The 72089-nt window shown below is 43.7% G+C and overlaps 1 protein-coding gene across 3 annotated transcripts; it reads left to right on the top strand.

Annotated features, from left to right (window-relative positions):
• Window positions 1-23483: 23483 nt before the first annotated feature.
• On the top strand, window positions 23484-70020 carry LOC147629792 (uncharacterized). 3 transcript variants are annotated; one of them, XM_086811317.1, is made up of 7 exons: window positions 23484-23703; window positions 24040-24184; window positions 40544-40645; window positions 55305-55438; window positions 55543-55883; window positions 69001-69103; window positions 69484-70020. In XM_086811317.1, exons 1-7 carry the CDS (start codon window positions 23596-23598, stop codon window positions 69835-69837), a joined length of 1287 nt encoding a protein of 428 aa, XP_086667443.1. In that variant the 5' UTR covers window positions 23484-23595; the 3' UTR covers window positions 69838-70020. The 3 variants fall into 3 exon arrangements, with proteins under 3 accessions (XP_086667443.1, XP_086667444.1, XP_086667445.1); XM_086811318.1 differs by lacking the exon at window positions 40544-40645; XM_086811319.1 differs by lacking the exon at window positions 24040-24184 and having other exon boundaries at window positions 23516-23703.
• The last annotated feature ends 2069 nt before the right edge of the window (window positions 70021-72089 follow it).

The raw sequence follows: 72089 nt of genomic DNA, 5'->3' as shown, positions 1-72089 counted from the left end.
CATACATTCGGCACAATATACCCCATGCTTCTTTCGGTGTATCTGCATCTTGGATGTGAATAAGCAAGGCATCTGTTACACATATTGAAAAATAATGCAACACTTTCGAAGACCGCTCTACCCATTGCTTGTGAGCCACCAACTGAGCATTATTTGGTTGAGGAGGTAGGTATGGCTCCGGCCGAGACAAGACTCCATAAACCTTTTCCTTTCAAAAAACTCTTCATTCGAAACTTCCACACTTGAAAGTTAGTGCGGTCAAGCTTCTCTCCAACAATCTGTATCGGACCATCTCCCATTGTTGCAAAAATATAGTAGATGTACCCCTTTGACAAGTTGTATGCTAGACCTGTAAAGCTTCAAATCTCTCCAAATCACATCAAATGCTTGCAAATTGTGTGCATTAACATCCCACAATGATTCACCAACAATGTACACTCGATCAAAGTTGAAACCAAATGATACTCCTTCACAAAAAAATTTTTGGTTTTTTTCTCGCCAGTAACCAGTCAAGATTATGCTCTAAATCCTTCAAATCTTGTCCAAATTCAATGATTCAACTTGCATTGGCTTCCCAACACATTGCTCCAACATATCCTAGAAGGGTTTGATCAAATTCTTCAAGGTGAATGAGAACCACCAATTTTTGTAGCTCCCTGGTTTGCTTTTTTCTGCATCTGTCAGGTACCACCTCTCACTAAAAGTGCTCTATCTCCTTCAAATCTTATCCAAATTCAAAAAATTTTGAATAAAAAGTTTAGCAACTCATAGGACTCTTCTTGTACCAAAGGAATTAGGCCAATTTGATATAGACAAGGATTAATGCCTTGATTAATACTGCTCTGTTTCTGGACAGGCTTTACCTGCACACCTCTGATAAATTACTTCAATGAGCTCCAAATACATCAAATGAGCTGCAACCAAGCATCACAAGACCTTAGCAATGTCTTTTCTAAACTCCCCAAGCTTTGAATGGCATCAAATGGATTAGAAATGAGTGAATTACATGAATTTTATTGAAAACTGTCAGGACTTCAGCTCTAGAATGCGCCGCCTGCTTGTAGGGGTTCTAGGGAGAGGGTTTTTCACAATTGAATTGATAGGATGCTTAGCAATGACCTAATCTACCTTGTGCTTGAAGGGTTTGGCTCAATTCTTCCTCTAGCTCCTGCAATCAATGTATATCCACTGTTTTTGTGAAAAAACCCGAACCTTTTGCATAAATTCACTTCCACTTGATTTTGTTCAAATCTGTATGCATCAATCTGCTTCAAGATTCTGTATGTTGCTTGTGCCCACTTTGCTAATACATGTGCAAGCTCAAATACACGTGCCTTTGTGTATACATTTGCCAAGAGTATATTCACTTCAAGCTTTCCATGAAAGCTTAGGGAAAAACCAGAAATTTTCTGCTTGCTTTATGCACTTCAATCTTCACTGAACCTGCTCTTTGGCACCTGCAATCCGCTCAAGGGAGTTTTGCTACTCTTACCAGTTAGGCCAAGCTTCAGATCTGTAACCGAGGTGAGCTCCACAGCTTCTCCTTTGCTCCAAGCTCCAATGGCTTCCTTCACAGCTTTTTCTTCTTCTTCCCTCTTCTCTCACTCACTCTCACAACACAGCTAATGAGCTCTTGGCTCTGATACCATGATAAAAAACAGAAGCAGGAAGGAACACACACAAGAGAAGCAAACCCTAATCCATATCCATCAATCATAAAGAAGGAGAGAAGCCATAGACATCATCTCTCTCACACACACAAAGGGGAACACAACATAGTGTTATGTCCACACTAAAAAGTAAACCTAATGTAATGTCCACACCACACATGACCAGCTGGACGCGGTCATAAACACACCACACGATATCTATCTACCATACTGTCACTCTGTCAGCACCCATGTGCTATCCTCCAGCTGAACTAATGTCAACAAAGGTAACCTTTTTACAAAAAAAATCATATTACATGTAATGATAATAAAACTTTATTTTTATTATCTTAACAAATGTGTAACACATGTGACATGTCTTATCCTAACTACATTTGTATGCTCTTCTTCACCGAAAAATGTATCCTCAATTCATAGTTGATCAAGTTAAAGATTTGAACCTTGGAGACGAACTTGATGCGGAGCATGAACTCATTCATGATATGTATGTACATTTACTTTCAATAAACTTATATTTATCAAGTCATCATTATCTTTATATTCGTCATATAGTTTGATTTTGAATAAAAATTTTTAAAATCATCATAGTTACCTCTAAAGAATTGGTTTTAAAAAAGGGCTCTACTTGGAGAGATGGTTGTGCCAGAGAGGCTCAAAGTTATGTAAGTATATTTTTTCATTGTTTAGCAAGCCTGGATATACTATTGTGGACTGGGACCCTTGGCTTTACTACAATGTATATGGATTGCAATGTGATTTTATTAGAGAAGAATGAGAGCACTTATGAGTCCTTACTTGAACCCTACTCTGCCAAGGTTATAAGTATTTTCAATCTTAAGTAATTACCACTAATGTGCATCCAAGTATATTTTTCTTTTAACATATATATTTTTGTTTATATGTTTCTTGAACAGGCTTAGAACAAAGTCAATAACCTTAAATGCCAATCATGCTTTCTTATTTGGAACATCGTTACATGCTTTGATTCTTGTAATTGTTATATTTAGAATCTAGTCTTAAACTTAGAGTTTTGAACATTATGGACATTATCTGTGTTTGGGTATTGTAGACATTTTCTATGCTTACTCTTGGTGGTAGAGCTTCAAACATTATAGACATTATCTCAATTTTTCTAATGTAGAGATTAAAAAGGGTGTTTCTTGTGGATGCTACTTTGCATACTAGTGTTTTAAATAAATCGGTGTCGATGTAGATTTGCAATATTAAACTTGTTTTTTGTGAAGATATTGTTAATATTGTTATTTTCTATAACTTCATTTAATCATATGCTATTCAACACACTCCATACGTGGTTTGTGAATAAATTTAATGAATTCACAATTAATTTAAATTTTGGCAAGCATTGGCACACACAGTTTGCCTCACCGAAGCCCGAATCAGCCAGACATCATACGACTCATGCGTGTTGCACACCTCTGTGTTACTCATGAGGTCAAGGTAGAAACCAGAAGAGATCGCCAAGTGTTATGGGTAGTAGCTTTATACCCCTAATAGAGAATTAATAAAAAATATAGGAGAGTCGAGAGATTGCCATGAAAAGCTCTTTCATCTATTGTTGTGTCGATAATATGAAGATGGTTGGTTACATGCATGTATAAGTGGAATTAAGATATAAAGGGGTATGGTGATTTGGCATTGTATTTCACCTATGTATAGGTGGTAATTAATATAATTTCACTTGTGTAGAGCCTGAGTATAAATAATTTGGCATTGTATTTTATTGTTTTCCTTATCCCTTTTGAGCTTCTCTGCCTATTGCAACAATGTGTCGCCTTCTACTCCCCTTATGAAAGAATATAATCGTATCTGCTCACTCAATCAAACTCATAGATCTAGATCATATTTTAAAAATAAAAATATGCTTGCTCACTCATGCTTGCTTTATATCCATCAATCAAACTCATAGATCTAGATCATATTTTAAAAATAAAAATATGCTTGCTCACTCATGCTTGCTTTATATCCATCCCCAACAACTAGAGTGCTCATTTATGGTGATCCATTCATATACCCTAAACCCAAATTTTCCTATCAACAATGTGAATTCACATATATTTAAATTTTAAATTCACATCGTATTTTGAATGATTACATTTGAAACACATTGATATTGACTTAAAGTTTGATATAAACTAAAAAGGCAATTATATTATTTACATAGTGGTTGGAAAGTTTTTTTTTTGAAACTTTACCTCATAACAATTACCTATCATATAATTTTCCTAACACTTTTAATTTTAGATTTTTAACATGATCTTTTTGGGTATTTAAACATTGGTCATATATATTTGATATGTGAAAATTTTTATTATTTTAATCCTCACATAACTAACTAAGAATCCTTTTTAGGATATGTATACAATACGTGTAAAATAGCTTGAAATCAAGTCACTAGCACAAATGTGGATGATGACTCATCTATTAAAAGTCCTGTGGATACGATTGAAGTCCAAGATCAGGGATGATTGAAGTCTACAATAGTAGAATTAGACGATTGAAGTCCACAGTTGAATTAGATGATTGAAATCATGGATTGGACGATTGAAGTTTGTAGAAGAATCGATTAGACAAATGAAGAAGTCGAATCACTTAATCAATCTAAGTTGTTAAATTAGATGATTGAAAGATTGAATCTGTTGGAATTAGGGTTGCAGGAATGCACACACAACTTCAAGAAGATAAGGAAGCTTGAGCACAACACAGTAGTGTATTATGAGTGCCAAAAATGAAAGATTACAAGCCCTAGAAGATAATGGGCGTATATACAATGCACGGGGGAAAAAACCTCCTAGTGAGGGAAAAAGTGCCCCGGCGGTCCTAAGTGTGTTCACACACATCACTACTATAATATGGTAACAAATCCCCCCTGGAGTGATGCGGTGAACAAGAGCTAGCACTCATGTATAGGGAAGTGTCTAGCTATGTGGACGAATCCACAAAAGGGAGTAAGCCCAAAGCTTTGCGAAAAGCTTCGAACTTCTCACGAGGCAGAGCCTTTGTGAAAAGGTCTGCAAGGTTATCCTGTGTTGGCACATAAGCCAAACTGATCTCTCCTGCAGAGAGTCTCTCCCTGACATAATGGTAGTGCACCTCAATGTGCTTCGTACGAGCATGGAACACTGGGTTCCGCGCAACTGCCAATGCGCTCTGACTGTCAGTGAAGATGGTGGTGGCAGATGGCTGCCCAACACCCAAATCAGCCATAAGGCGTCTGAGCCACACACACTCAACCGTAGCTGTGAAAGCTGCCCTGTACTCAGCTTCACAACTAGAAGTGGCCACAGTAGGCTGCTTCTTGCTCAACCATGATATGCATGAGCTTCCAAGCATGAAGCAAAAACCACTCGTGGACACGCGTGTGTCATAACAACCAGCCCAGTCAGAATCTGAAAAAACATGTAAATCTGAAATCAGCCATAAGGCGTCTGAGCCACACACACTCAACCGTAGCTGTGAAAGCTGCCCTGTACTCAGCTTCACAACTAGAAGTGGCCACAGTAGGCTGCTTCTTGCTCAACCATGATATGCATGAGCTTCCAAGCATGAAGCAAAAACCACTCGTGGACACGCGTGTGTCATAACAACCAGCCCAGTCAGAATCTGAAAAAACATGTAAATCTGGCGGCAATGATCCCCCCTTGGGATAAAACAACCCAAGATGCCGAGTACCACTCAAATAGCGAAAGATACGCTTCACTGCCTGCCAATGCTTAATGCCTGGGCTATGCATAAATCTGCTCACCTGTGAGACTGCAAACTGAATGTTTGGCCTCGTAATGCATACATAAATGAGGCAACCAACAGCTGTCTGATAGAGTGTGACATCAAAGTGATCTCCAGCATCATGAAGACTCAACTTCAAACCTGTCTCCATTGGAGTAGCAATAGGCTTGCAGTCTTCAAGGCCAAATCTTCGCAACAATGTTTCAATATACTTTGTCTGACACAAAGCAATACCTCCATCACACTGCTTAAATTGTATCCCCAAATAATGATGCAAATGCCCCAAATCTGACATCTCAAAAGAGGCATTCAAATCAGCCTTAAAATCAGCAATATGACTCTCATTTGGTCCTGTGAGCAGCATGTCATCGACATAGAGAGCAATGATTAGATGTACACCATCCACACGTTTAACATACAAAGTGCTTTCTGTTGGACTATTCTGAAACCCATGTGCAGTCAAATATGCATGTATTTTTTCATACCAAGCTCGTGGAGCTTGCTTTAAACCATATAAAGCCTTTTTTAACCTGCACACTTTGTTTTCCTGCCCTCTTTGAACAAAACCACGAGGCTGCGATACATACACCTCCTCATGCAAATCTCCATTTAAGAACGCAGTCTTTATGTCCAGCTGATGTACATTCCAACCATTATGAGCTGCTAATGCACAGATGCTACGAACAGTGGTCATACGACATGTGGGAGCAAAAGTCTCATCAAAATCAATGCCCTTCTCTTGAGCATAACCTTTTGCAACAAGCCTAGCCTTATGGCGATCCACTGTGCCATCAGGCTTACGCTTCAATTTGTATACCCACTTAGTGCCAATGGCCTTCTTGCCAGGGGGCAAGTCACATAAAGACCATGTACTATTCTTCATAATAGCATCGTATTCTGCTTGCATAGCAGCCATCCAATTTTCTGAACTTTGTGCCTCATCAAATGAAACAGGCTCACTTTCATCGCACATACTAGAAACAGCCAATGCATAACAATCTGACGCATAAGAGGCACCATGAGAGCCAGAACGAGTGCGACTAGACAAAGGGGCATCCAACTTGCTGTCACGCAAAGTCTGCACCAGCCATCTAGGCATGTTCCTAGAGCCCTCAATCTCTTGTCTCTCATCCTCAAGTGCATCATGCACATCTGCATCAGACATAGTCTGATCTGTGCCATCATTTAAAACCTGCAGATTTTAATCTTGACAGAAAATCTGCACAGTAGTACGATTTTGCCTGCGCAGTACTTGGAATGCAAAAACGGAGGGCGAAATGACTTCAGATCAAAAATCTGAAACGAACGAGCCCTATGGGATCTCCCACGGCATATACTAACCTGCAGACGCTCGTGAAACCTCTGTTACCATATTATAGTAGTGATGTGTGTGAACACACTTAGGACCGCCGGGGCACTTTTTCCCTCACTAGGAGGTTTTTTCCCCCGTGCATTGTATATACGCCCATTATCTTCTAGGGCTTGTTATCTTTCATTTTTGGCACTCATAATACACTACTGTGTTGTGCTCAAGCTTCCTCATCTTCTTGAAGTTGTGTGTGCATTCCTGCAACCCTAATTCCAACAATTGGTATCAGAGCAGGCTTCCTCCTCCCGGGCAGCATCACCGGCACCTGCCGCTTCATCTCCTCCGATTGCGACGAGGTTTCACGAGCGTCTGCAGGTTAGTATATGCCGTGGGTGAGCCCGAAGAGCTCGGTCATTTCAGAATTTTGATCTGAAGTCATTTCGCCCTCCGTTTTTGCATTCCAAGTACTGCGCAGGCAAAATCGTCCTACTGTGCAGATTTTCTGTCAAGATTGAAATCTGCAGGACAGGTGCCCATTCGTCTGTTTTGGGCTGTGCTACATAGCACAGGTCGATTTTATACAGGTTTTCCTCTTGCAGACAGCATTTACATCTAGTAGTACAGTCATTGGCCATGGCTGACAACAATGATGTATTCCGCATGTTGGCTGCTGAGGATAAGTTGGATGGCACCAACTATCCATTGTGGGCATATATGATGCGACATGTATTGGTAGCAAAGGGGTTATGGAACATTGTGCAGGGAATTGATGCACGTCCTATTGTGGCTGGGAATGCTGCAAACACATCAGAAACAGGTACTGTTGATGATGGTGCAGGCACAAGTGCTGTAGCAGCTGTTCGAGAACCACCACTTTCAGCAGAGCAGATTCGTTGGGATGGTAGAGATGCGCAGGCTCATGCCTTGATTGCGCTGTCTGTCAAACGTACCATTATCCCACATATTCGCTCCTGCAGGACTTCTAAGGATGCTTGGGATGTACTTGCCACATTGTATCAGGCAAGAAATGAGGCTCGTGTTGCTTATCTCCGAAAACAGTTGGAGAGTGAGCATATGAACGAAGGTGATTCTATGGATAGCTTTTTGACAAAGATCAAGGATTTCAAAGAGAAGCTCATTTCTGCAGATGAAATCCTGTCTGACAGTTCACTTGTGCAGACTGTTTTGAATGGTCTACCAGATTCTTATCAGGGTTTTGCTTCCACTCTTCGCTTGATGATGAAAGGCAATCCCAATGCCTTATCATTTGAGGAGTTAGTTTCTGTTTTGCTGCAAGAAGACCAGTCAAGGCAAAACAGGAATATTATGCGTGTCGCAGATCAAGCTTTCGTTGCTAGTCAGAGAAGCGGGAAAGGTAAAGCTGGCTTTTCTTCTAGTAAGCAGAAATCTGCAAATGCTGCGCAACCAAAGAAGGAAGACAAAGATGAGAAGAAGGGTGACAAACAGAAGACATTTTGCAAGTACTGTAAGGGAAATGATCATGTCATCAAAGCGTGTCCTAAGCTGGCTGCGAAAGAGGCTAAGAAGAAAGAGGCTGGTATGGCTGTTGCAGATGCCTCTCCTTCTAACAATGAATCTGCTAATGTTGTGCTAGATACAGAATGGGCATTCAATGCGCAGTGCAGTTATGACCCATCTTTGCATGACACATGTATGTCTGCAGTAGATTCAGATGTATGGTACTTTGACAGTGGTGCCACTAAGCATATCACCTCGCAGCGCAGTTTATTCACTTTCCTTGAGTCTGCTCCCACAGGGAATACTGTCACTTGTGCCAATAACTCCTCTTATCCCGTTGAAGGAGTTGGACAGATTGTGCTGAATGTTGCAAATGGCAACACCTTTACACTTTTTGATGCATTGTATGTGCCAGGGATCAAAAAGAATCTGCTGTCAGTCTCCGCATTTGCCAAAACAGGTTTGGTTGTAAAATTTGTGGATGACAGATGTACTGTTCATGATCTCTCTTGTGGTGACATCATTGTAGCATCTGGTTCACTATGTCGAGGGCTGTATAAGCTCAACATGGATGGCAAATGTGTAGAGGATTCAGCATGTGCTATTATGGATACGCAGGCTATTTCAAATGCAAAACTGTGGCATGCACGTTTTGGTCATCTGAATTTTGCAAGTTTGCTGCGCCTGCAGAAATCTGAAATGGTGTCTTCTTTGCCTAAGCTTGAGGCACCTGTCAAGCATGTTTGTGAGGGCTGCATATTGGGTAAAATGCAGCGTGCTTCCTTTCCCAAAGATGGATCAGTGAGAGCTGAACGCAGATTGCAGCTTGTTCACAGTGATGTTTGTGGTCCCATGCAAACTCCATCATTTGGAAACTACCTTTACTTCGTGACTTTCATTGATGATTTTACCAGGCATGCATGGGTATATCCTTTGAAGGCAAAGTCCGAAGTGTTTTTGTGCTTCAAGCAGTTTTTGGTTATGGCTGAAAATGTGTCAGAAAGTAAGATGGGCACCCTCCGTTCAGATCGAGGGGGGGAGTATATGTCTTCAGAATTTAATGCATTTCTGGCTGAGCGTGGGATAAAACACCAATGTACAGTGCCGTATACACCACAGCAAAATGGTGTGGCTGAGAGAAAAAACAGGTCTCTCATGGAAATGGCAAGATGTATGGTTAAGAGTCAAAGTCTACCACATGGTTTTTGGCTTGAGGCTGTCATGTGTGCCACTTATGTACTAAACAGGTGTCCCACCAAAGCATTACAGGTTGTCACTCCATATGAGGCTTGGCATAGCCGCAAGCCATCTGTTGGCCATTTACGTGTTTTTGGTTGCCTGGCATATGCATTAGTGCCTGTGCAACATCGCAGAAAATTGGATGACAAAGCTGTCAAATGTATTTTTGTTGGATATAGTGCTGAGAGCAAAGGCTATCGTTTGTATCATCCACAGACAAAGCGCATTTTGGTTAGCCGTGATGTTGTATTTGTGGAAGATGCAGTTCAGCCCTTGGTTTCATGTACTAAGGAGACAGATATCAGCTCACGTGATGTCTATGATACATTGTTGCCTCTTTTCAGTGGTGCACAGTCAAGTGCAATACCTCATGAGGCAGTTTTTCAGCCTATGCAGGTTTTAAATGATGGCACAGATCAGCCTATATCTGATGCAGATGTGCATGATGCACTTGAGGATGAGAGACAAGAGATTGAGGGCTCTAGGAACATGCCTAGATGGCTGGTGCAGACTTTGCGTGACAGCAAGTTGGATGCCCCTTTGTCTAGTCGCACTCGTTCTGGCTCTCATGGTGCCTCTCATGCGTCAGATTGTTATGCATTGGCTGTTTCTAGTATGTGCGATGAAAGTGAGCCTGTTTCATTTGATGAGGCACAAAGTTCAGAAAATTGGATGGCTGCTATGCAAGCAGAATACGATGCTATTATGAAGAATGGTACATGGTCTTTATGTGACTTGCCCCTTGGCAAGAAGGCCATTGGCACTAAGTGGGTATACAAATTGAAGCGTAAGCCTGATGGCACAGTGGATCGCCATAAGGCTAGGCTTGTTGCAAAAGGTTATGCTCAAGAGAAGGGCATTGATTTTGATGAGACTTTTGCTCCCACATGTCGTATGACCACTGTTCGTAGCATCTGTGCATTAGCAGCTCATAATGGTTGGAATGTACATCAGCTGGACATAAAGACTGCGTTCTTAAATGGAGATTTGCATGAGGAGGTGTATGTATCGCAGCCTCGTGGTTTTGTTCAAAGAGGGCAGGAAAACAAAGTGTGCAGGTTAAAAAAGGCTTTATATGGTTTAAAGCAAGCTCCACGAGCTTGGTATGAAAAAATACATGCATATTTGACTGCACATGGGTTTCAGAATAGTCCAACAGAAAGCACTTTGTATGCTAAACGTGTGGATGGTGTACATCTAATCATTGCTCTCTATGTCGATGACATGCTGCTCACAGGACCAAATGAGAGTCATATTGCTGATTTTAAGGCTGATTTGAATGCCTCTTTTGAGATGTCAGATTTGGGGCATTTGCATCATTATTTGGGGATACAATTTAAGCAGTGTGATGGAGGTATTGCTTTGTGTCAAACAAAGTATATTGAAACATTGTTGCGGAGATTTGGCCTTGAAGACTGCAAGCCTATTGCTACTCCAATGGAGACAGGTTTGAAGTTGAGTCTTCATGATGCTGGAGATCACTTTGATGTCACACTCTATCAGACAGCTGTTGGTTGCCTCATTTATGTATGCATTACGAGGCCAGACATTCAGTTTGCAGTCTCACAGGTGAGCAGATTTATGCATAGCCCAGGCATTAAGCATTGGCAGGCAGTGAAGCGTATCTTTCGCTATTTGAGTGGTACTCGGCATCTTGGGTTGTTTTATCCCAAGGGGGGATCATTGCCGCCAGATTTACATGCTTTTTCAGATTCTGACTGGGCTGGTTGTTATGACACACGCGTGTCCACGAGTGGTTTTTGCTTCATGCTTGGAAGCTCATGCATATCATGGTTGAGCAAGAAGCAGCCTACTGTGGCCACTTCTAGTTGTGAAGCTGAGTACAGGGCAGCTTTCACAGCTACGGTTGAGTGTGTGTGGCTCAGACGCCTTATGGCTGATTTGGGTGTTGGGCAGCCATCTGCCACCACCATCTTCACTGACAGTCAGAGCGCATTGGCAGTTGCGCGGAACCCAGTGTTCCATGCTCGTACGAAGCACATTGAGGTGCACTACCATTATGTCAGGGAGAGACTCTCTGCAGGAGAGATCGGTTTGGCTTATGTGCCAACACAGGATAACCTTGCAGACCTTTTCACAAAGGCTCTGCCTCGTGAGAAGTTCGAAGCTTTTCGCAAAGCTTTGGGCTTACTCCCTTTTGTGGATTCGTCCACATAGCTAGACACTTCCCTATACATGAGTGCTAGCTCTTGTTCACCGCATCACTCCAGGGGGGATTTGTTACCATATTATAGTAGTGATGTGTGTGAACACACTTAGGACCGCCGGGGCACTTTTTCCCTCACTAGGAGGTTTTTTCCCCCGTGCATTGTATATACGCCCATTATCTTCTAGGGCTTGTTATCTTTCATTTTTGGCACTCATAATACACTACTGTGTTGTGCTCAAGCTTCCTCATCTTCTTGAAGTTGTGTGTGCATTCCTGCAACCCTAATTCCAACAACCTCGTCGCAATCGGAGGAGATGAAGCGGCAGGTGCCGGTGATGCTGCCCGGGAGGAGGAAGCCTGCTCTGATACCAATTGTTGGAATTAGGGTTGCAGGAATGCACACACAACTTCAAGAAGATAAGGAAGCTTGAGCACAACACAGTAGTGTATTATGAGTGCCAAAAATGAAAGATTACAAGCCCTAGAAGATAATGGGCGTATATACAATGCACGGGGGAAAAAACCTCCTAGTGAGGGAAAAAGTGCCCCGGCGGTCCTAAGTGTGTTCACACACATCACTACTATAATATGGTAACAGAATCGAATGATCAAAAAAAGGTTGAATCAAATGATCTAAGAAGTTGGATCATCAATTGAACTGATCTTGATTCATACGATTGAGAAGTGCAAAATCCCATAATCTATGCAAGAGAATCGGGTGATTGTAAACATGGTCGCGATTACAAAAGCTCAATCATTGATCAACCTAGCACACTGAATCGCGATTACAATGGTTTGATTGGGAGATTGAACAATTATTGGAGAAGTTATCTAACATGTGTCAAGATTTGGTGAAGCGATGATGTGCGATTGAGGAAGATGATGAGTCGGATGTTGTAGTTGTGATGAAGAGAAGACAAACATGTTGAAAAGTGAGGAAGAGGCCTAATGCTATTACAATGACTAGGACTTCATCCTATCTTGCTACCACATGCTCTTGAAGTAGGAATCACCATAAGTACTCCGTCACACCATTACGGGCGCCCGTCCAAGTTGTAGCTTTGGACACTACTGCTTCATATCATGAATGTATGACCCTTTGGTGTATCTACCGTGACTCCCTGATGTAAAATAATGGTGGTAGCTCTTGTTAATCCTAGAATTGAATTAACATTCCCTCCTTCCTTATGGGTGATCATGTCCGCGTGATCGCGTTGAAGACCTTTGTGTGGGGAGAATGAACAAGCTTTGTCGATGGCTTTGATGTTGAATGACGTTCAATGGTCTTTGTTCCTCCTCGGGAAGGAATAAGAAAAGATAGTTAATGAATGAAGAGTTTAGTGGTGTATTAGGAATTCATAACGGGGTGGGGGGTTTTTGCGAATGATTGCATTTTTATATTTGTGTGAGCCCTCTTCTTTTTTTTTTGCTAACTTTGTTTTTGGCAATTATCGGCAAGGTTACATGTGATTTTTGTTAGAGGGGACACTAAGAAATGTTAAAAATGGGAGAGACGAGAGAGAAGGATTCGGAGAAACATAGACTTAATCATCAGAACGAGATGGTGATTCTCAGTTCCTCATTTGATTCATTGAAGTGACATTCATCATTTGAAGTAATTGGCGTGTGATGATGTCCCTTTGTGTGGCAGGATTCTTATCAAATGTTGTTGAGTAGGATCTGATCCTACCTTCTTCTTCCCATGTGCTTTTTATATTTTTATGTATATTTAAGTGCTCCTAGAAGTAGATTTACATGAAGTATAAGAATTGAGTCATATAGACTCTTATTGAACTGCTCTATGTTGAAGTAGCCACTTGTTGGTGAGGATTGAAAGAATTACGTCGACTTGCGAGGCTAATATAGATATCTTCGCTAAGGACTGAAGATCATTGATTTGTGAAGATGGTGGCATCGTTTGGAGAGGTTTGTAATTTGAAGGAAAACTTGAGGCAATGGGTTGTACCATTAACCAGGCTTTCGCCCCCCATCCAAAGATGTACCTGGAAGTTGTCGATGGTGAGGCTTTGGTGCAAATGTTCTCCAGTGTATGAGTATGGATTCATGGAGCAGCTGCTACATTAATTTAGCGAAAAGAATAGTAGGCAAAAAGCTTAACAAATATATAGTGGCTATTGCGTGATATGGCTTAATTCGAGTGATGAGGCTTAAATCGTGAAGTGCTGGTTCTTAAGCCATGAGATGAAACTCCGTGAATTGTAATTCTGTGAGATGGAATTCCGTGAATTTGTAAGTTTTGACCTTGAGTTTTTTTAAAAATAAATAAATTGGGTAACCTAGGTCATGATTTCCAAACAACAGCTTCTTATGTGCTCATTTCTTACTTCCAGAGGGATGACAAGAGCATTGTTATTCTGTTATTTATATGCTCCTAAGTCTCCGTATTGCTTCTTAAATTTGTTGCTGAAATGATGTCGAGGCAGTAGGGAAGACTACTGATTGTTTGCTTGAATAAATAAGCTATTGTGTTGGTGCTGAATGCACGAGAGTAGTTGAGGAATTTGCTTGCTATTGCTTGGGCCTCCATTCTTGTCGAACTATAGGTGAAGTTGTTGGGGTTGAAGTCGGTGGTGAGGTTTTCTTCACATTGTTCGATTTTGGCAACCATATGATGAAATTACCATCATAGTATCCTTGTTGTTGAAGTACATGCACAGGCACCCATCTTTGACGAACACTGTAATTTAGTTACCGATGTGCTTGGTGTTGAGGATTTCTTCTTTGTGCAAGCTTAGGGTACTTTGTGATGCGCTTGGGGACCCAAGCTTTGGTATTTGTTTGGTAGTACCCTTGTGCTTGCAGCAGTGTTTTTGGTACCCACACTTGCTGCATTGATGGAGTTCTTTGAGGAACTCGCATAGGATTTTGCGGACGGTGTTGTGGAGTGCTCTTCTTCTTCCTTGGCTTTCGAGTGCTTCATTGAGGAAGAGGTTTTGACTATCGAGGCACCCAAATTTGATTGGCACCTTCATAGTAGCCTTGAGCTACAAGTAGATTCTTCTCCACCTACATTTTGATACTATTAAGATATCGTGATTGTGGGAGTCTTGGTGGATTTTTCTTTAGAGTTGATGTTGTGGAAGGTTTGGGGCCTTCCTTGACTTTGGTTGGTGCTGAAGTTGTGGGTTTGAGACTCATGGACATTGTTGATGATGATGACGTTAGAGTCTCTTGTGGAGTGGCTATCGATGAGACGAGGCCTTTGAGCATGTGGTTGTTTCCTTTGTTGAGGTTTGTCGATGAAAATGCATAGGCTTCGAGGTCTTTCCTTTGAGTTTCCTATTAGAGATAGATGGTTGGTGGGCTCTGGGAACTTCTTTAGGAATAGTTGATTGCGAGGCTTTGGCATCAAACTTCATAGGTGAGGATGGGATTGAAGGAGTAGATTCTTTATCGGAGGAGTTGGTTGTTGACATAGATGGTAGGCACTTGTGTAGAGGGGCTTTTGTGGAAGAGGCTTGTATCCGTTTACATTCAGCATCATAGAAATCCATTAAAGTTGGATCATCTTCCTCCTAATATCGTATTGTCAACTTTTTGTCGTCGTTGACCATCATGATGACTCTATCTCGTTAGTAAAGCACAGTGGTACTTGGGCAGCAACAGTCCATTTATGCCCCAAGATTAAATCTGCTTCGAACACATGCTCAACCACAAAAAACTTACAAGTGAGGGGGTTAGTTTCAATATACATTGTATGTCCAAAGTACCCCAGACATGGCATGTTCAAGTCTTGTGTAAAGGTAATTCTTTCAGGATGTGCCGTGAGTGTTGGTTGACCTAACAAATCCCATAGCTCAAGGGTCATGAGATTATGTTCTTGTGTTGGATAAAGCTGTGCTTAGCTGTGGTGATTTTATTTGCAATTTGCAATCCAACCAAAATCCTAGGGATCTTTTCAATAAGTGATGCTAGCTTTATCATGAGAGAAGAGCATTCCTCCGAATGAGGTTTTGAGAGATTGTTTTAATCTTGTAAGGGAATTATCGAATTCCTCACGTGCTTTCTCAAGTGTATAGTTCGTACAATCTGTCTCAAATGACTCTTCTGTAGAGACTATGTCTTCCGCCTAAAAGGGAAAGCGGTACTCCTCTGGGCTTTGTATTTTGGTTGTGTTGTTTTAGGATTGGCATTATGAGGCTCAATCACTCAACCAAGCTAAGCATGCTCTATTGAGCTTGCTTTTTGCGTTCCACATATGTCATTTTATCATTATTATCCATTTGGGGTAGTTGGGTGGGTTTTAGTTTCTTGATTGGTCTATGTGGTGCACTGAGCGAAGAGTAAAAACTTGTTTCATCCTCACTTAGTGATGTACTAGAACTTGTTTTATTTTCTAACTTTCTTTGGTTTGTCAGTTTTTCATTATGTTTACCCATGCGACGAGATCGAATTTTCTTTTGGGTTTTTGTATCCTATGTCGTACATATGGATGCTGAGGTTTTTGTATCCTATGTCGTACGCATGGGTGCTGAGGTTTGTGTGGTGGTCTTTAATGTGGATGATTCTGCATCTTGTATAGCTTTTGGCTTTTTCGTGTTTATGTTCCCTTGTGGATTTATGTCCTATATAGACTCCTTTTCCTTGTCTTTTAATTTGACCTTGGTTTCGATAGTTTTTTGTCCCTTGTCTTTCTTTGGTTTAGAAGGTTTTGTTTTCTCTTTTAGGTTATGTTTTAAAGCATGCTCTTCTACCCATATTGAAGTGTTGTCTTTTACATTCCTTTTGACTGTTTCTCGTGCCTTGGCTTGTAAGCGTGTAATCACATTCAAGGGTACCATGGCAAGTTACCCGTTTTGTACACTTAAGATGTTAAGAGTTATATTTTGTGAGACAATCACGGACGAAATTTTTTTTGTCACCTGCACTTTCATCACACGAACATAATTTTTTTCGTTCACGGCCGGATTTTCATTTCACGTACAGGCTTTTTTCCATTCACGGTCGGATTTTTGTTTCACACGGAATTTTTCCGTCGCCTTCACTTTCACGGACGGACTTTTTTCCGTTCACGGTCAGATTTCTGTTCACGGCCGGATTTTTTTATTTTTTTTTGAAGTCTAGTCGAAATTTTTTTTTGGGGGGGGGGTGTTTTTTGAATTTAAAATGAAAGGGATATGGGAATTTTCCCAAAAAGGTAAGTGGGAATCAAAAAAGTCAACCTTTTAATGACACCTTACACCCTTCATAAATGACCCCCAAAATGGACAATTGACAACTCATGAGCATCTACTCATTGAATGCTCATTAACTTTAATGAGTTATATAAAAAGTGATTAAGAATTAATCTAAGATTAATGCATTCACTAATCTTTTTTTCTTTTACACTAATCAAGGACTCTAATTAACCATTAATCCCTAATTAATTCACACAATTGAGCACATCATTGGATAGAGCAAGGAAAAACTAATCTTTGTGCATCAACAATTGTGTAAATTAATCTAAACTAGGGGATTAATTAGAATCTTAATTATAGTCTCCTCTTTCAGGTAAAATTAAGAAAAGAGAGTCAAATTTCTCTAATTGATCAAAAAATTGATGTGATTAGGTGTTTTGATGCATCTAGATGCTCTCAAAACACTCAAAAATCTCAATTTTGACTACTCATATGATCGATTTAGACCCCAATTAACATATTTTCTAAATTTTTAAGCCTCTTGAACAAGATTAATCACCCTTAATGAGAAAAACCAGTCCATTAAGAGAAATTAGTCAAATTCAAGGATTTTTTGATGGTTTTAAGAAGTTTTTTGAAAGATTAAGCTACTCCTAATGCTTGCTAACACTCTAATCCAAATAATTTCAACAACAAACTCACAATTAAACTAAAATTAATGATCTTAGATCTATGTTTAAACTAAAGAGAGCTAACATTCACTTAGAAATGCATTCTCTTGCATTCTTTAATGCAATGGATGCAAACTAAGCCTAATATAAACTATGTGCAAGCCCTAAGAACATGAAAAACCACAAAAATAATAACAAATTAATCTAAAAATAAAGCAAAAAGTATTCTTTTCAAAAACAAAAAAGAGAGCTATTCTACATCAAATCTCACACAAATCATCATCAAATCCACATCTTTTTCATGGGGAACCATTAATCAAGATAATGGGCAATGGGTTATACGTAGATTAGAGGCAAAACGATGGAAAAAGCCAAGGGATAGCTCACTGACAGTGGCGCCAAAAATGTTATGGCTCACCCTAACCCTCCTTGAAACACATCCAAAAAGAGATTACCTGGTGAACCGCAACTGTCGTGAGGATCTTTCCAATGGCCGTGCTCATAACCCTTGAGGTCTTCAAGCTCTACAACTCCTTGAGAAGCAATTCCACCACGTCTCCCGCCGCCGCTGAGCGTTGTCACACCGCTACATTGCACTACGGGTCCTCGTCCCTCCTCGCACCTCACTTCACTCACACACACTCACTAGCATGCATTAGGGAGAGAGATTAGCAAGATGATTGGCAAGAGTAAGACTCAATTGCATAATGGGAGAGTGTGTATTGTATTATGAGAGAAACTCACTTATATACATGGCTATAAGTGTTCACACTTACTTAAACTATGGCCGACCGGGCACTTTAGGCTCATAAGAGGCCTATTGCTATTACAATGACTACTCTTATAATATATCCATGAAGTACATCACTTAGGACTTCATCCTATCTTGCTACCACACGCTCTTGAAGCGAGAATTGCCAGAAATACTCCATCACACCATTATACGGGCGCCCGTCCAAGTTGTAGCTTTGGACACTATTGCTTCATATCATGAATGTATGACCCTTTGGTGTATCTACCGTGACTCCTTGATGTAAGATAATGGTGGTAGCTCTTGTTAATCCTAAAATTGGATTAACAATGGGGGTGAGTATTAGGTCAGGCATGTTCTAACTCGTTTAGAAAGCCCAATCATCTTTAATAAAATTAGCCTCAACTAAGGTCTTTTCGTCTTTGCTTCTTCTTCTCCTGAATCTCCTTCTTCTATAAGAAAAGCCTTCCGAGATTTGTTTATAAAGAAACAATCTTTCTCTTCATGATTGGTTTACCACAAAAGTTACATGACTTCGGAAAATCCTTCTTCTAATAAGAACCTTGAAAAGGTGCCTTTGATCTAGACTTTTTGAAACCTCATTTGTTAAAGAAAGTTCCTTGAATGATCCCTTGCCTTTTGATTGACTTTATTGTATTCATCTAGTAAAGATGCTTCCACATCTACTAGCCTTAAAGTTGGTAAGTTTGTGAGAGTAGTAACAATATTACTAAGCTCATCTTGGGGAAAGTCTGTAAAACTTGGGGCAAGCTCTTAAAGAGTACAACTATGACCACATCCTCCTCTATAGAATTATAGTGGCTTGAATGGAATGATTAAGGACATGGATTAGGCATGATGACTAACTTAAGCAAAGATATTAGAGTTAATCAAAATGATTAGATAAATGATCAGCATAATGACAACATGAGACTAGAGAACGAGAGTGTACTCTTGTATTAAGAGTCTTTAAATAGACATGAGTACAAGGGTTTAAAAGATAATTAATAACTAATCTTTCCTAGATTTGAGCACCACCAAAAGAGCACCCTTTGCTTAGATCTGAGTGCATGAAAGCTTATTCTCCCACAAGCTATCCCACAAGTTCTTTTAGCTGATGTGGAGGGTTGAATAGACTATAATAGCCTTTGCTAGTATTTGCTTTTGACCTTAGAACATATTTCCCTTAGTCCCAATGTCACATACATGAGTATTTTGGTGTATTATTTCAACAAAGCATTAATAGTTCACAAGTTATGCTTGATCAATTATAAATTAGACACTCCCACTCATACTCAAATTTTACCACATACGTTTTTGCGACATAAGGTTATAGTTTTACTTACATGAAGATGATCACATAGATAAAAAATGATATCACATAGATCAAGAAAACTAGTAACAAATGTAGATATATTTCCACACAAGCTATGCCACAAAGAAGAAACACCAAGATAAAAAGAAGCTCTTACTAGAGCCAAAATGTCTACAATGTAAGTAAAGTACTATAAAATCACTCACACAAATAATGTCAATAAAGAAGGCAAAATTCCATATGATTCACAAAGAATCTCCAATTCACGAATATCATCTCTCACGAAGAAAATTATCATTAAATGTCCTAATCATAAAAAAGACCGAAAATATCACAAAGATAACAACGTTGCATTAGAGGTCAGGCACAAAATATCACAAAGATAACAAGGTTGCATTAGAGGCCATTCACAAAATATCACAAAGATAATAAGGTTGCATTAGAGGTCATTTACTTGAATGAAGATGTATCCCATACTACATCTAGTTGAATGTATGAGTTCATTACAACTAATGAGACACAACAAGCTCCCCAAAAGCACCAAAGGTTGGCCTAACATATAACCTCTTTGCCAAAGTTTCAAAAAAGAAAGAAAAGCCACGACCAGTTTATCAACCCATATGCTCAACCAATAATCCCAAAACCCTTTTTCTCATTCTGCCAACTTGTAAGAAAGTACGAATAAACATTTTCAATATCCAAAAGAAATCATGAATTACTGCTAAACATTTAACATTTTGCTTGCAAAAAGCTCTCACATATATCGCCAAATTCAAGGATACACAATCTGATTTCCAAAGAATATAGCATGGAAATTCCCAATAGAATAAACAGAATGACCAAACTTCTTTCCAAACAACCAAATTAACTTTGTGATTATCAAAAAAATTAAAACTGTAACGTGAAAATTTTGCCTTAACAAACCTACCCTTCTAAAAAATAAGTAGATATATTTTAATGTGACCACCTAACACAATGCACGGCTTTGGTTTTGTAGTGGCATATAGTGAGAGTAAAGAAAACCTATTATTATTAGTATCATGAACACATATTCAAACAGATAAGAACCTTATTCACTCCAATGCATTTTTTTTAATGGTGCTTATTTGATTTCACAAAGAAAACCTTAGGCTTCCTAAGGTCCCAAACGTTACTTCAGGCTTTCCATTATCCCAAAAATTACTTTAAAGGTCATTTGTAAACCTCACACTTATTTTTCAACAGAGCAAGAGCACAAAATAAGAGCACAAAGACACGTGTCCATGGAAAAACAAATCAGACATGTTATTTATAAACAATAGAAACAAGACAAGAGGACGTACACACAAGGAAAGCCAAGTACACAAATGAAACCTAGAGGAAACAAGCTTCTTCCTCACTAAGACCAACAAATGTACAAACTTCTGGCGAGAGAGTTACGGATTCATCTCCATCGACAATGGCTTTTTTGAATTTCTGTGTTCTTTCCCGTACAGAAAGATACGATGTGCTGTAGTCACGCGGTGATTAGGCTTCTTGATCATCATCAACGACGATGGGATTCCCCTGAATCGCTAGCTCTGTAGTGTGGTTGCCATGCACGTTTGTACTCCATCATGATCTTCACTTTCGTCATCTTCATCTTCTTTGTCGGACTGGCATGCATTGGATTTAAATATCTGACATAAGGAGTATCTGTAAAGAAAATTTCTTCTATGTCTATGCATTGGGTGAGGTGAGGAAGCTTCATAACTTTCCATACTGCAGTAGATCTTCTCTTGTTTATACCCAAACCAATCTTGGGAATTATCCACAATGTTGCTGGGTAATATTTTCCAGTGCGGACCATTTTCAAGAGAGTGCTATGGAGTGAAGCGCAAAGTTTATTGGCTATATAATTATCTATGTATACATAAGCCCGCTCAAATAGATTCACATGCGACAAACAAACTTTGTTCTTTAAGTTCGCCTCGCCATATAGAGCGTACAACTGATGTCCTCTTGTAGTGAGGAGGTATTGTGCGAGAAGAACTTGAAATGTAGTTTGTGTAAGTCCTTCATGATGCAGTACCCTATCATGCCTTTGAATGTATGCATCTTAATTTGTCTAAGACCTCTACACATCACTAAGGCACCCTCTGGTTTGAAAAAGCCCCACCCTAAATATCGTTTTATGGTTTTGCCTATACTTATGAAGGATGGAGCCATTAAACTCGCAACCATTTGAAAATGTAACTGGTTCAAAGTACCACCTTTCTCTAGTGCAAAGAGCCCTTTTAAACAATCCATTCTTATAAACTCTTCCAGTGGTTCCCAACATGACAATTTTATGTCTCCATTCTCGATAACCACGGTCACCGATACTTCGAAGAGCTTTGTCTTCTCTGGATTGAATCCAGGTGTGATAACCATGGTCACCGATACTTCGAAGAGCTTTGTCTTCTCTGGATTGAATCCAGGTGTCTTGTGGATAGAGGGCTCGACTCTGCATTTTTCTCACTTGTACTGGGTTGTTTACCTTTGGTGTCACGATGTGTAGATCCTACACAAAAACAAGGAATAAGCACTCAAATATACGGCTAATATACGACTAATAAGCAATCAAATAAATTGTCATTCGTCAATTGTTTACAACGACGACTGTACAGAATGTTAGCAACGCCGAGTACTACTGTAAGCACATGCTAACATTGCGTATGATTTAGCGCATGCTAATGCTGCATGTGGTTTTCATGCATTGTTATTTACTGTTGTATTTAACAGTGTGATTAATCAATCAATATGTGCCCACAATGTTTAATCAATATGCGCCCACAATGTTTAATCAATGAACATGCTAACGTTGCGTGTGATTCGTGTTCATATTATACTCATTAATCAACACAACTAATCGAATGTGCGTTGTTATTTACTGTTGTATTTAACAGTGCAATTAATCAATCAATATGCGCCCACACGTTTAATCAATAAACATGCTAACGTTGTGTGTGATTCATGTTCATATTATACTCAGTAATCAACATGACTAATCAAATGTGCGTTGTTATTTACTGTTGGATTTAACAATGCAATTAATCAATCAATATGCGCCCACAACGTTTTAATCAATGAACATGCTAACGTTGCGTGTGATTCATGTTCATATTATACTCATTAATCAATACGACTAAAATAATATGCACCCATTAATCAACAACAGTAATATTGCTCCTTAAAGAACGAGAGGTATATACGAACCAGAGGATCGAGCTCCCGGCTTGATCGCATGCAAATTACGAACTATGGAAGGGCCTTTGGGAGGAGTGAGAACTTGACTTGGCACACAACCACCTTGTCGTCTGGGCACAATGGATGTTGATGGATACTGCAAAAGTGGTGCTGGTGGTCGTGAAGGATTGGAGGTCGACGGACCACTTCATCAGAGGGGAAACATGAAGGATGGCGGTCAATTTGCATGATATTCATGATGTCATGAATGGCTTTTCTTTTAGGAGCCATAGGAGTGATGACTAAGACAAGGAGGATAACAAAACAAAGATAACAAACTCAAGAAACACAGAGCAGACGAGAAACTACATGAAGAAGACAACCCGGACTATGATCATTAAATAGGCGAGTAGACCATATGCAATAGAAAGCGTCCAAAAGCCATGACTATCCACGACAGAGCTCCAGAAGCCGAAATATGATGCCCTTCCAGAAGGAACCCGCGAACTATCACAACTAGAAGGCCTCAGAAGGACTATGCCCACGAAACCGCGAACCATCACCACAGCATAGGCACGTGGGTATATATGCATGCCCACGAAACCATCACAAATGGCCTTGGACGGACCGTGGCCATGAAACCGGCAGCATGGGCAAGAAGCAGCGAAAAATCAAGGCCTCGGCATTCGCATGGAAGACGACGACAGACAAAAACAATAGATTGAAGATTCGCCCGAAACACGACAACGGGAACCATACCAACAAGCATGCTCGCAGCATGCAAAGACACGTGTCCAAACTTACCTTAGCAGCTATTCCTTGCATAATTAATTAATGGCAACCAAAAAAAACGTTGTTCGAACAAATAGGAACCTTTTCAACGGGGCGCCTACACAGAGCTCTTCAAAATTTGGGGAAAAAAAATGAGGCAAGCTTGGTACGGGGCTCTTGTGCAGCTAGGGGATATTTCAGCCCATGTGGGATGCCATGTGCAACTGGTCGTCTTCATTCTGCAGTGCCAGCCACCCGAGGCAAGCCTCTGCACTCTCCCCTAAGAGAAAACTCTGCATGCATCTAGTATCACGACTAGTGCAAAGCCCCCCCCCCCCCCCCACACACACATACACAGGTGAAACCACCCCCGCCCCCTCCTCCCCCCCACCCTCCCCATCCACCCCCCTCCACACACACACACACAAGTGCAAAGGTGGAAACATGCATCATTGTTTTTTTAATTTTTGCTCTCTCTCTCTCTCTCTCTCTCTCTCTCTCCCCCACACACACACACACAAATCATTCCTTTTTATTGTTCGAACGACATGATGATATCATGTCACCCAATATAATATGCTGCATATACAATGCAGAGAGTGAGAACTTTGAAAGGAAGTGAGGTTATGAGGAGCATTCTCTATGTGGGTGATAGCAGCTGCTCTCACATCAAGGTCTCCCTCTGGAATAACACCGCCTGCTGCCATGATATTTCTGCTGGTGATATCGTTTTCCTGCAAAGTTAGTGCAAGTTGACCTCATCAAGCAAAGTTGTATTTGAAATCCGGAGAGTTCAAGACAATTCATTTTCATGGAGTTGCTGGAAAATATGCATATTTAAGGGTTTTTTAAATTTAGAAAAGAGTGAAAAATACCCCTTCAACTTAAATGTTATATGGGGTTTGAATACGAGAGTGCTGCACTTCATGTATAAATGACATTCACCCCCAACTTCTAAGGCCCGTTACACATCGCCATACCCCTGCCTGCCCATGCTGATGTGGTGGGGATATCCACCGCCCATAATTCACGGGCAGGCAATCTCCCCCGCCCATACATGGGCGGTGGGGTATGTGTAACGGGCCTAAGGCTGTTTCCATTTTTATAGACTTTTGACACTTGTTAAATGTATTGTGGCATGCTGATTATGGTGTACTTTGGTGCAATTAGCTTAATTTAAAGAGATAAGAGTTGATAGATTGAGACATGCACACCCAATTGGGTCCGAGCTAGCCCACTAAGGGGACCCCACCTTGCACTGTATTTGCTTGTATTGCTGGCTTATGATGAATACGTCAATGATCTGACCTTTGTGGACAATTGTTGATTGGAGTTTGGAGAACATCGTGTATGGGGCCTAAAATTGAGTGTCAAACATATCTTTGAAGTTGATGATGCAGTGGGCTGGAAACCACTACGCTCTTTGGAAGTGGCCAAAGATTTGCTGAAGGCCCTGGTTGATGTCAAAAGCTGACCCATGGACTGTATTTGAGTGGTAGTCCAATGGGGGGAAGGCATGCGCGAGGTCCTTGATGAGCATGAAGAACCTGATTGTGGTTGACTAGATGTGTGATTGTGCTCACCCATGCTGATCCTGTGCATAAGCAGGCTGGATGCTTGAATCACGCGGAAGCTTATAGACAAGGATTATACTTTGATTAATGGGATTGAGCATCTTCAATCTTAGTGATGAATAGCACAATATGAAGAGGATAAAGTGCACGCATAGAGAGAGAGAGAGAGAGAGAGAGAGAGAGAGAGAGAGAGAGTTGTATTAACGTCTTCAAAAGGCCAAAATGACCTATGAGATCAAAACATTGAAAGATGCTCATGGCCTTTGCAACTATGATATATAATAATGGGGCTAAAGGGCAGCCCTGTCGTACTGAGCGAGAAATCTGAAACCGCTCTCTGCTATCACTGCAAGAGAGCGCTCTACTATGGGCATCACGATACATGCATGAAACTCCCTTGATCCATCTTTGAGAGAAGCCCATATGGCTGAGAGTACCCTCAAGGAAGTCCCAATCCACTCTATCATAGGGCTTCTCAAAATCAAAGAGTAGAATGGCTAAGGGCTGATTACTTGCTTCAGCCCATTTGACGGCCTCCCAAAACGAGAAAATGTTATCAAAGATGCTCCTGCTGTGTAAGAATCCATTGTGAGTATCATGAATGAGAGCTTGCGAAATTGGCTGCAATCTGATGCTCACTGCCTTAGCAAGAATTTTATAGGCAGTCCCAAGTAAGGTGATAGGTCTCCACTGGCCAATCAATGTCTTATCCCCCCTCTTAGGAATAAGATAAATAAGCCCCTCAGTGAGAGAAGAAGGCATAGAGCCTGTGTCCCACATCTCCCGCAGAGCCGATGTGATCTCAGCCCCAATCTCATCCCAAAAAGTAATGAACAAAACAGGGAAGAGGCCATCCTCCCTTGGACACTTACCATGAGGTAAGGCATGAAGGGCATGATTGAACTCCTGCGTAGAGAAAGGGGCATCCAGAGCGGCACACTTCTCCTCAGTGATCAAATGTGGCAATGCATTCCAAAGCTTCCTCTGTGTCCTATGTCTCAAATCAAAGCGCGGCTCAACACTAAGAAGCTGGCGATAGAAATCAGTGGCAATCTGTCTAACCATAAGAGTATCTGAGTGAAGAGTGCCATGTGATCTTGCAACTACCTGACACTATCTCTGGCATGAGATGATGGGCCATGAATAGCAAAGAAATGTTTGTTACATCTGCCATCCATCTATGTCCAAAAGGATTCCTGGGCATGGAAACGGTACTCCACGCGCTGCTCAAGAGAGTGATGAAGTTCTGCCCTAACAATATATAAAGAATTTGCAACCCATTGAGCATGAGGATGTTTCTCGTGCTCTTTCTGCAAGGCAGCCAATCTACTACATCTAATAGCCCTTTCTAAATCCAAGGCCTCTTGCCTCTTAGATAGGTAACATGTGTGATAAAAGTCGCTATCATCATAGAGAGCAGAGGCCAGGCTTTGAGAGGCCTGTAAGAAATCATGAGATCTCCAAATATCAAGCATACGACGCGATAGCTCTGCATTTGAAAACAAATGATCAGGGATGCGTACATGGGGTGTTGATCCATGGCAATTCGGATCTCTAATACATAAAACCACTGGGCAATGATCCGATTTGGAGGTGCTTGTAGCAATAAAAGTATGTCCACCTCTATTAAGCACTCTATCATCCACATAAAATCTGTCTAACTGTGCATAGATACATCCTGCATCTCTTCTCCTATTAGACCATGAATAAAGAAGAGTGGATGGACTCCTCAAAATGTCATCCTCATGCCAACAATCTTTGCCATGAATGGAGAGTATAAACCTCTCCCAAGACGCTCTTTCAAGAGGATGCACCAAGCCCTCATGTCCACCTCTTTTATCCGTTGGCATCTCAACCATGTTAAAATCCCCACCAATAATCCAATGGTCGGCAAGAGGCATCATTGTAGTGAGAGATTTCCAAAAGGCAATCCTCTCGCCTCTATGGTTAGGAGCATAGAGGTTGAGAATGCCAATGCGTGTAGTACCCTGCATAAGAAGGATCCACTGCGCTCTCGCAGGAAAAATGACACCATGTCCAATGATGCAAGGCAAGATCAAAGCTGAAACAGAGATACAGACACCACTTTTGGTACCAACAGCTGGTGACCAAAAGGTGTGTCCCGAGAGAAACTTGCCTGATCTCCCACACTGGCTAGCATCCAGTTTATGCTCTTGCAAGAGCAATACATCCGTAAGTCCACCTGTGACTGCACAATGAAGCTGGGTTTTTACAATTTGTTTCCACCGACGCGGAAAAAAACCCCAAGACCCTGAATGTTCCAAGAGACAATCCTGATAAGGACTGAGAGTAGGAGCGACCAGATCTTGTGGTCGACGAAGGACCCCCTTTAGAGGCGGAAGTACATCTCGCATAGGTAAGGGAGGGAAAATCTGACGATGTAAACCTTACCTCTCTCTCCCACTCCGGCGAAAAGCCAGGGCTCGTCCTCAGAACTGGAGAGGTACCATGACATTGCGAATGCGCAACATCATCCTCAAGGGTACAATCATCGCGTAACTGTAATGCAGCATCCTGTTGTGAAGGATCTAGATCATGTGCCTGCAAAGCCTCATCCTCCAAAGAAGGATCAACATCCTGTGAGGCAAGAGCTGCATAGGGGTTAGGGTGCTCCATAAGGGGTGTGGGTGAAGGGGCAGGTACGGGGGTCCGAGGGTGCCTGCCATCCCTAACCACAACCCAACACTGTGTGGTATGTTGTGGCAAAGGAGCAACTAGAGTCTCGGCAACTGCAGAAGGCCTCTAGGCTCTGATGGGTGGGACCACGCCGCCTCCTAGCATGGCCCCTCGATCTGGGACAATCTCTAGCAATGTGACCCTGTCAGGACAAATCCAGGTCTGCGTGCAATCTCCATTCTCTGGTGGAAATGAGATCCGTCAGGTCTCTGAAGAAAAACATGATCATCAGTAATCGATGGATCAGGAGGAATAAGCACAAGGACCCGGGGTACACCATCAAGAGTGGCGGTAACGGCCGCGGAAGCTGAGGCAGGAGAGCTCGGAAGGGCTGGTACCTCTAGAACTTGGCCAAAGGATGCCCCTATGGAAGCTAAAAGCTTCCGATAGGACCGAGGAAGAGCAGGGAACCATAGTGAGACCGGGGTAAGGCGCTGATCCTCCGCCACAAGATCAAAGCCCACCTGGTACTGAAAGAAAAATCTTCCTAGGACCAAGATGAAAGGGGCTGCCAGCCAAAACCTGAGAAGTAGCTTTTGAAGAATGAAAGTCCACTTGGAAGAAGCCTCGACCAAGCAAACGAGTATATCCTGAAAGTGCACAATCAGCTCTGAAGGGAGAGCTGCTAGAAGCCATTCACGGGCCTACGAGCGAGAGGGGTGGGAACCATAAACTCTCGCAACAAGGGTGGTCTGGACCTCAAGGTCAATGGCGTGCTGAAGAGAGGTGAGCTCGTCTTGTGAAAAATTGATGATTCTCCCAGCCAATGGGGGTGGCCGTTGATGAAAGATTGGCTGCGGTAGAAGAAGCCATAAAGCCAATCAAAAAAATGGGCGGCCGACTTGAATCCAAATAAAATTGCTGCTGATAAAGAGGCGGGTGCAGAAGAGGGGGGGGGAAGGCGGGAGCAGAAGGGCAGGAGCAGCTGGGGTAGAAAAAGCAGCTGGGGCAGGTGGGGGCAGCAGATGGACAGGAGGGGCAGCAGAAGGGCTGGCGGGGGCTGAAGAAGGGCAGGTGAAGGCAGAAGAGGGGCAGGCGGAGGGCTGCAGAAGGGCTGGTGGGAGCAGCAGGAGGGCTGGCGGGGGCTGAAAGAGGGCAAGCGGGGGCAGCACAGGGGCAGGCGGGGGGCTGAAGATGGGCAGGCGAGGGCAACAGAGGGCAGTCGGCGGGGGCAGCAGAGGGGTAGGCGGGGGTAGGAAAATCAGCAGTGCAAGCTCACAACTCAGCTCCTCAGGGCTTCGCCTTCCTCCTCGGGGAGAATTCTGGCTCCCCAGATCTCTGATGCACAAAACTACGGAACAACGGTCTGACTTTGAGGTGCGTGGGGCAATGAAGATAGTGCCCTTGGCAGTGTGATTGAATACATCCCTGGCTCAAATAATCTGGTTGCCGATGCTCTCAGTGGAAAAGGCACAACTCAAAATTTGCATGAGTCCACCTTGCTTGAAATACAAGGAAAAGATCTTGATAGTATGAAGGCACAATACAAGGATTTGTTGGAATTTGGGATTCAGTATAGATTGGCCCTATAGTTAGAACCGGGTTACTATACCATCCATGATTACTTGGAAGCAATGAACTTACTGCCAAGCTAAGTAGGAGGGAATGTCACATTCACCCTACATTGGCGGACTACTTGGAAGCAATGAACTTACCGCCAAGCTAAGTAGGAGGGAATGTCATATGCACCCTGCACTGGAGTGCTATGTGACACACTGGCTCTACATCAGTGCAACATTCATCACTAGGATTTACCTTTTTAGGAATATTTGTCGTATGCTGTGACCCCATTGTGAGCCCCAGTCCGGGACATGTCTAGCACGAGCTACGTACGTCAGTCTCCATAGCCATAGAGTGTCTGCATGTGTCAGTCCTCTTACCCACTTGGAGAATCCATCAGATAGGCTCATGTAGAAGTCAACCTTAGCCATAGTCATGCATTAGCAAGCATATAGGACAATTGCACATGGGCCAGCTCATAAGGCACCTCAACATGGGTTCGCCTGGCACATGGGTCTAGGATCCTATACCAATGCTCCTAGACATATTGGCCATCTTCTTGCCCATGGATAGCATAGGTAGCCAGTCGGCAGCCTACAAAGGCCTCCATAGTGCAGTCAGCCAGGATCAATAGCTCCCTTTCATCAGTTGGCCAGCATGCACTAGCATTTAATGTCAAAACAGGCCGACACTTGTTTTACTGGCTGACTAGCATCAAAAAATCATATATAAGCAGCACTTATCATTCAGCCTAATTCATTCCACAGCAAACCAGTTCACAGCAGTTTCCAAGCAGTTTTGGTGTGCTTAAGCCTCCGGCTTTCTTATGCATACTTTCAGCAGCCATCATCTTGGTGTGCTACCATTCCCAAGGCTTCCTTGAAGAGTATATGAAACCGGCCTTCAGAAAACTTGATGGGCGGTGAAACAAACACTCGCACACAAAACACTTCATCACCCATGGGGACCTGGAAAAGAAAACAAACAGGGGGAGCTAGAGTGCTCCTACAAATAATACACGGACACCGATTGGCACCAAAACGCAGTGGAGCCCCTTGCGGTATTACAAATCCACCAATAGGATCCCTTATAGTTTCACCCAGGTCTTCCACATGAGTGCTTAGCAAGCCTTACCCCATGTCTTCTTCATCAAGAGCCATTCACAAAGCCTTAACCCTTGATCTTTGTCTTCAAAAAGCCCTTAAGCTAAGTGTTCGAGGACCTCGTACACACTCAAGGCTCAAGACTTGCTAGCCGGCACCTCTCATGGCGCTCTTGCTCTCTTGCAAGTCTACCTTGGATGTGTCCCATGATCCAAGTCCTACCACTTGCTAGCCAAGGCACTTTTCAGAACACCCTTGCTCTCTCTTCATAAGGAGATGAAACCGGCTTTCAAAACAGTTTCCATCGTGGCCTTCCCATGGAGTGTTTTCTGAACCAAACACTGTAGCACTCCAGACGAACAGATTTTTGACTCCATAAAGGCTCACGCTGTAGCCCTCTGTGCGTCTGACCATGAGAGGACCCTGTAATCTGCCTCTTAGTCACATCTTGCCTTCTCAGTCACAGTCCCGAGAGCATAGATCTAGAGAGCGCCAAGCAGCCTCTCAAACTCACAAAGCCCGGTGCAACTCTAGCACAAAGTAGATGAAGGCGCATATGAAAGGGGGGGGAGGGGGCGAAGGTTATGATGACGATGCAGGCTTGTTCCACGTTGCAGATAAACCGCCTGCCTGGCTGCTTCCACTCATGCGACCGCCACCAGCACGTGACCTTTGCCTGGCTGCTTCCACACGTGCTTCCACGTCCGCCAGCACCTGTTGTTTCGCTGCTGTGCGGCCATCCCTTGCACCGCCTTCCCAAACCAATGTGCATCGCCCCGCCTGTACCAGCACCAGAGCTCATCGCCTCGTCTGCACCACCACATGAGGCCATGCTCGCCATAGTCGAAGGAAAACAAACCAAGTGATGACCCGTGCTCTCTCTCTCTCTGTCCAACGCTACCTGCGCTGAGGTTCTGCGTGTTGTTTGTGCTTTCTGGCGACCAGCCATGCGCTTGCATACACCACACGACTCCACACGCCGCATGACAACTCTTGTAGCCAGCCCACATGAGAGAGAGAGAGAGAGATAGTCAGACTGTGACCGCAACATGATGCGCCACACCCACACGACACTCGACGATGACCCACACCCCGAATCTCCGCCACCGTGCGCCTTTAATAAAGATGTGATTTCGCTTTTCTCCAAAAAGCCAAAAGCAAATAATAAAAACGCATACTTCCATAAAAATAATATTTTAAATCATCAAAGGTTTAAAAACCTTATAAACTTTAAAATCCTCTTTTGTCCCTTTCACACTTGGGCTGGTCACACATATAGGTTTCTTTTTTATATCCAAACTGATGCCATTCACACTGTCCATCCCGTGCTCGTGCCCACCTGCGTATTCTCTAGAGAAAAACACAGGGTCATAACATACCCCCCTCTTGAAAAATAGCAAGCGTCATCGATTGCACTCAATAACACAGTAAGGCATCGTATTTGCAAAGATTCCCCATATGACAAAAGCAATGCCCCTCCTGTGCATCTGGGTGATGAAACAATCATCTTGGACAAAATAGCCACACTGTCACATCAGAGTGACAAACAACTCTTGCTTGTTCCTTTAGAACCTGCAGCAAAAGTCTAAAACCAAGTGGAAACACGTAACCTCTGTCAGCCAAAAACAAAACCATGCATCATTCTACATATGACAACATATGCATGACACATATATGCATTCGCAAACAATATGCTTCTGAAGATGCTCTACCCACTCCAAAATAACAGTCTCAGGGTTGCTCGCAAGCCTTACACCCATGGGTATCCCTACAGGACCCACGACTGAAGGTACAACATGAGCATATGAAAGCACTCAATGCATCTAAACTATACATCCACTAAGTACTTCCCACATATGTCTCATGGCCATCTCGCATGAATCACACCCAGTGATGGTTTTGGGTGCTGTGGATGTATCAGATGAGGCTCAGACGGAAGTGGAGGAACTTGATGAGGTTCTTATTCCCGAGCCGATACTGGCACACAAGGAAAGAAAGGTACAAGGTAAAGTTTCCCGTCTCTATCTTGTGAAGTTCAAGAACTGTTCACCGATGGATGCGAAGAGGATGGAGGAGGGTGACTTAGCAGATTCACCTAAGTATTGCAGCTTTATCTTGATGCCTTTGAGTTGGAGCCGACTCTTGCGACAGCTCATTCAGGTTTAGCAGAGCATAGGTCTGGAGCATTGCCTGATGCTCAAGAGGGGGGGTAGCGCCTCCGCTCCCTTGTTACAGACAGGCTCAGTTGTCATCTAGGAGTCGCTTGGTGACATCTTTGTATTCACCCGAACGCACTGAGGCTGACAGTACATCTGCTTATGGGATTTCTATGATGTTGTGTACTAGTCACATGAGATGGTAAAGTTGGGTATGGTTCACAGTCGGCCGCACCATGAACTATAACTGCAACTATGGATAACTCTATGGAGGGCATAAGTCTTGCGAGCAGTCCTAGAGTTTGTTTGGTGTAGGTGCTTGAATGGATGCCTATGATCAAATACGAGTAAACACATTTGCAAAGTCTCATCAAATTAAATTCTGACATCATGTACACATTATGTTTTAAATATACTCAAATTAATAGGACATTTGGCATCACAATATATAATAAGTGAAAAATATAAATATACTAGTAGTAGAATGTCATGGATCGAAGCCCGTTTTGCAAAAGACATGTGCACGAAAAATGCTATAAATACATCTATTCTCTACGTGGAGCTGGCAGTTGCCTTCACAAACCATAATTCACTAGCAACTCCTCACTACAATGCAACTATCAACTAGCATTGACTACAGTGTATCTAGGTACATCTCTACTCATGTGCATTGGCTCATGAGCATTGGCTCATGTGTATCTAGGTACATCTCTACTCATGTGCATTGGCTCATGAGCAGTGTCACACTCCACAAAAGTACAATTAGTTCTTTCATTCCTCCCTCTGTTACTATTGATTATGGATCGAACTCTATTTGTGCATGTATGCATAGACTTTCCGAGGTATTATTGTATTCTGGTGCCATTGGATCCTGGTACCCTTGGGAATACATGGGTAATACTCTGGATGTGTTAGGATGAGATGCATGTATGTTGGTATGATACATCAAGTACTTTATTATGTTCATGGATGCTGCTTGCACTCCACCCAAGTGGTAAGCACAAGTCCCTAATGAAGCATAGTAGATCGCCACTGCTATACATAGTAAGGAGCTACCTTCCGAACCCCATGAAGCCTCCGTGAAGATACCACCGGTGACAAACTGTCGAAAGTCATAGCCTTCAACCCATCTTTTGCACCATAACACTTCAACTGCTTCTTGTTCCTAGCTGACTACTTCTTGTCCTTGGTGTCTTTTCTCGTGAGCTTCATCTTTAGCTTTTGCTCTTCACCTCAGGTAGGCAAAGACACACAATCATGCACTATCTCTTGCACTTCCTTTTCACTTTCAACATGTTGAAGCTTTTGATGTGACAACCACAGGCTTGCCTCCTTGAGAAAGTCGACGATATCCCGGCAATTGAAACCGGCCTTTAGAAATTTGATGGGCGGTGAAACAAACACTCGCACACAAAACACTTCATCAATGGGGACCTGGAAAAGAAAACAAATAGGGGGAGCTAGAGTGCTCCTGCAAATAATACATGGACATCGATTGGCCCCAAAACGCAGTGGTGCCCCTTGTGGTATTTCTTTACTTGATCAAATTTGAGTACAAAGTACAACTTGTAGAATCCCCCACCAATAGGATCCCTTATAGTTTCACCCAGGTCTTCCAATGAGTGCTTAGCAAGCCTTGCCCCATGTCTTCTTCGTCAAGAGCCATTCACAAAGCCTTAACCCTTGATCTTTGTCTTCAAAACGCCTTCAAGCTAAGTGTTCGAGGACCTCGTACACACTCAAGGCTCGAGACTTGCTAGCCGGCACCTCTCATGGTGCTCTTGCTCTCTTGCAAGTCTACCTTGGATGTGTCCCATGATCCAAGTCCTACCACTTGCTAGCCAAGGCACTTTTCAGAACACCCTTGCTCTCTCTTCGTAAGGAGATGAAACCGGCTTTCAAAACAGTTTCCATCGTGGCCTTCCCATGGAGTGTTTTCTGAACCAAACACTGTAGCACTCCAGACGAACAGATTTTTGACTCCATAAAGGCTCACGCTGTAGCCCTCTGTGCATCTGACCATGACAGGACCCTGTAATCTGCCTCCTAGTCACATCTTGCCTTCTCAGTCATAGTTCCTAGAGCATAGATCCAGAGAGCACCGAGCAGCCTCTCAAACTCACAAAGCCCGGTGCAACTCTAGCACCAAGTAGAGGAAGGCGCATACGAAAGGGGGGAGGCGAAGGTTATGATGACGATGCGGGCTTGTTCCACGTTGCGGATAAACCGCCTGCCTGGCTGCTTCCACTCATGCGACCCCACCAGCACACGTGACCTTTGCCTGGCTGCTTCCGCACGTGCTTCCACGTCCGCCAGAACCTGCTGTCTCGCTGCTGTGCGCCCATCCCTTGCACCGTGTCACCAAGAGGTGAAACTTTTTGCAGTTGTTTTCCTTATTTACATTTCTTTATAAATATATATTTTTCTTTTCTTTCTCTTTGGTTGCTGTTGCTTTCCCCCGGGATCTCTTGGAAGGGCTTGGGCCATTGCAATGTCAGAATGGGTCAACCAGTGGGACTTTGGACCAGTGGTTGGCTAAGCCTGAGAACTGCATTGAAAGATGAAGGACAGTGTCCAGGACATGGCCATTGAATGAGGGTATAGGCCAGTTTACACTAGTAAGTGGCCGCCACCGAAATGTGAATGTATCTTGAATTCTAAGCAAATTCTGAAGTGACCATAGTGGTCAAAGATGGTCAGGAGACCAGAAGGAATGCAGATGACATCATCCCTAAAATCTAGGGAACTGTTATTTTTGGCAGTGTCGGAATTGAAAAGTGTTCGCGTCAGTTTGTGCGGAATGTCAAGGGGACCAAAAGCTGACAAAGGACTGTTGTGAGAATGTGAACCAGTCAGGAGATTTTTAGCCTGGAAGATTGCATGTGGAAAAGGCTTAAAAATGTGCCAAGTGTCATTTATGCGCATTTTCCTCATTGAGAAGAGGGAAGCGTGGGAATTTGGGCAAAATGAGGCTCATTTGCAGCCATCATGGTGGATTGTTGCAAGAAAAACCAGCATTTGTGGTGCACTCCCTTGCCCTACAACTCATGAATTGAGGGTTGAGCTTGCTCCCCACAGCCTCTCTCTCTCTTTCTCTCTCTTGCAGACTATGGAAATGCTCTCATCAGATAAAATCAGGTACAGTTGTGTGAATTTCATGCTTATATGCAAAGGCTAGTTGCCTCCTTGAACAGGAACCGGTGTAGTTAGTTCCTACACCAAAGCAGGGACGGAAGAGGGTAATAACCTCTTCAATACAATGCTGTTTCAGCACTGTAGGACACCATGCTCTGCTCTTGAAGTCGGCTGCCACTCTCCCGTGCCAGTGGGGGTGGGGGGGGGGGGGGGGGGGGGGGGGGGGGGGCTACTGAGATAAATGCTCGTAACGGTTCTTTGACACAATCGTATCTTCCTAAATCCTGCCAGCTTGGCGTGCCTGTCGGCACCGCTCTGCTCTGGAAGTCACTGGCAGTTCCGCCTCGGGCCCACGGTCTGCTACTCTCTTGCGCCGGTCTCAATTGAGGTCGGGTCTTGGCGGTGTCCCTCCCATCCCCTTGAGGAGGATTTGAACTGGGCCCGTGAAAAGAAGGGTGGGGTGGGGGTTCCTCTTGGATTGCCAATGAGGACAAGCTCTAGCGAGGTGTCCCATGTGTTGACAAATGAAACATTGGCCTAGGAGGCCATAGTACTCAACTCTTTGCAAAGTAGGGTCTCCCAAAAGGCTAGGAAGCGATATGGCATGAGGTACTAACTCCTATGATGCAATGCAGATACGAAGGGATGGAATCTCGGCCGTTCGAGCAAGAATCGAAGCAGTAGTTGGGGGGGGGATCCCATCACCCTCCTGATGGCACCGGAGGAGAGGAAGGTATTCCTTCCTAAGTCTAGGAAGCAAATTGTCACAAGAGAGCTTGAGACACCAGCCAAAGGGTTTGACGTTGGGTCGAAGACGTGCTACGAACTCGCAAACCTGATAGTAGCCACGATCCCTAAGGGATCTCTCCGAAGCTGCAGGCGAATTGAACTCAACTTGATAGTAGCCACGATCCCTAAGGGATGAATATCGGAATGGTTTGCTCTTCTGAAAGAGAAGGGTCTGTGTACCGGGTGCTCGATGTTGATCTCGCATCATGTTTGAGTGTCATGGCATGCCTTCTATTGGGTGTCTGGGTGTACTAGGGACTGGGTGTACTAGGGACTGGGCTTTTGATAAGAAGGGATTTCTAGTCAAAGTTGAAAGCTGATGTTTAACAATATGTTTGAAATTGTTACCGATGCCAAGTCCATAAAGCTGAACGTATTTCTATGGATTTTGTGGGTGAATTACCATGGACTTTGAGGGGAAATAATGCCCATATCAGTGATTGTTGATCGACTCACTAAGATGGCGAGATTTATTTCTATGAAAGAGATAATGTCAGCTATGCAACTTGCTCATTTGTTTATTGCGAAGTTGTTTAGCCTTTATGGCTTGCTAGTTGATAATATTAGTGATCGAGATTCTAAGTTAACTGGACATTTCTGGCGAAACACAAAGTTGAGTGTGAGTTTATTTTATCATCTTGAGTCTGATAGGTAGATAGAGCGTGTGAAACAGACCATGGAAGACATGCTGCGTGCATGTCTCTATGAGATAATCTGATTGGGAAGAGTATCTTCCGTTAGTAGAGTTTGCTTACAATGGTGGTAAGCATTTAGCTACGAAAATGAACCCTTTTATGCTGATGTATGTCTATAAGCCCAGAGCCTCGTGGATGATTGGCTTAGAGAGAGCAAGAGATGTTGCTCTTTGCAAGAGAAAGCATAAAGAGTGTGCATGATAACGAGCAATTTTATGCTAAATAGAGTCTTGGAAGAAGGCCAATGGGTTTACTTGAGAATTTCAAAAAGTTCTTAGGTAATGTGGACTGGAAAAGTCGATAAGCTGTGTTCGAGATTTGCTGGACCTTATATGAAGATTAATGAGGTTGCTTATAGGTTGCATCTCCCGGATAGAGTACATATGCATCTTGTCTTTCATGTAAGTAGATTGAAAGAGGTACTTGGTGCAAGAGATAACTTGGTTTTTGACCAAGAGCTCGCAAGACTTGAGGATCTATGTGTTTATGTTCTCCATGTTAGATGGAGGGATCGTACGGATGAAGACAACACTTGGGAGAATGTTGCTTCACTTCGACACCAGTATCCGAATTGTCTCCCGGTCTTCTCTTAATAGCAGGGGATATCACGAGGCTTAGAGACTGGCTGGACATAGTTTATATAGCAGTGTGAATTGGTCATTGGGCTATATACTTGAGTTTGTGGCTTATTCGTAAGTGTGTTGGAGGGACCTCCCAAGGCACCCAGCATGTGGTTAGCCCACTGGTTAGCTGTGCCAAGGGTGTGTGGTATAGGACGCGCATGCCTGGAGGGTATGGACCTGCCATGGTTGTGTTGGTCTCGAGCTCAAGGTTGGCTTACCACTGTGTGTGGTTTGGAGCCTATGGTTTGGTGGCGAGCACGAGTCAAATTCATTTATGTTACCTTGTTTGTATGTACGTGTGTTGATCGGATGTTACGAATTTGCAGTGGCATGGACGTGCTTCTCGGGCATTCAACTGTGAGTATTGGTCTTCAGCGGACACAGATGTACGAGGAATTCTTACTTGGGGTGTTTCAGACCAGCTGCTGGAGATTAAAAACTGTAATTGTGCCTTGGGGATGATGCTCCTGAATGAGTAGGATGTTGATGTTGTTTCCCATGCTGAAGCTCCTCTTGGACAACCATCTTCTATCAGTGGCAATGGGTATCCCCAAGGCCTCAGACGTTCCAAGATGCTATCTGCATGACTCATCTTGGCACAGCCAACACCGGCTAATGGTTTCAGCCAGGTTGAAATTTTCTGAAATAGTGAGAGAAGTCTATGGCCTGATCCAAGATGGCCAAGGAAAACTGAGTCGCAGTAGTTCTTGTGGCCAAGGGCGATGCTCAATGGGAAGGAGAAGGCAACAGCTCCCACTTCCGACCGAGGGAGTGGAGTGAGTGGTGAAGGATCACACAAATACGGTGAGGGACCACCATTTCAGAGAAGGAGCTCAACTCCACGGGGAGGTATGAGAGGAAGGAGTAGTCCACTGCCACATGATCCGAGAGGGGGGGCTGGTAGACTTTGGTGAAAGGACTGCAATTGGCGAGATGATCATGTCCACAGAGTAAGGGTAGTGTGGAGCTAGTTGCTGGACTCGGGAGCGTGATGGAACAGGTGCTACAGAAGGCTGGTGGTAATGAAGAGGCAAGGTGGGGGGCGGTGAGGGAGGCAGGGAAGGGGGGGTGAGAGCGAGAAGAAGATGTCAAGGGAAAGTCGGGGGGGGGGGGGGTGTGGTGGTGCTAGGGTTGGGGTTGTGGGGTGTGGGGTGGGGAGGGGGATGATTTCCCTTGAAGGACCAACCGAAGGACCAAGTGGGGGAGGCACTTGAGAGTACAGGCCCTTGGCATGTTGGGGAGGAGGGTTCGAAGAGGAAGGCCCCATTGGGATAGGACTAGCCCGCCGAATCTCATGAATGACTTTGTGTCTGGATATTTGGTAAATGTGAGTAACAGTTCTTTGTGGAAACTGTTCCTTTAGGGCCCATGCCGGGACTGGTGCCAAGTGACTTCTGCTGATCACTTCTCCTTGTACGCCTGTGTTGCCAAGGTTGTGGCTGGCAGGCTGCCCACTGCGGCCTTGAGGTTGATTGCTGTTGAGCTTGCTAAGGAGGTGCGTCCTTAGAAACTTGTTGGGGGTGGAGGGGGAAGCACCATGCATGGGGGTGATCTCTTGGCTGGTCTTCCTGCCATGAGGGGCGACTTGGGGCAATGTTATGTCATTTGAACGCCGGTGCGTGTAGGTCCTCGCGAGATGTCCCATTTGACGACAAATGAAACATTGTCCAGGGAGTCCAAAGAACAACACTTGCCGCTGCTGAATACAAGAGCTGCCGAGGCAAGGAATCCTGATGAATTGGGGAAGATTCTCAAGTGAGGCCATGAGCACATGATGAACGGGAGACTTGCTGCCCTGACGACCGCTGGAACTATCGTCTCGGAGTCTCGATGACTTGTTTGAGGGTACTGCCGGGCGCATGGAGGAGGTTGCGATACTTTTTGCAAGTAATCGGTCACTGGGATGCTTGACGAAGATGTCAAGGGATCAGAGAGAGGCGAGAGGCCGTGGTGCCATCCAACAAATTGCCCATGAGCATTGCATAACGCAATGCAGATCTGCAACAGGACTTGGTTCGGTTTGCCAAGGCGGCAGAGTCAAACTCCACCTGAATGTAGCTGTTCCCCAGGAATGTTGTAGATCCAACCCTCGTCACCGATCAAAGTGGCTTGCAGGAGGTCCCGAATCGATCCCTTGGCAGGTCGGCTACCAACAAGTTTGCAGACCAAGGAAGAGGCTTGCAAAGAGGCAATTTTGGTTGACAAGAGCTGGACATCCGTTTTAGATAACTGGCTGAAGGGTGGTCTCGGTAGGGGAAGGTGGAACAACTGCCATGGAGTTGAGGCTTTAAAAAAATGACTAATGAAGAGAAAAATGGGAAATCTGTGAGCAGATCGAAGGAAGGAGGCAAAAAACCAGGGGAGGGGCAGGAGGGCACAGAGAGGCAGGGCACGAAGAAAAAGAGTTAAGGCAGATGGGTCTGCCCGGAGGAGAGCAGGGTGACGGGAGAGGAGGCCGAGAGGGTAGACAAGGGGAGGCGGAGGGGTGGGAGGCTGCGTGAAGGAGGGAAGGTCTGCATGGGGAGGAGGAAGTGATAAGAAAGGCTGGTGGGCAGGGGGGGGCAGAAGGAAGGGAGGCGGTGGGGAGCTGCGTACAAAAGGGAGGCATGGGGGAGCTGCATGAGGAATGCTGGTGATGGGGGGGCGTGCTCAGGAGGCACACATGGGAGAGCTGAGCTCGCCGAGCTCCCCTTGAATTGCACATTGGATATTTCAATCAGTACGAGAAATTTTGTTCCTATGTGCAATTTGTGTTGGATTCTTTGCTTGTTTTAGAGTTTTGTTAATGGGTGCTTTCTAAGTTAATGTGCTGTTTTTGTGGAATGAAGATGTAAAGACTGTAGAGTTCCGTGGCCAAGTTGAGTTAACAAGTGCCCAATTTTCCGAGGTCACGTCACTCTTGAAACGACAAGCTTTTCTTTCTGATCAAGGTCGATTCTCTAACCCTCATAACCAAAATTTGTACTCCTCTTTTCTCCACAATGTCTGTAAGCTGTAGGTGATTAAATATAGAATCAAGACCATAATTTAATTATCCTCACTGTGTATATACTCTTAAGATATAGCCCAATGACAAGGTGATTGAAGGGTGGGCTTACATGGGGTTTATGGGCACATGGGCACTTGGATTATGGAGGGGACCTGGTGTTGAGGAGCTACCTTAAAGTAAAAAAGAAAAAAGAAAAACAGTGTACATTGATGCTATGTGCAACTTTCAACATCTATACAGCCTGCAATTTGAGAGTTGTATCCGAACTCCCTTGGCCACAATTTCATTTGGAGGGTGAGCTGCCTCTCTTCTTTCTCTTCCAAGAATAGATCTTTTAATTAGTAGAACAAGAAAAGTCTCACTCAGGAGCAGATTACAACCCTCTGAATAGGTAGAATGTACATAGCTTCCTTGGGGGGGGGGGGGTGTTACATGGCTGGCTGCTTTTAGAAGAAGACCACATCCAAGGGTGGGGGAAGCAGGCACAGTTCGGGCCTGTAGTGCCATACTTCACCGCTATTGCCTCGGATGAGGAAAGGTCCTAGGCTCCAAGTGCGGACAAAAGCTACACAGGGTTGCTGCATAATCTCTGAACCCCCTTTGTAGACATTTCCATTGGTCCCATGGTGTGGATGATGTTTGTTCCAATGAAATAGATGGTCTCAGCTGAGGAGGTGACCATGTCCTCTATAGTCCTGTGGCTGCTATGCTCTGACAAACCCCCGGCGACATTTCTGTCGGCCCCGTTTTTGCATAATCTCTGAATCCCCTTGTAGACATTTCCATCGGCCCTGTTGTTGCATAATATCTGAACCCCCTTGTAGACATTTCCATCGACCCTGTGGTGTGGATGATATTTGTTCCAATGAAATGGATGGTCTCAGCTGAGGAGGCGACCATGCCCTCTATAGCCCTGCGGCTGCTATGCTATGACAAGCTTCCGTCGCTGATCAGTGGGGTGTAGTGGAGTTCATGGGGCCATTGGAATCTCAGCAGTGGTGATGGCAATGATTTGGAAGTGTGGAAGTCTTAATGCATAACCTGTGCCGTCGTACTCAAAGAAAGGGGTGGCTTTGCCTCCATGGGCTAGGCGATGGTGCCCCAAGTGACAAAGTAGATTGCCACTTTGTCCATTGTGAAAAGGTGAAGAATCCACCACCAAACCTGTTGTGCCTTTAGGCAGGCAGCCCCAAAGGCAATGTCATTGAGACTCCTCAGAATCATTGCATCTGTTGAAAGGGGGTGATGGTGGCACTCGGTATGAATGCCTACTTATGGGCTAGCAAAGGTCTTCTCCTGTAGATATTGTAACAAGGCTAAGCTACAACAAAGACTCTGCTCATGCTTCTTGAAAGCTTGGAGGAAAAAACTGATCTCCTGAAGGACCCTGTCAATATCTGTTGTGGCAGGGCCAATGGAAGGAGAAAGTTTCTGAGGACTTGGATGAGGTTGTGCTAGAGTGAAGCTATCTGCCCTATTGGTCCTGTTGCCATGTGTCACCAGCTTGGACATTTCCTAGTATGAAAGGGGTCTTGTGGACTCCAAGATGTCTAAATATTTGGAAAGTACAAGCTTTGGGAATGGGGGATTATCCTGGAATACAAAGGACCACACTCCTAAAATTTAGGAGAGTTGCTATTTTTGGCCCGACTTCGATGGAAATTCTGTTCGCGTCATTACATCTCGAATTGAGCAGATACCAAGAGTTGGCAAAGTGCCTATGACAGAATGTCTACCAGTTGGGATATTTTAGAGATATGGAAGGACCCATCTCTTAGATTGGGATATGTGGTAAGAAAGTGGACCAAAGTGAGACAAGTGGCCTGACACTTGTTAGAAAGTGGATCAAAGTGAGACAAGTGGCCTCACAGTTGTCACTTCAGCTATTGTGTGGCTCTCCATTTGTCATTGTAGCCTTCTCTTGCCATTTTAGGTCATGGGAGGCCCAAATCTATAAATTGGAGTCCTCTCTCTTCATTAATGGAGACTCTCTTGATGCACACTAGCCTCTACCACCGTTACAAGCTGCCCTAATGATGGCTACTCTCTTTCTCTCTCTCTTGAAGGCTGCCCATGAAGAATACCGGCTATTGGGGGCTGTTTTGGAGGCTTCCATCGCGAAGAAATACTTAAGGCAAGGATATTTAATCATTTTATTATGATTTCTAGCCATCGTACTTGTTGTACCAGTCCTTGTACTTTCTGTACCTGTACCAACCACTGTATTGGTTGTACCAATCCTTGTAACAACTGTACCAAACATTGTACTTGCTGTACCAGCCACTGTAACTACTGTGCTAGCCATTGTACCTATTTGTACTAGTATTTGTACTTGTTGTACCAGCCACTATACTGGTTGTACCAACCATTGTACTTGTTGTACCAACCATTGTACTTGTTGTACCGGCATAATGGAGAGTTGTACTTGCTATACCAGCTCTATTGCATGAAGACCCGTGGTTTTTGGGGAAGAATCAGTACCCACATGGAGGTATATGGTTATATTATTGGCACTGCACCGGCTGTACCAGCCACTGTAACTACTGCACCAGCCATTGTACTTGTCGTACCAATATTTATACTTGCTGTACTAACCACTATACCAGTTGTACCAGCCACTACTTATTGTACCAGCCATTGTACTTGTTGTATCAGCTGAATGGAGAGTTGTACTTGCTATACTAGCTCTATGGCATGAAGACCCATGGTTTTTGGGGAAAAATTAGTACCCACACGGAGTATATGGATTATATTATTGGCTCGGCATTTCTACAGCCTATGTTCCGGCTTGGTTGCCTGGTGTTGGGTTATGTTATGGCAGTTGTATATGGATAATACGGCATCTCCCGTGGGGAGAGTAAGGCCCTCAAAGCTTGTACATGATATTATTCTCCTTTGGTAATAAAATACTCCAAGGGGGGGGGGGGGGGGGTCGGCCCATTCTGGCCTCTATGCGGTGTCACATGTGCAAGCTTCATTTTCAGCATTTGTGGATGTTTTGTCTAGATTTCAATGTTTTAATATGCATTGATGGTATCAACAAGTGTGTCAAAGGTCCTAGTCCCCTAGGCACCGCGAGTTACACCATGGGTCCGTGAGGTAGAGAAGCACGAGTGTTACATGCAGTTTGTTAGGACCTTTAAGACACTTGGGAGAAGAAATTCTAATTCTCAAGTACAAAAATTAGAGCATGACAAAGACTTGCACAAATTAAAAGCATAAATCTTAATAAATAAAATTAAATAAACAACAGAGCTAGCGAATAAGAAAGAGATCACCGCCGACACAAGATTGGATCTCCCGTGAATGAGTGTGGCTTTTATACCGCTCACTCATTAGAAAGCTTGCTTTTCAAAAAGATAACTCAAAAAACAAAGCACAAGTGCTTTTGAGTTTTTGAGTGTAAAAGCTCTACAAAAATATAGCAAGTAATAAATATAAAGTCTTGGGGCTAACAAAAGTATAAAATACTAATTGGTATGATGTACAAAAGTTTGAGGCCTTAGCCTTACAAAAATATTAATGCTTGAACATACAACCATAAAAGGTGTTCACATGTCTTCCAAAATATCTCATAGTGGTCCAACGTATGTTCCGTCTGTGATTAACACATAATCTGTGACTCACTCATCGCCTATATCCAAAATAATATTAGTCAATACACAGTTGATTAAACACATTAATCTTGACTATATTATACCAGTGCACACAACTTACTAAACACATTAATCTCGGTAGATGATATACGCATCCAAAATAAAATATCTCGAAATAAAATAATGGACGTCCTCATAGAGCCAGCAGGTATCAAAGCAGAGAGAAATGAAATGATATATTAACGTCTCTAAGAGGCCATAGTGGCCTATTAGACCAAAACTGAGAGTACATCTGAAGTTGGTGTCTCATCAAAGAGAACAACTAAATGAGACTAGAAAGTACAATAAACTGATTGTTCTACAGTTATAAGAATAGAACCGTAAGACTCCGAGATGATACTGAGTAAAAAATATTGGAAAATACTGGAAAATGTATATCAGGTGGATCCATGTATGGTGATCAGTTGAAGTGTTGCCCTCTCCTTAGATCAAGTATCTCCGCCATGGGGCTGTCTAGAATGGAGAGGTCGTAGGACAAGGTAGGCGCCTCCGATGTCGAGCAATAATGGCTCTGATCTGGCGATGGTGAGGATGCCGTGGTCGGGATCCTGGTGAGCGTGGCCGACGAGCATGACATAAGATAACTGCTCTATCAGTGGTGACTCCCTAGGAGCGTGGTCGGTGCCCTGATGGTCCAATGAAGGAGATATCAGGAGGTGTGTGGGCTGGGTTGCTGGTGTTGGTGCCGAAGAAATCTGTCAGGGTCCTCTGTCTAGGTACATCATGGCTCGGACTCCTGTCTGCCAAGGGAGTCTCTCTCCGTCTCCTGAGCTCCCTCGGATCTCATAATAGACTGTACATCGGCAAATGTAGTGTTCCTCTATCTCTACCTCCTGGTAGCATAGCTGACAAATGCGGTCATCCAAGATCTGATGCACACATCGCCCTGTCTCAATCCGCAGCTGGTGTGATGAGGTCCGGATCTGTCCAATGGCACAACGTATCCCATGTGATAGTACATCCATGTACGCCGGGCGGGTGATAAAATCATCCGGTGAGAGGTGTAGAAAATGGCTCTTGTAATGAGCCATTTTCGTGCCCAAGGGCTCAAGGGGGCTAGTCCATGTCCTCTCTGTGTCCACTCTGATGATATCCATCCTGATTACGCGGTTTTGCTCGAAGCGGGTGAGATCCAAAAATGGACAATCTAGACTGTACTGAAAGGGTGGTAGTGCCTCTATCCGCAAACCATGTAGGTCAAACCATGATCTCATCTGAGCGTACCACCAATGAGTATCTCCATCCTCTGCCAACTGTATGGATGAGGTCAATGCCAATCGGGAGTACCTCTGTTGAGGGAGCTCTCAGAGCCGTTGTAAAAAGGTAACTGCTTGGAATAGGGCCTCGGTTACTACTAGTGGGGCACCCAGCTCAGCCCGAACAATCTCATGTGGTACTGACGATTTGCTCCGAATCATGTGGGCAATCATCATAATCAGTGGTCTCTCCATTTGCCTCCATCCCTCATCTGTCCCTCTCTGAGATCTGTGATGTATACGGGGTCCCCAAATTGGAGCTCCGTACAGGAGGGTCGGTGTGACAAGCGTATCAAATAGCCACAATTTGGTGCATGGCTCCTAAAACTGTATGTGTGCACACTGCCTCTCAAGTGCCCCCAAGGCTACATGCCCTCGAGCTAATCTAGCTGCTGCTACCTCCTTCAGGGAGAAATGCGGTCTTGTGAAAGTAACTCCCAAGTAGACATATGACCTGACGTACTCTACCGGCTCCCCTCGGAAAGTGAACTGAGGCTCTGATCTCGTCACCCATGCCTATGTGGTGTTAAACACCATAACCTTGGTTTTCCCAAGGTTCACTGTCAGATCTTTATCCGCACAGAAGGCCTGTAATGCATCCAGGTGTCTCTGTAATCCCTCCGGAGAGTTTGAGATTAGAACAATATCATCAGCATATAACAAGATGGGTATCAACACCCCTACCAAGCATGCCCCTGGGCCTCCCAATCTGTCTACATAATCAGAGACCGCATCAATGTACAGTCCAAAGAGGGTGGGCGATAGCGGGCATCCCTGCTTCACCCCTATCGTGCTGGTCACCCTATTAGATAGTCCGCCTGGAGCTCTGACTCTGCGTGTCACAGACTCATACAAAGCATATATCCCCCACTGCATATCCTCGGGTACCTCAATGTCATGCAATCTGTGCATAAGCCTAGCACGTGGTACGGTATCGAAGGCTTTGCGGAAGTCCACAAAGCAGCAGTATATCCTTCTCTTCTGTGCCCTGCCCTCTTCATCAATAAGTGCCCGAAGTGTCAGTATGTGATCCAAGGTAGTAAATCCTCTCCTGAAGCCAACCTGTCCATGTGCTCGATGTCCATGCCTCTCTGTCCATCGGCTCAGCTCCGACTCCAAGATAGAGCCATATAATTTGGCCAAGTAATGACCAATCATGATCGTCCTGTAGTTGCCTGGTACCATGGGGTCCCCACTCTTAAAGAGTGGTACAATGATATGCTCTGTCCAGCTTGTCTGGAAACCCTCACAAATGGCACGATTAAACACATGTACGATGAGCGGAGCCAAAGTGTCTCGTGCATATGAGAAGTGCTCTCCAACTAGCCCATCATGATCCTGTGTCTTTCCATTCTGTAACTTGTCTATTGCATCTAGCACCATCCGCATAGTAAAAAAGGTGCTGCTAGCCGGTCTAGCTCCCAGTGGAGGGGGGGTGGGGGGCTGTCCTGGTGCATCATATAGCTCTCTAGCATAAGTATGCCATGCCTCAGGTGCAGTAATCGGAGTACCAGGTTGTCTCTCCTGAAACATCTTCCATGCCTTCTTGCTGTCCTTCCCCAGGAAGAGTTGGTAGATCTCCTCCTCTAGCTTAGCTAGATAGGCTCGTTTCTTCCTCCACACAAGGCGCCGAAAGATCATCCGAGCCTGTCTATGCGTGTGAGACCCAATGGCAATCTCACGCTTTAGCTCTGCTCGTGTCTCACGACACTCATCATCATACCAACTGTTCTGTGGGGCAGTGCTGCGGGGGTGGGTGGAAGGGATAATAGTGCAGGGAAATGCATATGAGGCGGATGCATGTAGTACACCTGCGAATCCTCTCGTGATCTCGTCCAGAGGGCTATGCGGGTCTAAAGCGAACAAACCATCAGATACTGCATCTCGATAAACCCCAACTGTCTCACGTGTAAGCTGATATCTCGGGTACCTAGGTAGATGAGTGGCTGGCCCATCTCTCGGGGATCTACCTACTAGTGTGAAACTTAGGTATGCATGATCGGTTGCTATGCCTATGGGCCTACTAGAAATTGTGAAACCCCGCACATCAGGTAAAGGAGATCCCATCAAGTAGTCCACTGTGCTCGCTCCCCCTTTAGAGTTCCAGTGTGTGAGAGCATCTGATCCTTGCCATCTCGATAAGCCATTGTATATGACCGACCCATGTGCACTCCCGAGTGTGAGAAAATGCCTGCCATAATCTGTAATCTCCCCCTCATCCTGTGCTGATCTCTGCAACCCTACATCCTTTGCCGTGATCTCCCGGTACATAGCCTCTTGAGTATCATACAACTCTGTCTGCTCTGTGCATGTACGTGCATTAAAGTCTCCCAATAGTAATATGTCTCCCATGCTAGCAAACCTCATGATATCATCATATAGTGGTATATAGGGCGATTCTCCTGATGGTGCAAACCTGGAGTGGGCTGGGGGAAAGTAGCATACCGCCACATATAGCTCGCGGAGCCCCTCTCTGCATATTCGGACCCACATGTACCTCGCATCTGCATCTCTATGTACCACATGTATTTTGTCACGAAAAAAAGAGAGAAAGTTGTATTAACGTCTTCAACAGGCGAAAATGACCTATGAGACCAAAAGGTTATATCATATCCATGAGGTACATCATCCTGGGTACAAAATAGTAATAAAGAAAGATAACAAAAATCTAGAACTTTAAAATCTGATCTAGGTACATGAGCAAAAAGCTCTCGTATCACCCTAATACATCCCTCATGGGCTGCTGTGACATGGTGCTCAAGGTGGTAAAACTGAGCTGGCGCGAGAAGGTCCTGCGGTGATGGGAGATGATGGCCCGGTGATGGCGTGGCCGTGGGCGAGGGCCATGGGGTCTGGGGCGACGAGCTTTGCATAACTCAGTGGCTCGGTCGAGTGTCACATCTCTCGGCGGAGCTCCTACACTAGCCTGTGGTCTGGGTATGATGGGTGGATCGGCCCTCAGAGTGCTGGTATGGAAGAAGTCGGTGAGAGCTCTCTGTGCTGGTTCTCGAGCAAGTACAGCAAACTTGGATCTCACTAAGGACTCCCTGTGTCTACGGAGCTCTAGAAGAAAAAGTCCCACGCATCTCTGATTCGGGGAGTCCATGATCCTGGAAAGTGGTCCGAACCCAGCTCGGAAGAGGCAGTGGAACCTCCCCCGAATCTCATAGTATACATGACATAACTTAGCTTATTTTCATGTCATGTTATGGAAAACGTCATGACAACACATGGATGATGACCCATAGGGCCAATCAAGGGTTCATAATCTAGGCTCTTTTGATCTTATTTAGTATGCCTTCTCTCTCTCTTCTTAGAATCAACTTGCAGCTTTTAGTAGCTCTCTCTTCCTCTCTCTAGAGTCTAATCCCAAAAAATGGGAGTTGAACTTTCTCTTCCTCTCTCTACCCTTCTCACTTTAGAGGTTCTTTTTCTCTAGACTCTCTATTTTATTTTATCCACTAATTTAATATCTCATCCCTCTTTATATTATGTTCGCTTTGTTTATTTTATCCACTAACTTGCAGGCCATCGTGAGAATGTAATTCTCACCTTCCTCACCGTGTTTCTATTTATTAGGTTCTCTTTGTATAGCGCTATGTGTTCATGACATCAGACACATGTGACATTGTCATTTGATTTTGATTTATCATGTGTTTCTACTATGATGATCTATCTACTTGAATTGTCAAATTCCAATCATGGTGTATTTGGGTATGTCTAGACATTGTTTATGTTGTGAGTGCTAATTTTGAAATTCTTAGATAGGCTGAAATGCAGAATGTGATATGTGTTGATACATCACTCCCTGTCTAGCAAAGGATATTAGATATAGACTTTGAGCTTGCTTGACCAATCACACACACACATATGATTTTAACATTACAAAGTATGTAATGTTTTTTACGTACTTTATCAGTCACAGCAACGTTCTATACCACGTACTAAACTCGTATCGTTTCGTACGTTTGGAACTACCTTGGTCCACACATCAAAAGCACACAATGTCAAAGAAATTCAAATATACATCAAAATGTAGTGCACAAGTAATGATCCTCTTGTTCATAGATTGTCCTGTTTGGTTTCATGGGAAACTATGCTGAGCTATATGGCACTTGAGGGAAATCACTCAGACTATCCTCAAGGCCATCTGGTCACTAGAGGACTGCGTGAGAGTTCATCACTAGTCATATGGGCCATTTGGTCGCATTGATTGCCTGACTATGAAATCCAATATAGTCGTGTGGGCCATCAGGTCGCAATGACCGCTCAACTGTGAAATCCAATACAGTCATCTGGGCCATCTGGTCGCAATGACCGCCCGACTGTGAAGTCATCTGGGCCATCTAGTCACAATGACCGCCCAATTGTGAAGTCCAAGATATCTGGTATCGCTGCCTTCCATATACAAATCTCGTTCTAGCATCGTTGCCGTCAATGGGTCATTTGGCATCATTGCCACCCAAATACAAATCTTGCTCCTTTGGCTATCGTTGCAACTTGCCACCCAAACTAGAGCATGTCCAAGTAACCATTATATAAGTAGAATAATGATCAATTCTAGTCCAATATATATATACAATGAAGAGGGCTAGATGTACAATCCCTCCCTCTTGAATCTGTCTTGATCGCAAGACGTCTATATGCCTGTACTTCAAATATATCTAAACCAACTGCTTCCTCATAAGCTCGAAGTATATCTGGATAGTCCTGGAAGTACTCCTCTGGCATCCATTTCGCGTCCAATAGCGAATAACTCTTGAATCTCAACAAGAACTTTCTAACCATTGTCTTTCCTCTTTTTCTCATAGAATGGCTCTTTCACCCCTTGTGGATCCTCCAAAACAAGCTCCTCTAGGGGTAACCTGTACATGGTTTCAATACATTGTCATGGAAGGCATTATGTGTTCTCCAATGATCTCAGAGGTCCAACCGATAGCATACATGGTTGATCTTTTTGGTAACATGAAAAGGTCTATATACCATCATTCCTTGACTTTGGCAATCCAAAGATAAAATCCATAACAATGCTCTCCCATAGAACATTCAATGGGTGCAATAATCCTGCGAGCTTTTGTTGGTCAAACTTGACCTCCAAACATTCGTGAACATAAACCTTAATGTTCTTTTTGCTAGGCCAATAGTAGTACCTTCTCCCAAGCTTGAGTTGTAGACACTTTTGGTCTTCAAGTCCTTTGTTATACATAAACGGGTTTACTTCATAAAAGAATCTTTCTTGATAACAAAAGAAAAGGTCACAAAATTTCCATTCTAAAATATGTTTCGATACAATCCTAGAAATCCTCATCTAAGACTTTCATTGGCCACAACATGGCCCTCATGGTACAAGACTGCTCGAATGCAATCTCCTTTTGACAAACTTCTTGATAGGATGTCAATCTGAAGATCTTTTGATCTCTATAGCTTCTTGCTCGCAGACAAGTGTCCCTTCTTTCCACATTGGAAACACTTCCCTTCTTTCCACATTGGAAACACTTCCCTTCTTTGGCATATTCCTCAAGTTGCTTGAGGAACAATCTTCTTCGAAAGAGTGGGGTTTTGTCCCTACTCCCATCCTTCTTCTCTTGAGACTCGGCTCTTGATGGGGATTGGTCTTTAAACTTCTTCCTTTGAGACGGATCTCGATTGTCGTTCTTTGTCTTGATGGCCATCCAAGGCATGTACAAGGTCTCGGCTTGTAAAGCCTTGTCTTGGGCTTCTTTCAGTGTTTTTGATCCAACCATATAAATTGCTTTCATAAGCTTAGGTTGCAATCCATTCACAAACTTTCGCATCTCCATTAGTGGTGGAATGGGAGTATATGAAGTAAACTTCAAAGAAACTGCTGAAAATTTGTTAAGGTAAGATGCCACATTCTCACCAACTTTTGCTTTACCTCATCCCGTCCCTTGTGCACATCTACTTCGAAGCTTGCAGGTAGAAACTTCTTGTTGAACAAAGTCTTGAAGTCGGTCCTTGGTCCCTTCTTGTACTACTTTTAGCCACCAATTCAAAGCAGCATCCTTCAAATGCATACGAACCATGCGAAGCTTTGACTCCATCAAACTTGACACTCCTCCCCTGGTTTGAAGTCCATCTTGGCAGTAGATGAAGGCTCCTTTGCCTTCCTTTCCTTTACTTGTCCCGAAGAAGCTACATCTGATAAAGCGGGTCTAGGGGCAACTTCTTTTTTCATTTTGTATCTTAATATTTAATTAGTTTTCTTAATGATGGAATCAGCTACTTACTATAGCCTTCCTAGGTTCCTAAAATTCTCACATGGTATCAGAGCCCCTTAGGACTCGTTCTTAGAAAGTGCTTAGAAGCCTTTATTAATGAAGTGATAAGGGTTAGCATCTTCATTAAGAATATATTTGGTTTTTTAATTTCTAGATTTTGGTTTCCCTTCCTTGCATTAAGGTTTGTAAGGTTTCTTGGGGCTCCATAGGAGATTCTTGTCTCCTCACTTGCTAGAATCACATAATTATTTGTGAGAAAGATAGAGGAGGAGAAAGCCTTTTTAGACAACTTTAGGCTTTTCTAGCAAGCAGCTCCCTGTACTCAAAACAAACAACTCTAGGCAAGCTTGTCAACAAGATCCATAGAAGAGCAGCATTTCATCAACAAATAAAGGCAGCCTAGTCGTGAGCTCTCCAAGCAGTGAGATTGAGACCAACATAAAAGAAGAGAAGCGAGGTGGAATTAGTACTGCTGGCAGCTCTCTAGTCTCCTGTGCAAGATTCTCATCACAAACATCATCTCAGATCTCAAACAACCGGTGGTCCGATTTTGAGGGGCTCAAGGGCACAGCAACACTTTTACCTCAGAACGCAGTAGTAGCCGACTGTGTGAAGCTCTTTTGTAGCTCCTCAAAATAACTTGAACAATAGCAAAGCAAACTGCAGCAGATCAGTGCAGCTGGGCAGCATGCCCACTTGTGCAGCATCTCATCGTGCAAAGAGAGAGAAAGCAAAGACAATAGCGATGTCCACAAGCGCGCGGCACGGAAACGCTTGAGGAAGAAAGGAGTTTAGAGGTAGCCCATCAGTGTGAGAAGCTCGTCGGTGCAGCCATCATTCGAGCAGTACCACCGCCCCAGGTCGGCGACAGTGCCAGCAAGAGGTAGATGACGTTTTTTTTATAAAAGAAATACAAAGAAGGTCATCAAACCTTAGCCATATTATCTTTTGGTGTAAAAGAGCTTTTAACAAGTAGGTGTTCTTATGCAGGCAGTAGGACCTATCACTATGGGTTTTGCATGGCTAACAGAATGGATTAAGGCAAGTGCATCATCATCATCATGGGCCTCCACGACTAATTCTTCATTGACATTTTTCCTTTGGAAAAACCATGTAACCTTTGCAAATGCCGCTGATATGAGTTGGCAAAAATAGACCATGAATCGGAAAAAGATGTAAACTTTGATGTAATATGCGGCCAAATGAGCACACGTGGAATGAGTGTGTAAGTGTGAAAGAAAAGAAAAAGCTCTCGGGAAAGTCTATGAACATAGCCACCAAGTCGTTTGCAAATAAGAAGGCCATGCTCAAAGCCTCTGAGTTTGAAGCGAAGAACAAGCCAATAAACCTTGCAATCAAAAGCTGCTAAAGGCAGTAAAGAGCATGAGATGCATGGCTTCTCACCCCTTGTTGCGACCCCATCCTCGTGTGTGTAAAGTATCAAGTCAGAGCCAACATTGTAGCCCACAGGGCAATCCTAGACGGACTATCCTAGCATATGACTAGGAGTGTAGTTCCAGTATAGCATGTTAGGTGATAGAACCTCGTCACATTGAGGGGGAGTGTCGAAATAGCAATGTATGAGGGTGCAACCAGTTTAGAGCAAGGGGGAGAGCATGCACATTGCATCTCAACCTGGAATATCTGGAAGGCTAGATGCACCGAGGCCATTGAGGGTAGTCCCGTTCTTGTTTCTCAGTGTCTTTGCAAGATTTGGAGTGATATTATTCACACCATCATGGTTACCTAGGCCAGAATCCAGGGATCTTTGAGGGCTGTGGAGAGGAAGCGCGGCCAGTTTATGAGAGAGTGGGACATTGGTATCTTTTTCACGTCCTCTCATTTGGGACCCTGTTGGCAGCACGAGGCTCCTGATTGGTTGAGATCTCCACCTTTTTTGGTGTGAAATCTCCATTTTGTAAAATTTTTTCATACTTAATAGAAGTCTCCTTTCTGAAAAAAAAAAAAGAAAGGTGTGGGTGTGGCGGTTAAAAAGCAAGGTGAGTACTGATGGGGGGGGGTAGTGCAAAAGGGTGTAGGTGTGGCAGTCAAAAAGAACGATGGGGAGGGTGGCGAGTAATTGGATTTCACCAGGGCTTTCGGAATAGAGTAGGGCTCATCTATGCACTCAGTCGTATACAACCATTGAGCCCATGCTCTATCGGCTGATCCTCCTTACAATGCAGTATCTCTAAACATCGTGTTCCAAGGCGAATCTAATGTTTAAGAAGACGAAAAGGTGTGTCTCCATCGCCTTGGTGACATGGAAGCCATCAGGTTCTCCATGGCAAGCCTGGCCAATCAGATCTACAGATATCCAGAAGAATCTTCAAGAAGTCTCGTCCTTTATCGTGGTCGCGAATGAGCAGCAGTCCCACTTGCAATCCAGAGCCATGCTCATGAGAAAGGAGAAAACAACTGTTCCAATTAGGGCGAGAGTGCTAGATAACCACACAAATGCAGAGGGGGCCAAAGTGTCTGCATGAGAGAGCACCTGGATGGGCAGGTAAGCGAGGAAGGAGTTCTACACAGGGTGCCCCATGATTTTGCGGGGGGGACGTTGCAGAAGTTGCAAGATCAGTGGCATGAGCATGTTTGTCTTGGGCAATGGTCAGGAGTTTGTTAACCCTGCTGTTGTGGGAGGGGATGGTTTGGGGGGACTTCAGCTGCTGCTGATCTGATTGGGGAGGAGACGGGGCTTTGAGGTCACAAGTTTGCTTTATGAGGAGAATGTCACAGGCTTGGGGTTGCTCCTAAACTCTTATTGAATTGCTGTAGTGGAGGCTAGCCAAGTTTCAATGACTCCTTGGGAGTCCTCTTGTGGGAGTCCAAGTGGGAGATATCAGTAGTCTCAGTGTGGCACATCAAGTGTGTCCATTACAGGGAGTCCATAGAGGGGATTTTACGAAGCCATTGGGAGTGTTTTCATGGTGATTTCCAAGCTACGCAGGTCACAGCAGCATTTCTTAGCATCTGGAGCTCAAGTCCGCTCTCGATGAAAGCCTCCAGCTGAACCAGTTCAATTGCTTCTACACATAAGAAGCCATTGGCAGTATTTCACGGTGATTTCCAAGCTATGCAGGTCATACCAGCATTTCTTAGCATCTGGAGATCAAGTCCCTTCTCTATGGGAGCCTCCATCTGGAGTTCAAGTCCCCTCTCAATGGGAGCCTCCAGCTGAATCAGTTCGTTTAGTGCTCCCCTAACCCTTCTGGGCATGTGTTCGAACTTTGCCCCTAACCTTCCCCCATCGCCCTCCCTCTTTTCCCTGTCATCAGGGTTTCTTTCTTCCTTAGAGGGTTCTTGTTTGATGTCATTTTTGTTTACTAACAGAAGAGGATATATATCCTGAAAATATTAACTTGTTATTGTAGAAAGTCCTATAAGTTCCCTACTGTCTTCCTAAAACTTAAGAGGAATGTGTGGTTCTTGTTTACTTTTGGTCACAGGTGTGGAGAATGCAGTGGAGTCATGCCAACATGGACCTCTAGTGAAAGAAAAATTTAAGTCAGTGATTTGTTGGGCTCATCAAACACAGTGGAATCTCATATCCTTACTCAATCGTGCCTCTAGTATCTTTTGTGTAAGCTCTCTTTTTGACCTCTTTATTTGCCAATGATGCTCTTCTTTCAAACATTTAAATAATGAATTCGAAGAGGATTTTTGATTGTATGTTCTTTGGAACAGCTTAAAGAGAGCGTCAAAAGCATCAATGACTTACCGTGCAAGAATGTGGATATGAGAGGACAAAAAGAGTGGACTACAGCATCAGAAGCGCAAGTCAAGAAGTGCTCTTCTATCGTGGAAGCTACCAGCATTCAAGAACATTGTGTTGTTGAATTCTATGCCACAATTGGGGAAATGTTTCTGCCATGTATGACAAACAGCATGGACTCGAGTGTGAGTCATGATGGCTGCTTGTTGTTCAGCAAGCATCTACATGGAAAGGCAGCTCAACGGCTTCTGAGGGAGCTTTTGTGCCTTGGATGTGAAGCATGTGGGCGTCCACTAGACAAGGATAGCAATGGGTAATGCTTCCTGATTTTTTTATTTTTGATTAAAAACTTAATAGATGTTTGCTTTCTGAAAATACAACATATGTGCCCAGCGTGCTTTCTAGAGCCGCTAGCACTCTTGAAGGCACACACATCCGCATGGGCTTGCCGAGGCTCCAGCATGCTAAGGCAGGTCCCCACTCTGCCTAACCCCTCCTATCTTCCACAAAAGAAAGCTTGGGGGAGTTGAAGATGGTCCCTTTTCATGTGGGATTACTCAGCATTCCTTTTCCCATCTTGCAATCGAGAAAGGAGGAAAATGGTCGGGACCATGAACCGGGGCTCTAATACCATCTTAGAAACCAAGAGTTGCTACACCGCCCATGATGTGTCATGGTTCACACACCAAGGAAGAAATTGACGGTTGGCCAACATATGTGCCCCTTTCGCGAGGGCCACTAGCACCCCTGGAGGCACACATATCCGCATGGGGCTATGGAGGCTCTGATGTGCTAAGGCAAGTCCCCACCTTGCCTGACCAGCCCTCTAGTCTTCCACAAAAGACAAGCTTAGGGGGGTTGAAGATAGGAAGGGTCCCTTTAGACTATATATACTCTTTCATCTTCCACACTACCTTTGCATGTGGGATTACTTGGCCTCTCTTTTTCCATCTTGCAATCCCTACTGCCTATGCGAGATTTGCACCTCCAACACACCCCTCCAATCGAGAGCATCGAGGGAAGTGACCCCGGACCATGAACTGGGGCTCTAATACCATCTTAGAAACCAAGAGTTGCCACACTGCCCATGATGTGTCATGATACTACACCATGAATGGACAGACAGTTGGCCAACATATGTGCCCAGTGTGCTTTCTAGAGACACTAGCATCCCTGGAGACACACACATCCGCATGGGCTTGCGGAGGCTCTAGCGTGCTAAGGCAAGTCTCCACCTTGCCTAAACGAGCCCTCCATACGCAGCAAACCATCAGTCCCACACAAGATTATCTATGCAGAGTTTGTTGTAGTGCCAATGGTAATGGATGCACTCTTTTTGACAAAAAGCTAAACCTAAATTAACCTAGATTAGCCTAGCTTAGCCTAGATTAGACTAGCTTTGAGTGATTAGTCTAGGTTTAGAGAGAGAAATGGTAATTTTCATTAAGTGATTTGTGCCAAATTAGACTTATTTTGACATATATACATGACTACCCTTTCACACTACATTTGAATGTGTCTATGGGCATGGTCCTTTTCCCATTCTCTTAGACCCTTGGCCTTGGGCCCAAGTCACATGATGAGACCTTTTTAACTTTGTTACAAATCATCCCTACCCAAGAGGTTTCGTCCTTTTGAAACCATAAATGTGTACAAATTCAATCCACATGGATGGAGTATATCACCAAGGACTTATCTCAAACATCATGCTCATACTCATGCCATGTATGTGGAGGCAAGAACACATGTATATGGCTATAAACTACCCCAAATGCCTTCAAAACAAGCCATAACATCCACCCAATAATGGCATCTGAGCCTCATGAAGCTTCCAAGCACTATGCATCCAAAACCAAAGGGTATAGGGTTGTCCACAGTGAATTTAGAGGAAATTCTAGCAAGGTAATTCACTATTATTAAGCCTCATTAGACCCCTCAAACTGCATCCAATAACCCATCCAATCCTTCCAATTTGAAGGCGGGTTGCCAAGAAGCTTCTTCCCTAGGTAATCCTCCCCATTTAACCCAGTATTCTACCAATGTACGGTTGTTGCGAAGGACCCATTCTCTTATGCCCAAAATCACTTTCCGGCACATACTCAATCATCGCCTCCTCATTCATCGCAAAAGAATTTCCAGCCCAAGGTAAGCTTTAAGATGTGATACATGAAACACATCATGAATCCTTGTGGTTGATGGAAGCGCAAATTGGTAAGCAACTTCACTAATATGTCTCAAAACCTTGTATGGCCCATAGTATCGATGAACTAACTTGTTGTTTGTGTTGCCCTTAAGAGAACCATATCTAATCTTGGGAATTCTCAAGAAGACCCAATCACCCTCCTTGAACTCCAATAGCCTCCTATGAGCTTTTGCATAGTGTCTCATCCTCTCTTGAGCTTGCTTTATATTAGCCTTGCATTGTTATAAGAGTGCATCCAACTTTTCCATCTCTTTTGCATTAGGATTCATTTCCTCTTGCTTGTGAACCATCATTGGCATATTCACTTTATACCCATAGAGTGCCTCAAAAGGTGACATGCCAATGCCGTCATGATGCGTACTGTTGTGAGCACGCTTCAATCATTCATCCCAAGCACCTTGCATATCATGGCAATAATGCCTCAAGTAAGTCTCCACCCACTTGTTTCTCCTCTTGGTTCGCCCATCGGTTTCAGGGTGGTAGGTGATGCTAGATGTCAAAACAGTCCCCATGATCTCAAACAATGTCCTCCAAAATGAGCTCATAAACGTCACATCACAGTCACTTAACAATTTATTGCGGCACGCCATGCAACTTGAACACATGATTCACAAATTATTTTGCAACCATAGATGCTGAAAATTTAACCTTGGAAGGAATGACGTGTACCACCTTTGTCATGCGATCTACAACCACATATATGCTATCCCATACAGCCCCATGTTTCCTAATAATGGAGAACAATGCATCTCTTTCAATACCCTCTTCTTGTAGCTTGATGTAGGTCCAAGTTAGACTTTGCCTTTGTAGTATATAAGACCATTATAAAGCTCTTCATGGGAACCTTGCTGTAATTTTTGCCACATTGATGCCACTTCCTCATCCAATAGGTACTTCTCTTGGATATCCAATATCCAATCCCTATGAGCCTTTGAAATTGCCATGCTTGTACATGCCCACATCCATGACAATGCATCCACCACAAAATTTTCCTTCTCTTTCATGTCTTCTTTGCTTGTGAGAAAGTGTGGGTTGAGACAAAAAGTATTAGAGTACTCTATGATCACTCCACAAAGAAATGACTCCCATACAAGGAGTGATGCCATTTCTTTATTACATGAAGTATTACCAACATCTCTTGATTATAGACATGCATAACCATCTCTTTCTTATCAAGCTTCCAACTCTCAAATGCAATGACTCCATGTTATTGAAAGAAAACAGTCCCAATGTCTCTCTTCCACATGCATTGGCTTGAACCATAAACGGCTTTGTTAAGTCCGGACATACAAGTATAGGGGCTGATATGAGCATTCCCTTGAGCTCTTGAAAGCTCTTATCGGCTATGTTATCCCAAAAGAAAGACTCTTTCTTAAGCTTGCCGGTAAGAGGAGCAGTAATATGAGCATCTCTTGATGAACCTCCTATAGAATGATGACAAGCCCAAGAGTCCCCTCAATTGAGTGGTGTTTGTAGGTGTCAGCCAATTCTTAACACATTCCACCTTCTTTGGATCCACCATAATGCCTTCCTTGCTTACTATGTGTCCAAGATACTCAACCCTTTGTGCCATAAAGGTGCACTTTCTCTCCTTTGTATACAATTTGTTAGCCCTTAAAGCATCCAAAACAACCCTTACATGCATTAAGCATCCTTTCTCACTCTTGCTATATATCAAGATGTCGTCAAAGAACACAAGCACCCATTTGTATGTTGCACAAAGTGGTTAAATTATCTTTGTCATCACGAGTACACATAGGCAATGGAAAACCATCATCATAGTTAAATTCTCTCTTCTTTGACCCACCCATATTAAAAGGAAACTCATCCTCATTTTCCACTTCATCGGCATCATTGACATCTTCAAAGCATTCTTTATAGTGATCTACATCCTCCTTTGTGCCTTCATTGCAAGGTTTGGTAAGGATCATGCTTAGAGTCATCTTCTTGGCTTTGCAAACCTTCCAATGATCTTTATTCCGTTTGTCACCACACTTGAAGCACAAACCTTTACTCTTCAAGTCGTTGATGCGATCTTCATCTATAACCTTGCTCTTACTGGCTCCCTTAGTATCAACTTGCTTCCCATTAACATATAAAGGCCTAGGAAGAGATGAACCAAATCGGAAATTTTCTCTCCCACCTCTTCCATACACAGCTAGGAGGGCCGGTATGAGATGCAACACCACTTAAGAATTTGCTCATAGTTGAAGTGCTAAAATCTGCCTTTATTAAACCCTTGGCTTGCTCTGCTTCCATGTGCATACTTTGCCTCATAGATCTCCGCAAGAAGCATGGCTTCCTTGATGGTTTCGGGTCTTTGAGCATCCACATCAACCCTAATGATGCATGGGCATAGCCTTCGATATAAAGTAGTAAACGACACTTTGGTCCTATGGTTATGAGGGCTAAGCTCAAAGTGAAGCTCCATTTTATCAATCCATTCTTCAAAGTCCTCATTGGACGCGTTTTCACCTTTGAACTTAGTGAATGTTATCTTGTCCTTCACTCCCTTGAATTCATCTTCATCACCACATCGATGATAATCATGTGGTCTATGCTCAAATGGTCTAACATGATTGACCGCCATCTCATTGAAATGATATGGTTTACCATGACTAGATTTCATTCCATTGTAGTGATGACCTATCTCGTTGAAGTGATGATCTCTCATTTCATTGAAGTGAGGACTACCCATTGATGATGGGTTCCAAGTTCCATCCACTCTTGTCCTTGACCAAGCTCCTTCCTTGCATTGAAGAGACACCATGATAGAACCATGCATAGGTATACCCACCGGCACATTTGTTCCATCCATCACCACCTCGATGATGATCATGTGGTCTATGCTCAAATGGTCTAACATGATTGATCGCCATCTCATTGAAATGATGTGGTCTACCATGACTAGATTTCATTCCATTGTAGTGATGACCTGTCTCGTTGATGTGATGACCTCTCATCTCATTGAAGTGAGGACTATCCATTGATGATGGATTTCAAGTTCCATCCACCCTTGTCCTTGTCCAAACTCCTTCCTTGCATTGAAGAGACACCATGCATAGACATACCCACCGGCACATTTGTTCCATCTTCATGTATCAATGGCGGAGGCAAATTCTCCTTTCCAAGCATAGATCCATGACTTCAATAACCATGAAGCATACTAGCTTGAGGAGTAATGCGATGCATTTGCATGTGTGGTGTCTACAAAATACCCATAAGCTTGTGGTTCCATTGCTTGAATTGTGTTTGGTGCATATGGATGCATCATAGGTCCACATAAGCTTCTTTGTGCTTGTCTCAAACCGGTAAGTCCATCATGTAACTCCTTGCTAATAGAGTCAAACTTTTCCACCATAAATTGAAATCTTTGATCCATTCTATCAAACATGTTTTGCATGAAGACATCATGGTGTTCATGTTTCCTTCATCATTAGTAGGCATTTGCGCAGCATTAGGCATATGTGGTGCATTAGCCTCTTGATGCATTCCCTCATTGACATTGACGTTGGTCTCTTCTTGCATAGCTCCTTGAACACCTTGCCTTGCATTTGATATGCCCGCCTCGTGCTCAAGGGCTTCTTTGTAGTTTCCTTTGGGTTTGGACTTCGACATCATCTTAAAAATGTCAATTAAGCTTTCGAACTTCAATTTGAGTGATCTTTCGCTCTATGGAGAGGTGTTGGAGTGTATATGTGATCACCTTTTATTTGGTCAACGCTATAGTATTCCTTGTTTTGATTTTTCTACATAAAGTCAACCAGTAGCAATTCAATGTCCGATTTGGGAGTTCTTCAGCTCTATAGAATGGTCTAAGAGTGTACTATCCAACTATGAAGTCAAATAATATAAGTGAATCAAAAACTATAAAAACAGGGCAGCTGGTACAAAGCTCTTCTAGGTTCCTTATTGTGTATGAAAGAGGTGGAAGAGAAAATTTTAGATTTGCTTCATCTCTTCCTAGGTCTTCAAATGTTGATGGGAAGCAAGTTGATGCTAAGGGAGCCAACAAGAGCAAGGTTATAGGTGAAGATCGCATCAACGACTTAAAGAGCAAAGGTTTGTGCTTCAAGTGTGATGACAAGTGGAATAAAGGCCATTGGAAGGTTTGAAAAGCCAAGAAGATGACTCTAAGCATAATCCTTACCGAACCTTGCAATGAAGGCACAAAGGAGAATGTGGATCATTATCAAGAATGCTTTGAAGATGCCAATGATGCAGATGAAGTAGAAATTGAGGATGAGTTTCCTTTTGATCTGGGTGGATCAAAGAAGAGGAAACTTGACTATGATGATGGTTTTCTATTGCCTATACATACTCGTGAATGACAAGGACAATTTGGTCACTTTGTGCAATATATCTAGTGATACCTATACCGGATACAAGGGCACAAGTCACATTGAGATTCAAGGCATGCATAAATGGAAGAGTGGCACATGTTTTGGTTGATAGCAGGAGTACACATAGCTTCATTAACACCAAGTCTATGTGTAATCTCAAATTACAGCCCATAGCCTTACCCTCATGGCATGAAGTTCAACTGGCTAATGGGGCAAAAATGGATTACCCCTTGGTATACAAGGATGTGGATTTGGTACTCACAAGGGATTACACTTGCAAGGCTGATTTTCTTGTCTTGGACATGGGTCCCATGGACATCGTGTTGGAATGTGATTGGTTGGCAACTCTTGGGTTATTTACCATGAATTTACAGCAAGGGTATATGAGTTTCATGCATGGGAATGAAAACGTTACATTGGCCGAGACTCATATGTAAAGCATTAGATGATTAATGCAACACAACTCAAGAGGGAGCTAAAGAATGTGGGATAAGCACAGGATCAAGGTGCGAAAGGAAGGAAGAGGTGGTGGAAAGCAAGGGGCAGCCAAGAGAAGGAGGTGGCGGCGGAAGGAAGCAGCAAGAAAGAGGGGGGAGTTGAGGGGGTTGTTCTCCAACTCAACGTTGCTTGTTAGTATCTTGGACTAGAGTACCTATTTGGGTGGTTACTCTTTGGGGCTACGATGGGGCCATTTGGGAAGACACTGGTACATGGACTGTGCTCCTGAGTTTGTTGCATGTGATTCCTTGAGTTTACGCCTATAACCAAAGCGTGGGAGTGGATTGATACAAACCTATGAGGAGCTTTTCCTTCTTTGAGTATACAGTTCACGATGCCAGGCTATCCGTGCGTAATCCATATGGAGGATTTCTACCCTCAAACACATTGGGAAAGCCAGACTAAAGAAATTGTGGTGTAGAGTTTTGGCACTCTTATAGGAGGAGGCAGATCTCTTCTTTTCCAGCTCAGTGGATTTCCGGTTAATCAATAACAAGTGGAGAGCAGTTCTTGGTGTAGATCCATCATGCCTTAGATGCCCAACTGCTATTGAGCCAGTTCAACGTTGCATCTGGAGTGACACAGACTCCGGATGATCAAGTATTTTGTTACTTGGCTCATTGGCAGTTTCAGACACACAATGCTTTATTGCTTGGTTAGCCTATTCAGGTCCACAGGTTTTCTATGAGGTAGAGATATAGACACAGCTCTCAAGGTCCATAGAAGGGTCATTCCTAGATGCACACTGCCTTTCTTTGGAAATGGAATCATGTGATATTTTCTCCTCTACTCCCTTCGGGCTTTTTTGGCATCATCAAATTCCAGATTTGGCTATGCACACATTGTCTTTTGGGATGATTTTTGACGGGTGTTCGGCTATGTTTCGTCCGTGCTTAAGAGAAGCTTGTTTCTTGCAAAAAAGGGGGTGACTTCTAAATTTTATATCAATGCCATCAGCATTGTATGGTTATCTTAGTTTGGAAGGAACCTAGCCATTCTATTGAAGCTAGCTCCCCACGATAAGTGCGTGCGAGCCCCCAGCATGTGACCACTGGGCTAACGAACCAAGGGAGTCGAGATCAGAGATTGTCGGAGAAGCTCCTCGTATGCAGCAGTAGTGGACTGCAGATTGGCTGCAAATCTGTCCTCAAATGCAAGGCTTAAGTCACACACCCATATCTCCGTGAAGATCCATATCCTACTTTGGGGCCACATGCCTCCCAAAATCGGGGTGCGGGCAGAGATCCTAGCCATACTACCTTGAAGAAAGCCACGAACAACCAACTTTTCCAAAAGGGCATAGCTTTGAATGGACAGATCGATGATGCCCCCTACGTCACAGTTGAATGATCACTCTCCAGGCCACCTTGGCCCGGGCAGGCCTCCCGTCACTGCCAGCACATAGAAAATTGTGGATCAATTGTTGAACTTGACCAATGCAAGCGTGGGAGAAGACCTGGCAGGAGGTGATGTACCACATGGTGGCAAGAAGAACTTGGTTCGCTACCACGACCTTGCTAGCTAAGGAAATCCTGGTTGAACTCCAGTATTATAGCTTCTTCCGAATGGTCAAAGGAGGAGGGACTAGCTACTGCTTCTTCGGGGAGATATTGATCCCCACCTAGCTTCCAAGATAACAAACTGGAGTGCCCCTCAGCATCCACTAAAAAGCCTCAAGTGGACGCCAAGTCGGGGCAGGCAATGAGCCAACCCAAAATCCACACGACTTGTGCCACCTGATCTGGGCTCCAGATGCACGACAGAAGCTCTCTATCGCCTTGGTGAATCTTTGGAGGTTTCCCTCATTTCTAGACAGGTATGCTGATGTTTCATTGGCAAACTTGGAATCAAGGAACTCCTCTTGCGTGCAGATGGGAAGGCACAGCCCGTGGAGCCCTATCTCGTGAGCGGAGAGAAAACTACTCATGGCCTCGGCTACAAACAGAAATAGATAAGGTGCTAGTGGACAGCCCTGCCGGACTGAGCGAGAAAGCAAAAATATGTCGCCTCTGACTCTCTGAATGAGAACTTCTGTGTGGAGCCGAGGGAAGTCCATAAACACCTCAGGCCCACTCCTCCGGATATCCCATCCTGCACATCGTCCTTTCCAGAAAGCTCCAATCCACTCTATCATAGGCTTTCTGAAAATCAAGAAGAAGAACAATAAGATCCTTCTGCCACAACCTGGCCGAAGCGATCGCCTCTTCCAAAGAGTGAAGGTGTTGTCCAGAATGCTCTGATCTTGGACGAAACCCGTCTGTGTGCCATGGATCAAATCATGGAGGAAGGGCTACAGTCTCGCCGGTTGTTGATGGCCTTGGCAAGAATTTTGTAGGTAGTCCCTAGGAGGGTGATGGGTCTCCATTGCCAAATCTCCAATCTGTCACCACGATCTCTCTGACAACTTCTCTGGCATGGCTCCCGTGATCATAATCTCATTGAAGGCAGCTTTGAAGCTGCCTTCCATGAAATCCTAGTGTCGGAGAAATACGGAGAGCGGAAGCCCGTCCTCTCTTAGGCATTTTCTTCTAGGTAGTGCCGTCGTAGCCTCTGCTAGTTCCTCTACAGTGAGGGAGTCAACAGGAAAGTCCGGAGAGTGGGAGAAACCACCTCTCATATGTCGCCAAACTCACTCACGCACATCTAGCACCTATGAAGATAGGGGAAGAAATCTGTGGCAATGGCTCTCACATGGGGGGGATCTACAACAATGGATCTTGCAACTTGTGGATACCATCCCTCCACCTAGGTGGGTGTGCTATCTCAGAGAAATCCCTAGTGATCCTATCTCCCGCCTGGGTCCAAAAGGAGGCTCTGGCAATGTATTCCATATCCTCCGCTTCTGGATGGAATTAAGCTCTATACGGGCGGTAGTCAAGTGGGCCTCAATCCACGAACTATCTGGTGAACTCTCCTGAAGCCATTGCACACGGAAGCTAGACTCCAACGGATCCTGCTCTCAAAAGCTTGCCAATGTGCTCTGCGTCGTTGCCTCATGTAACAAATTGTTATGTGCTGCCTCCAAGGCTTGCATCCAAGGCACTTGCAGCTAATCTTGAGTGAAAATCCAATCTCTCCCAAGGGATCTAGGTGCTCAAATGTTTGTCTTACCTCTAGAGGTCCTCCAGGGATAGAATAACCGATGCATGATCGGAGAAAGTAGTGCCTGCCAGAATACAAATCATGCCACCATGTCCACAAGCCCACTCATCTACATAGAAGTGGTCTAATCTAGATAGGTTAGGGCCTGTACTCCTTCTGTCGGATCTTGAGAAGCACAGACTCTCTGGGTTGCATCCAAACTCTAGTAATTGCCAAGGGTCTGTCCCCTCAAAGCCAAAATTAACTCCTCTCCTAGGCGAAGTACTCTATGGTACCATGCCACTTCCAAGTCTATCCTCTGTCGACTCTTAACATGTTGAGATCCCCACCCATACATCAAAATTCCGCCTGTGGGAGGGACTCAGATGACGGTTGTACAGGCTATGGCTGGGGTTGTGGAGGACTGAGAAGGGTGGAAAGAAGTTATCGAGTCTGTAGTGTCTGTTGAACTGGTCTCTCAAGTCTTCTCGGGCCTGTCGCTCGTGGTTCGCCTTCGCTTCGAGCTCTACCTGCAGTCGCTCCTCTTTGGCCTCGCTTTTGGCTTTCTCTACCAGCTGTTCGGCCATCTTGCTTCACGGTCTTGCTCTTCTTTTTCAGTCATCCATCGACACCACTCCTCCATTGAGGAACTTTATTCTTTGGGTGTCTCTTGCTAGGCCAAGGTTGCCTGTAATTCTGCCAGTTGTTTTTCCATTTGGACTCTTTCAAGTTGAATCTAGATTTCCCTTATATGCTCCTTTAACTTCTGGTTGTCTTCATCTTCTTTTTGCGGAAGCATTTCTTCGAATGATTCTTCTTCTTTAGTAATGTCTTCAGAGCTTGATGCCATGGTGGATGGGCTAGTGGTTTTTCCCGATCTCAGCTTTACCATCCACAGGATGCTCTCACCCTAGGTTGCCAGGTTGAATCACGTCCCAAGCTTTGATACCAATGTAGTATATGCCAAGCTAGGACCGTGTGAAACAATGAGGCCTTCTTTAAACCTGAGTTTAGTGAGTCTTTAGCATCCTTTAAACAACATACATGAATCTGAAAGATGTAGTCGAGACGACACTAGATAGGGTCCCAAATTACCCACTGAGAGCCTCCCCTGCAAGCAGGAGTATTTGCTTTATTTCTTCTGGAGAATTGAATACACGTTGAATTGTGTCCACAAGACTGAGCGGACAAACTGACCAAACGCTGGGCAGAGCTGTGCATAAGCTGTAGGCGATTGTGAAGCTATCTTCGAAGAGAATACACCAGCCCAACACTAAGGATTGGTGTGCTGAGAACTCTTGAAGAGACTGAGCCTCGATTGCTTTGGGCTGAAAGCACAAGAATGCTGAAAGTATGCAAAGGCTGAACGCCTAAGCACACATGCTTGACTGTTTGCTTGTGATGCCATGGTGGATGGGCGAGTAGTTTTTCCCGATCTCAGCTTTACCATCCACAGGATGCTCTCACCCTAGGTTGCCAGGTTGAATCACGTCCCAAGCTTTGATACCAATGTAGCATATGCCAAGCTAGGACCGTGTGAAACAACGAGGTCTTCTTTAAACCTGAGTTAGGAAGTCTTTAGTAATCCTTTAAACAACATACATGAATTTGAAAGATGTAGTCGAGACGACACTAGATGGGGTCCCAAATTACCCACTAAGCAGGAGTATTTGCTTTATTTCTTCTGGAGAACTGAATACACGTTGAACTGTGTCCACAAGACTGAGCGGACAAACTGATTGTCTGACCGCCAAACACAAGGACAAAGTGACCAAACGCTAGGCAGAGCTGTGCATAAGTTGTAGGCAATTGTGAAGCTATCTTCGAAGAGAATACACCGGCCCGAGACTGTGGATTGGTGTGGTTTGAAGAGACTGAGCTTTGATTGTCTTGGGCTGAAAGCACAAGAATGCTGAAAGTATGCAAAGGCTGAACACCTAAGCACACATGCTTGACTGTTTGCTTGATAACTCGATTTGTGTCTGATGATTTATGGACTGAGGCTTGCTCACCTTTTTATATATCCATTGGATGCAGGTCGGCTGGATTTAAGGCTGTTGGCCTGTTTATTTTCTGTCACGACTGGGTCCAAACTAGCATTAAATGCTGGCTGGGTCGTGGGCTTGTATGTTGGCTGGCCGACAGCAGTCTGGCCTGGCCGCTGCCCCGCCCCCTTCAAGGGCTGCTGACTGGTTGTAGCTGGTGGCTAAGGGTATTAAATACCCCTTGCAAGGCTGCCCCTCCTTGGGGCTGGCACTTGCTACATGAATGTAACTGACATGCCTCTGATGCATACTACTCCTAAGGCTGACATCTACATGCACCTACATGAGGACTACTTGCTGAATTCTCCAAAGTGAGTTAAGAGGACTAGACTGACATACGTAGCTCGTGCCTAACATGTACCGGACTGGGACTCACAAAGGGTTCACGGCATATCCTAAAAAAGGTACTACTTCTGTACATGCTTCTTGCACTGTTAGTTTGTCATCGTGTACCACCATGCATGGGTTCACGTGACAGGCGGAAGCGCAGAATGCAAGGGGGGGAGCTGGGCAGCATCTGGATTGGAGGAGGGGGGCAGCAAGGCGGGAGGCAGCGGGACGAAAAGGGGGAAGGGGGCGGAAGTGATGGCGAAGGCAAGTGCAGTCGCGCGTGGGGGGGGGGGGGGGGTGGGGGGGGTTTGCGTGCAGGGGGGAGCTCCAGCATTCAGTCTTGAATGGATTTTAGCCCATCCCCTCTAAAAAGTTTCACACTCTCATATACCTTGAAGTCTCTCAGGCATCTCTCGAAAGGCTCTCCAGGTGCACGTGTAAGAAAATCTTTTTCTCAAGGAACAACAAATTTTTGAATAGAATATGGCATTCAACGACCACCCAAAGTTTGTCACCATTGTCTCCAATACTATGTAAAGACAGAGACTTACTTTACTATATGTATGTTTTCTCCAAGAAGGCAACAACAAACTGTTCTAAAGGCAGACTAAATCAATCATACATTTTCTATCGGAAAGTAGCAAGCACATTTGTGACCCAGAATGCCCAAATCTCATGTAAAACACTACTTTCATGCTGAAGAAGGATGACATGCTTTGCAAGTCTATCATTGGTAAGAAACAGTTTTGCTTTCTGAAACACAGCAGGTTTTGTGTGTTTACTAATGAGCTTTTCTTCAGGTAGGCTGGCCCACGGGCTCTTTGGTTAATTGAACTAGATTTGTGCCAGTATAGGCCTAGATCAAACTATGTTTCAGTTAGGTTTTGGGACTCTGAAATAGGAGCAATTGTTCATGTATGTGTTTTGTAGAGTTTATGCGGGATGCCGTTGTGGAGTCATATCACCTCTTGGAGCTTCAGATCTTCAAAGAACAAAGCAAAAGCAGGCTTGTAGAATTTTTCGGCCATTTTGTGTAGGTTTCTTAGCAACTTTAAAATTTCAATATTACCAAATCCCTTACTGCGCAGATCAGAGCTGCTCCACAAGATCTTATGTGGATATTTGTGTTTTTCAGTCTTTTCTATTGAGGCCATGCTTGTATGTGTATGTGTGTGTATCATTTTAGTATGAGGTGGGACTAAGCAGCTCATGCTCGTGTGCATGTATCCATGTGTAAATACCAAATCAACGCTGCATTGCATGCGTGACGTGTTGGTATTTGGCTGTCTGGGAAACAGAAAGAGCTACAGAGCAATGGGGGGGGGGGGGGGGGTGGGTGTTGCATTCTGTGTGTACCTCTTGTTCTACTGGCAGTGGTGCTAATATCTTGTGTTTCTTTGCATATGCTTGTAGCTGCATGTCGGGGATCAATCAAGACAAATGACTATGCTTGTGAGGCATGCTGCAGCAGTAAAAATGTTTGCCAACATCTCAGCGGACAATGTTTTTCGGAGCCTTCAAGGGGACTCTGCCATGGACTTTTCACATCAAAACAAGCAAGATGTAAATAATAGTGCCATTGATGGAGCTAGAAACAACCCAGTCGTGGACAGGATTGATCATGGTCTGGTCCTCAAAATTCTAATAAGAAGTTTGCTTAGTAGTAAGAATAGTCCATTTCGATTCCAGGCCATATATCACCCTTCTAGGAGAGGATCATTAGAGTGCTTGAATCTTTTGTCTGTCAGCTTGCCCATGCTAAATTAATCCAGATATTCTGACTATTTGCTATTAGTTATTGTTCGGGAAAGTCTTTCTTATACTCTGTAAGTATGCTTCAAACCCCATAGTTAACTGCACCAACCTTTAAGGAGTAATCATTTCTTTGGGTCACCTTAAAAACTACAGCTTGATTGATGTGCTTAAGAAGAATGTCAAAGATTCATGGAATGCAGTTGGCCAGTAGAATGCTTGTAGGGTTTTTTTTTTTGTTTCAGTAAAAATATGCAACAGAAACGTAGGAGAAAGAAAAAACTTGAACGGAAAAAACGCGAGAGAGAGAATGTAACAAATCATCACAAAGCTTATTAATACCACACCCATTATGTATTCTTTCTTAAAGCACCGGATTGCATTGTGCCAACACCAGGCAATGCCTGCAGCAGCACATGAGACGTCCTTGGGTGGGGATAGCTCTTGACCACTTGTGTGCATCCTGCTTCTCCAACACATGTCCAACTATGTAACTAGGTGGCAACATGCCCGTGCTATAATGAAGGGCATGGCATTGGTTAACATGTACTACAGTAAGGTTGAACTTCATGAAGGGGGATAAAGGGACACACAAAGCAGTAATTAACAGTCAAAAAAAGACACACAAAGCAACAATTAACAGTCAAAATATTACCTCGAGGCTGTTAAAGCATTAAAATACATTAATTAAAGCTAAAGACACCATCATCACTACGCAGGAGGTTCATGTGTTCATTCAATAGTTGGTTGAGAAGCAATACAAATACATGATCGTGTTCTGTTCAGAATTGTCAACAGTACCACTCCTACATAAAGGGGCTGAAGGGACACATGAAGCTGAGCACTCAAAGAACCTACCTCGAGCTCTGGAAACTGTAAGAGAAATTCGTAAAACTAGTCTCATGAATTTCTCTTATGGTTTTCGGAGCCCGAGGTAGGATAAGGTCTCATGATCGAGTCTTACTTCTAGCTCATCCGTAAGGACATTGCTTGGTACAAATAAAAGTCTCGCATTACAAAAAAATTGGTCTTATTTTTTTCAATTTATTGATAAATTAAGGTTTAGTGAGTACATAAATCCTAGTCTCCATTTTTTGTGTTACTTTGTTTATCATCAGTTACTAGTTAGATAAGCATTTGCATTAGGCAAACTCATAGATTCATAGATCTTTAAGTTACTAGTTAGATAAGCATTTGCATTAGGCAAACTCATAGATTCATAGATCTTTAATTCAGTAACAAAGTTCTAAACCATTTTGGAACCCTAGTTGGGAATTATACATCTCCTATGTAGTTTGACATGATTAAGCAATGGGTATTAGAAGTAGGCTATGTACATGTATGTATGACTTCAATATAAAGACAAGTTTTCATTTCTTTTTTAAGAAGTGTTTGGCTTAGTGTGACTTTTATGGAGACTGGAGATGACGAAGACAAAAGCGTTTCTTTGTTCGAGTCTCAGGATGAGCTTGCTCGTTTTTCTAACCCCGGCTTGAAAAACAAAACAAAATAAGTGACTTTTAATATACATAGTACAATAGATCTCTTGGAAAAATGGAGAGAGAGAGAGAGAGAGAGAGAGAGAGTTTTCTTACTATTGTAATGTACATGCTTGCATTTGCTTGTGGGTGTCAGAGAGTGGAAGAGTCACCTTATTATATGACGAGCATTGTCGTGACACTAGTAGAGTGAACTAGAGAGTGCACATAAGCAACACCTTAAAGCTAGGGCCGATGTAGGTAATCGCAATTCTATTCTAGCTTGGGCTAGGGTAGGAAGTAACATCATTGGTATCCCTGTTAGGAAGGTGCTCGATTGCCTTTCATCCCTAGTATACTAGGTTAGCATGCTTAAGAAGAGCTTTTTGTGTGTTCTTATGGACATGGTACTATTATGTTTTGATGCATTGCCTTGGTACCAAGTGACGCTTCCAATTTCGTGTTTACTTCTTAAATTTTTGTCAATTTATGCCTTTTTTGTATTTGGGCTCTTTTTTTTCTTTCTATTAAAAATCAAAAAATTATCTAAATACTTTTAAATTGAAAGCAAAATCTGGGTGCATACTTGCTTGATCTATTACTAGAAACTCCAAAACTAACACAGAAACTTTGATTTGGCCGAATATGTCAAAAATTGAAAACTTACAAAAGTTCATTTCATCTCTAAAAACCAAACAAAAACTCTAATTACAAGCAACAGTATACGTACTATTGTACTGGACGCGGACTATTAAAGACAATACATGATTTACTGTAGATTGCACTAAA

Source organism: Cibotium barometz, chromosome 17 (genome assembly GCF_041138505.1).
Source record: "Cibotium barometz isolate CiBa-2024 chromosome 17, ASM4113850v1, whole genome shotgun sequence".
In the NCBI taxonomy this organism is placed as follows: domain Eukaryota; kingdom Viridiplantae; phylum Streptophyta; class Polypodiopsida; order Cyatheales; family Cibotiaceae; genus Cibotium; species Cibotium barometz.
The sequence above is the reverse complement of the archived record's forward strand: the minus strand, read 5'-3'. Positions and strand labels throughout refer to the sequence as shown.

Excerpts from the sequence above, each read along its gene's own strand:
- LOC147629792 (XM_086811317.1), top strand. The coding sequence starts at position 23,596 with ATGAGGCAAGCTTGGTACGGGGCTCTTGTGCAGCTAGGGGATATTTCA. Across the intron at positions 24,185-40,543 it reads TGATATCGTTTTCCTGCAAA|ATGTAAAGACTGTAGAGTTC; the intron begins GTTAGTGCAAGT and ends TGTGGAATGAAG. Across the intron at positions 40,646-55,304 it reads AGCTTTTCTTTCTGATCAAG|GTGTGGAGAATGCAGTGGAG; the intron begins GTCGATTCTCTA and ends TTTTGGTCACAG.